General features: G+C 43.0%; 2 protein-coding genes across 2 annotated transcripts in view; one reads left to right on the top strand and one right to left on the bottom strand.

Moving 5' to 3' along the window:
• The window catches only part of LOC113023553 (uncharacterized), a 6,520-nt gene extending 5,534 nt beyond the window's left edge, over positions 1-986 (bottom strand). Inside the window, exon 1 of the mRNA XM_026169638.1 lies at positions 904-986. Within this exon, the coding sequence (XP_026025423.1) occupies positions 904-961 (58 nt within the window). The 5' untranslated portion in view covers positions 962-986. The remainder of the gene's footprint in view (positions 1-903) is intronic.
• Positions 987-35,881: 34,895 nt separating this feature from the next.
• On the top strand, positions 35,882-69,685 carry LOC113023552 (hemicentin-2). The gene is made up of 8 exons (XM_026169637.1): positions 35,882-35,957; positions 45,427-45,729; positions 47,484-47,783; positions 66,188-66,499; positions 67,132-67,425; positions 68,489-68,596; positions 68,689-68,744; positions 69,560-69,685. The coding sequence occupies exons 2-8, from the start codon at positions 45,489-45,491 to the stop codon at positions 69,623-69,625; spliced, it is 1,377 nt and encodes a 458-aa protein (XP_026025422.1). The 5' UTR covers positions 35,882-35,957; positions 45,427-45,488; the 3' UTR covers positions 69,626-69,685.
• The last annotated feature ends 2,404 nt before the right edge of the window (positions 69,686-72,089 follow it).

Raw genomic sequence — 72,089 nt, 5'->3', positions numbered from 1 at the left:
CGATGCCCGTGATGCCGCCCTGGGCAACATGTCGCCCGTATCAAAAACCGCTACTGCTAAGGGCAGGTAGAGAGAAGGACTCAGAACACCGAAGCCCAAGCAGGGTACCGGGCGGCACGACCCAGCCGCAACGGCCCAGCCCCAAACGAGCGAGACAGCAGACCCCAAACGGCACCCACCCGATCCCCACACTCCCTGACCCTCACCAGTTTTTCAAGTATCTTTATAACTGTGATATTGTACCTACATTTTTACCAATCCGGTTCTTTTTGGCCTCTTAAAATATGGGTACAGAACTACTGTAACATTCCTCTGGGCCAAATCTGTCTTAGAGAGACATTTATAATGTCAGCGACAATTTTAACTGGAGTTTTAACTAAATAAAGTCAAAAGCTGATAGCGGCTTCACTCGTGCGCGATTCACTTGCCGTTTGGACGCACAGGTGTGAACGTCTCCTGCCGTGACAGCAGCTGGGGGAGGACTATCCTCCACCCGTGAGCGCTTTGGCACGGGTGAGGTGCACCGTGCCAAAGCACCGCTGCCTGTTGAGAGTAAGAGCGATCCGCGCTTTCACGTCAAAAAGTCGACATAAGTCTCCAATAACACCGGAAAAGTCGCCAGATTTGTCGCTAGTCGCTTTTTAGAAAAAAGAAGTCGCTAAGAGGGTCTGAAAACTGGCTAAATAGCGACAAAGTCGCTAAGTTGGCAACACTGCTGACTGGATCTCATTCACCGGTCACCGGCACTCCCGCCCCTCCAGGAGCGACACACACCTTGCTGTCATCTGCACTAATATCCAAAATGTAATAACCTCTACGTCACCTGTTTGCTGTGCGAAAGTTTGACAAACACAGATTTGTATTTAAAAAGGCAAACGATGATGAAAAAGGAGAATTACTCACACAGAGGGACAAACACGAGGAAGAAGAAGCGGCGGTGCATTGAAGGAGAGCAGCTCATTCCGCAGCAGCAGCAGCAGAATGCGAGTGTGTGAGACCTGCGGCTATTTATAAACAAGACCCGCCCTCAGACCCGCCCACAGAAGTACCGCTCGCTTTTGACTCGACCACGCCTTCAAGACATGTGAGGACCAGAGGAAAAGTTTACACACTTTCAGTTAACAAGTGATTGAATCTGAATGCAGTTTAATGATAATAATGCCGGTGACACGTTTGTTCACCACATTGTGGGACTATCAGGACTATCTGTGAAGGTCAACCATACTGCACTACAGAGGAAAATAAAAGAGAAACTCTCAGCCGGCAGACAGTTGTTATGACCCAGTGATGTGTTTGTTGGTGTTGTGCCTCCCACCGGAGGATGGCTGGCGGTATTTTCCCTTTTTTCTCTCCTAGGAGGTGGACACCTGGGCGTGGCTGCTAGGTATCTGGGTGGAGTCTCTACATATCTTCGGACTGGATAATTGATGGACCACCTCCAGTACTTAACGTCCGGATGACAGTCACCTGGGAGTGCTTTTTGGAACCCCGTTGACTCGGTCACGGAGTTGTGTGTTGTGTCATTGTAGTGCAGGCTGGAGTATTCACGTGTACCTCTAGCCTTGCCATGTAAATAATTGTAAATAAGTTAACAAGTGGCGGTCACCTTTTGTTCCTTTGCTGTATAACTTTCACTGTCGCAGCCTAGTAGCCGTGAGAAGCCGTTTTCTTTTGTGTGGATGGTGGCATCGATTACATGTATTAACCTGTCTCACAGTATTGTGTGAGCTCACTGTGTGAATGATCAGAGTCAGCAACAGTCAGTTTACTGTCCACACATTCACAATTAGTGGCTATAAAACACAAATGAATCTAAACATGCTGAAGCGGTTTGAAGTTTTCAGTTTGTGGCTGTAATTTGTCCTGATGTTCTCCAGCCTGCAGCTCTCACACTGCTGAAGCACAGAGACGCATGTCCGACTGATCCGGTCAAGACTGGTGTATACTCAGAGGATTTCCTCTCACTTAGATCCAGGCCTCAGTGTCCGCGGGACGTTTACAGCCCTGATTCTAGAAACACTTTTAATCATTAATGATGAGGCCTCGTTTAAACCTCGCCTGTTTAAACGCTACAGGTCTGACACTTTAGTTTGTGGGCAGATCAAAGTGAAATTAATCGAACTGGTTTTATATTCTCAGTGACCAACAGCTGATTGATGATGTGAGACAGGACAGAAGCAGCAGGAGGAGCTCTGAGGTGTTCAGAGACAGACTGTCTGCTCACATCCAGATAATCAGGCGGCGTTTCATCACACAGATGGACATTGACTCAAAACATACGGCCAAAGCGACCCAGGAGTTTATTAAAGCAAAGGAGAGGAATATTCTTGATGCAGAGTCACCTGATCGTATCACAGTTGAGCATTTCACTTGTTGAAGACTAAACTTTGGACAGAGTCCCACAAACAAACAGCGACTGAGAGCTGCTGCAGTACAGATCCAACATGAGAAAAAGTGCACACTCTGAAACACAAAGCTGTTTTAAGAAACAGAGGAAGAGCGCAGCGGAGCAGCACTCATGTATGAATTTGCTTTCTTGGAGGAGGAAGCACTTTCTCTCTGCACTGACTGTTGTGTGTCTGTGAGCAGCTGCAGGAACAAAGACGATGGAGCCAGTTTGAAGTCTGACTGTAGGGTTAGGGTTTGCTCCACCCGACTGAAATATTATACTTCATACTTTATGTAATTTATGTATACTTTATTGAGCCTCGTCAGTAAATTCACTCAGTGAAGCAGTGGGCAGCCATTGGGGGGGGAGCAGTGTGTAGGGACGGTACCTTGCTCAGGGGTACCTCAGGGTAGCCGTTCAGTGCATTCGTACCCCCAACCTTCCGATCATGGGGCCGCCACTCTACGCACTGAGCTATCCCTGCAGCGACAGTGTAAAAAGTCCAAAATCTAAGCACGCACTCAAAGTATCAGTCACACAGTTATTTGTTTTTTTAACTTGAATATGAAACATTATTTTAATACAGATTAACGTTGCTGCTTTAACTGCACTCTGCCTGGTGTAAAAATCCCCTGAGTGGAGGCACCGTCTCAGTGACTCATCCTCCGAGCAGCAGCAGCTCTGGGACAGTTTGCAGATGTAATATTAGACTTGCATGTTTGCACTGTAATATAACAGCGAGCACAAAGTCCTGCTGCAGTTAATTCAAGCTTCCTAGAAAATACAAATGAGACAAATCCTGATCTGATTTCCAAACATGGTTAAAAGTTTGAATAAGATAAACTAAAAAAAGCAGTAATTACTGAAATAAAATGTTAATGTAAGTAGTAAATACATCCCAGTACTGCAGTTTATGATTTCAGTAGTTTCAATAGACAGTGAAAATTTCAAAATAAAAGTGAGAAAGGAAACAAAACGCAGAAGCACGTTTCAGAAATGCTGTGGACGAAGTTAAAGGTGTCCTCAGAGCGCACCACAATCATGTGACACAATGACATGCTTGGTCTGTCCAATATCACCCAGGCGTGTACGTGAACTGAAACCAGAGCTGACTGAAGATGAAAGTTTCCTGTTTCATAATGTTGTTCGTCGACTTGAATTCCAGTCTGTGGTTTTCTTTTGTGCCGGCACGCTCTCTGTTTGACAGATGAGCTGATAGAGTAAACAGTTTTATTTCAATATGTTCACTTTCTATCAGGAAACGATGTCTGTGCTTCCATTAGCCCAGCTTCAGGCCTCGAGGCCCGGTGTCCTGCAGGTTTTTCTCACCCTGGGTCAACACACCTGAATCACATGATTAGTTCATTATCAGGCCTCTGGAGAACTTCAAGACATGTCGAGGAGGTCATTTATCCATTTAAATCAGCTGTGTTGGATCAAGGACACATCTAAACCTGCAGGACACCGGCCCTCGAGGCCTGGAGCTCCCCAAACCTGCTTCAGGCTGTGTGGCTCTGACCTTGCAGTAACAGCAGCTCGTGGTCCTTTTTTAACAGAAAACATGAAGTTGCTGTCTGTCATATAGAATAGAATAGCTCTTTATAGTCACTGTTACAAGAACAATGAAAGGCAGTTTGGCATCTCTCCATGTTGGATGTTGGTTGCATTAAAATATAAATACAAATACGTTATAAATAAGGTGTAATGTCCATGAGTTTTGGCAGCGCACTTATCCTCCAATCAGGGTGGAGGAAGGGCATGTTTGACAGCCTGTGGGTAAAAACTTCTATTGAGTCTGTTTGTCTTCGACCTGATGGACCTGCAGGTTTTATAATGGTGTTACTGGTGTGGATTAAGGAACAGTCATGGGTGAAAAGTGAGTATAAGAGGACTGAGCTGTTCAAAACATTTGGTAATTATGGGTATTATGGACGATAGTCATTCAAGCAGCTCACTTTGGCACTGGAACGATGGTGGCTGACTTAAAGAAGGATGGTTCTACAGACTGTAGCAGTGAAAACCTCTGCTGGTTGGTCTGCACATGCTTTAAGCACTCTACCGGCTACATCGCCAGGTCCAGCTGCTTTCCTCGCGTTGACTCTGCACAGTGTGGCTCCAACCTGATGCTGCTCCAGCTGGATGGGGTCGTCGTCCCTCTTTGTAACGGCAGGATGGGTGTCCCTGTTTTCTTGGTCAAAGCAGGTAAAGAAATGGTTTAGGGTGTCAGATGATGTCTGGGAGGTTTGTGTGCGACTGTTTTGTAGCCAGTGAGTGTGTTGATCCCCTGCCACATGTTTCTGGAGTTGTTTGTGTTAGAGTGTTCCTCGATACGCTGTTTATATTTGCACTTGGCATGTTTTATGCCTTTAAGCAGAGATTGGTGTGCCTCTTTGCAGACTTGTTGGTCTCCTGATTTCAAGGCGCTGTCACGTGCTCTTAGTAGGGCTCTCACCTCACTGTTGAGCCATGGCTTCTGGTTTGGGACATAAAAACCAAATAGAAAACACAGCCAGCAGCCACAAACCTGACTCCAAACTCCTGGAGATTTTCTCTCCACTCACTCACCTACTGCTAAACTGAGCCACTGAGAGAATCTAGCTGCTGCTTATCAACCTGAGAAGGATTAAAAGGCCAAAACACTGAGAGGTCCAAATTCACGACTGACCTGATTATCCCGTCTGCACTGTGACAGGAACTGTGGAAGTCTGCGGCGTGCATTTAAAGTGCCGTGCAGACAACCAGCTCTCACTGGGAGGTCGGCCACAATCCTCAACTCATTCAACAAGCCACTGTGGAAATATGCACAGTGGGTCACTGAGGCAGGAAACACTCGGGTATCATGGTTTCCTCGGACGAGTGATGCAACACAAAAAAGAAAAACTGTTTCATTACGCAGATGTTAAAGTGCACAAAGTGGTGTTTGATGTTTCTGATGAACAGCCCTTAGTCCCTCTGAGCCTGGAAGAGTTTTCTCAGGGTAAACTAGATTAATACCACCTCATGTGTTTTAACACAAACTAGACCAAACTGTAAAACTCACCATGACGCCATGACATGTGACACCAAAGGGAAAGTGAACCCTAAAGACAAACTCCGTTTCCCAAGAAAATGATCATTTTTGTCATCACAAAGGGAAAATTCACATGTGTGCATTGCTTTAACATGTGATGGGGGGTCAACAGTCACTCACATATATCAGCTAGCTAGTTTTAGCTAGCTGATATATGTGGCCTTTCTGTTTAGTTAGCATGTGCACTGGTTGCAGGTCACCATCCAGACCACAGCTGCACCAAGCTGGGATAGCATTTATGAACAATTTTGACAGACATGCAGATTGAATATATATGAATGAAATTTGGTCCATGGGCCTTGAGTTTGAGGAAGTCGAGTCTGAATCAAAACGCCTAAAGAGGAAGTACTGTCAGTGAGGACATATTTTGCTGTTTCCCTCGCAGGGAGTCCATCCTTTACATGTTTGAGCACGTTCAGCAGTGCGAGAACAGGTTGAAAGGCTGGAGCCGAGGTTCAGGTGAGGCTTCGGGTCACCTGTCAGACAGACGTGCAACTGAAACCTCAGACTACATAATCCAAATTGCAAAGAATCAGAAATACAGATGATAAACTTAGCTCATCAAAACAGGACAAACCAAACGTTAAACCATTTCAAACCTGGGCTGTTACATCTTTGTAAAGTTCATGCTACACACAGATCAGACGAGGGCTGGTTTAAGGTCTAAAGAAAGAAAAACTGCAACATTAAAACCCCAAAGTAAACATCATATATAAAGAATGCAGTCAGAAGTGCGCTCTGAAACAAACCACCCGATGCTCCCACGCCCTTTTATCACATTGTTTTTTGTTTGGAACTCAAAAGGCCGTGACCAGTCACATCCCCGTGTTTCTTAAACCACTCTGTAACTAAGTGTGTGTTTAAACACACCTGGTGACCCTCAGTGACATCAGTCCCTCCTCTCACCCCACCCACCCGTGATAGAAGGCTGCCCCTCATTTTAGAGACAAGAGAAACAAGGTACAGTCTTTCTCCAACGGTGCTGTCGTGAACTTTAACCTTTAACGTGTTAACTGTGGCCTGTACACTCTAAGATGCAGTACTTGATCTTTTTTTCCTTTACGTGTTTTAAAAAGCAGAGTCGCCTGGAAACTCCTCATTTCCCCCTCTGCCTGCTCAGCCCTGATCCTCTGGGAGTCTGGTGAGCAATTACCCTCCACGGAGTTTCCATTTCTCACTTTGTGAAAACTTTCTTCTTCCTCTCTGGTATGAAGTGTGTGTGTGTGTGTGTGTGTGTGTGTGTGTGTGTGTGTGTGTGTGTGTGTGTGTGTGTGTGTGTGTGTGTGTGTGTGTGTGTGTGAATGTGTGAATGTGTGGGTGGATGACTGGATGTGTAAAGTGCTTTTGGGTCCTTAAGGACTAGTAAAAGTGCGATACAAATACAGGCCATTCACCATATATATTTGGACACTGACACACATTTTTACCCGTTTACTGAAACATAGTCTGATTATAGTTATATAATGGACATGGACATAACGTGTAGACTCAGCTTTCATTTCAGGGTGTCCACACTAACTGCAGGCTTTAGGAGTGCCAGTGGTGCTGGGACACTAGTGTTTATTGATGATGTGAGACAGGACAGAAGCAGCAGGATGAGCTCTGAGGTGTTCAGAGACAGACTGTCTGCTCACATCCAGATAATCAGGCGGCGTTTCATAACACGGATGGACATTGACTCAAAACATACGGCCAAAGCGACCCAGCCTCAGGGACAGGTTTGTCAAACTGAAACACAAAGCTGTCTTAAACAACAGAGGAAGAGCGCAGCGGAGCAGGACTTATGTATGACTTCGCTTTTTGAAGGAGGAAGCACTTTCTCTCTGCACTGACTGTTGTGTGTCTGTGAGCAGCGGCAGGAACAAAGACGATGGAGCCAGTTTGAAGTCTGACTGTAGGGTTAGGGTTTGCTCCACCCGACTGAAATATTATACTTCATACTTTATGTACTTTATGTACTTTATGTATACTTTATTGAGCCTCGTCAGTAAATTCCCTCAGTGAAGCAGTGGGCAGCCATTGGGGGGGAGCAGTGTGTAGGGACGGTACCTTGCTCAGGGGTACCTCAGGGTAGCCGTTCAGTGCATTCGTACCCCCAACCTTCCGATCATGGGGCCACCACTCTACGCACTGAGCTATCCCTGCAGCGACAGTGTAAAAAGTCCAAAATCTAAGCACGCACTCAAAGTATCAGTCACACAGTTATTTGTTTTTTTAACTTGAATATGAAACATTATTTTAATACAGATTAACGTTGCTGCTTTAACTGCACGCTGCCTGGTGTAAAAATCCCCTGAGTGGAGGCACCGTCTCAGTGACTCATCCTCCGAGCAGCATTCACAGAGGCAGTGTAAAAAGTCATGCAGATGTTAAAGTGCACAAACCGGTATTTCATGATTTTGATTTATACCCCTTACTTCATCTTAACCTGGAAGGTTTTTTCAGGCTGAAGCTCAACAGGTCTTAAAATCAGGTTAAAACCACCAAGAAAATGTTCTGGTTTGTCATCATAAAGGGAAAATTCACATGTGTGCACTGCTTTAACATGTGACGGGTGGTCAACAGTCACTCACAGATATCAGCTAGCTAGTTTTAGCTATCAGCTAGCTAGTTTTAGCTATCAGCTAGCTAGTTTTAGCGATCAGCTAGCTGATATGTGTGCTCTTGTGGTGGCCTCTCTGTTTATTTAGCATGTGCACTGGTTGCAGGTCACCATCCAGACCACAGCAACACTAGTCACAGTTTCTGTGGTTTTAAGAAAGAAACTACAAACCCACACATGTACTCAGTTAGTGGCAGGTATCACTCTGACTGAAACAGATGAACCAGTGACGATGAGCCATCAGTCAGATATTCTTTATTCCTCGCCGACTTCTAGAAACCACAAACAAATTTGAGGTTCAAATCATTATGTGATATGTCAGCATTTAGTTAAAGAGAGAGGAAAGAAACTGCTGTGGAAAGTCGACAGGAGACATACATGTAATGAGGCCATTGTTGAGGTTCCTGCTGCAGTAATCACATTACTCCTGTGCAAATATCCTTTTATTAGACGTGATGCCAGTGTTCATTTTTCCTCTGTGTAAACACAGGCGATTAAATCTGAGATAGAAAATATTTATATCTATCTGGCTGTAACATGATGCAACTGTCGTAGCACTGCTGTAACCTGATCTGACTGTTCACACTGCAGCCATGCAGAGAGAGAGCAGAGTTTAGAGGAAAGCTGGTCCCTCACAATCAAAGCAGATATGATGAGCAGAGGCAGGCAGGACTGAACTTTACTGCTTTATTGCTCGAAAATACAAAAAACTAAATGCAAGGAACACAAAAGATGGTAGCTGAATATTGCCTAACCGAATGAGGAACACTGGACACAAAGGAAACCGACATAAACAAGAAACTATGAGGCAGAAATAGAGACAATGAAACTCTCAAAGATACCAAAGAAGAATGAATAACCACCAACAAACTCAAAACCACGACGGGGGGGCCGGTGAGGGGGCAGGAAGTTTATGTAATCACAGTATGACACAGTCCAGCCCTCGGCCATCAGACTGCACGTGGAAACCACTGCAGCTTTGGCACAAACTGGAAAACATACCTAAGTTAACCTGTTAGCAGTCGCTTCCTTTGTTACTGTGAAGTGAAGACTGAATAATGAAAGGAACAATATTAAATGTGCAGACATGCTGGCAGAGGTGCAGCTTTGACTGCTTTACTTATTTTGGTTAAACTGACTAAGAAAGTTTCAGCAGCTGCACACGAGAGAAACAGGCTGCTGTGATGCTGAGTGCTGCAGATGTGGGAACTTTAACCTGTGTCCAAAACAACATAAAACCCACAGAATCTAAATCCTCAGAGATAAACACGACTAACAAACGGATCCGTGTTCTGCTCTCTTGTTATTAGAGCGTGTGGTCTGTTAGCACTCTGTGGCTGTGACTTTACTGCACATCTTCCTGTGTTACTGTGTTTCAGTGAAAATGTTCAGCTGTGGAACAGGATGTGGTCAGCATGCGTTACCATGGTTACCAACATTGAGAACTCTGATTTCAGACCCCTCACACCTTGCATTGACATCTCTTTATACTGCACCGCTCGTGTTGGTTGGGCTGTCTGGCTGATAGCTGTTTCCCGTCATCAGCTGCTCTTTGTTACAAACCATAAATCTTAAAAATCAGCCTCTCCTCCCCTCGTCTGCCAAAACCACCAGTCTTGTAAAGCACCCACACTCCAACCACAGACAAGCCGCTGTTTCCATTGCCGAGTGTGTGTGTGTGTGTGTGTGTGTGTGTGTGTGTGTGTGTGTGTGTGTGTGCGCGCGCAGTGGGGGAGTGCGGTCTCTCACAAACAGTGAGTGCTTTAACCTTCGACCCTTCAGGCCTGTGGATTTATGACTCCTAACTGTTCTGCCAGATTCACAGTGACAAAGTGTAACGAACGAAAATCAACTTTTCTTCTGCAGAATAAATCAATAAAAAGATGACAAACACAAAGCAAACTAAGGCAGTGTTAAGGATATTAAAATAGAAACAATCAAACAGGTCTCAGCCATGTGATCACTGCTTATACAGGAAACAGTCACCAGTCATTGACCCACTTCCTGTCGGTCCTTTTAGCTTGAACAGGGGGGACTGAAGCTCGCTGTGTTTGGTTTTGTGCTGTGTCATCATGACTGAGCAGCTCCTCCCAGCTCCCAAAGAATCTGCACCAACAGGATTCTTGGATCTTTCTCTGACTGTAGACCAGGATCAGTTTATTACAAAACAGGAAAGACCAACTGATCCAGCAGAGCCTCAGCTCACCTGATCCAGAATATAAAGGAGAAAAAGCCAAACTGATCAAACATGCCACACAAGGCTGTTCAATATGTGGTACGACATCTGCACACCGGGCAAGAGCCAAGGCAGCAGAAGCTGGAGGGAAGTCAGCCTTTAACCACACACACACACACACACACACACACGCACACACGCACACACACACGCGCGCACGCGCACGCACACACACACACGCACGCACACACACACACACGCACACACACGCACACACACACGCACACACACACACACGCACACACGCACACACGCGCGCGCGCGCGCGCGCGCGCACACACACACACGCGCGCGCACGCACGCACACACGCACACACACACACACACACGCACACACACACACGCACACACACACACACACACACGCACGCACACACACACACACACACACGCACGCACACACACACACACACACGCACGCACACACACACGCACACACGCACACACACGCACACGCACACACGCACACACACACACACACACACACACGCACACAGCTGCTAACACCAGGCCCCTTAAAGAGTTCAACTGGGAACTGTAGCACTGGCTCATCATAGAACAAATACTAACCATGATTCTTAACAACATACAAACAAAATTAATAGTTACACATTTACCACTTTTTGCCTTAATGTCATGTGTATGAAAACAAACATAACTTCAGAAACGTTGTATGAAGCTGTGGGCGGAGTTTGAGAAATGGGTGATTAATAGAAACTGTCTTCATATTTCTCGCTCACACTGGCACATCCAGTTTAGTTTGTTTAACAAAAGCAATCTTCATAAGCTTGAAACATCTGTTTAAGTACGTGTATCAAAGCTAACAAAGAGGATAATCCTCAGGCTCCACAGCAGCAGGAACAGTAAGTAATCCACCATGAGCCACTATAAACCAGTATAATCAGCTGATTTCAGTCAGTGTGTCTTACTGTAGAGAAACAAACACTTTAAATATACACTTTGCTCTTTGTGCATCATCATTGTCAGCTTTGTGTAATTAAATACTCGACTACAGCTCAAAGAGGAAGAGTACAGGAGAGTAGCAGCTGAAATCAGCTGCTCTGCTACGATGATCATCAGTCCAGCTTCAGCTTCAGAGCCTGTTTTAAAGTGTCAGTGCTCATCTTTAAGGAACCTCGCCGTCGCTGACAGGCTCACAAGCTCGTTCCAAATCAAATATTCTTCTATTATATGTAAACTCATAACATAAGTTAAGTTTCAGGTCTTTAACCTGTTGGACCAAGAATACATTTATGGTTCTCTCTACACCTCACTGCAGACCTTCAGCTTTAATTCAAGCAGCTTCACACCAATTTTAAATGAGCTGATTATGAATTACAGACACTGTCAGAACACAGATACAGTGTTGTGCAGTTACACTGTACGGTCCAGCTCATTCATCCACTTTCTTTACTGGATCTCCAACCACAGCCACAGGAAGCTGTCACAGGGCGAGAGGGGCGGTGCATCTCAGAGAGGTTACCAGTCCAACCCACAGAGACAGAAAACACACTCTCACATCCACACCGACAACTACGATCCCTACTTAACCTGACACACACACATGTGGAGCACCAGGGACAGGAAGAACATGGAAACTCCCTCAGAAAGACCTGAGCTGACCAGGAACCTCCTGCTCGCTAATAAACATCCAAACACTGAAGCTTCATTAGGATTGTTCAGCAAACACTCAGCAGCTTTGTGAAGATGTTTGAATCAGGGAGGCTGTAAAAAGGGAGCTTAGAGTTCATAAGAACAGGAGACAGAACCACAGATGACCAAAAGCAGTTGTTTTTTAAAGCGAACACGTACAGTTTGTCTCTGAATGCAGTGTGTAGATGAATGTCTGAGGCCTGGTGTGCGTTTGTGCGGGAAAGGAAGTCTGAGGTCATGCAGGAGTCAGTCCACCGTGAAACGGGAACGAAGCTGTGACTTTAAAGATGTCTCTGCAGCTGCGTCAAACTCACGGGTTGGGAACTTGGGGAATATGGAGGCTTGCTTCAGACTGGGTTCATCTGTCAGTCGTTTTTTTATAAACAGGTCACGTGATCCATATGGTCACATACACTGTGGTGAAGCAGTCACACTTTCTGCAAACTTTGAGCACGAGCAGTGTCAGTGTAACCTTCATCTCAGTTCACATAGCTCTGCTGTACAACAAGCTGAACCACTGCAGTTTCATATTCCTCTATGAACTATAATCCTAACAGCATGAAGGGCTGACAATGCTCAGCATAAGCAGCTCCTTCATTCAACATTTTAGCTGCATTCAGCTCCTCGCTGTTGCTCACCGGACACTTTGTAAAGAACTCAAAGGGAAATAAATGAAAATACAGCAATTTAAAAACAACTGAAATACATTTTACACACAAACATAACTTTGTCAAAGCAACATCTTCACACACTAATGCTGCCAGCACAGTCCTCTCTCTACTGTAGCCGTTAGCTTAGCGGCTAGCTGACGCTTTTCTGCTAACAAGATGTCCGACTGTCCTGACTCTCAGCTGAGCAGGATGAATTCTGTGTATGCAGATTAAGGTCACATGATCAAGGTCAACAGCAAATGTCTCTGTAAGTCCACTGCTGATTGGCCAGGTTTTGTGATAACAGCCCGCCTAATTCATTCACATTTTTTTTAACCAGAAAACACATGAATAAATTATTTCCGTCACAAAACATCCAAAAATACTTTCTCCCCTTTGCGGGTGGGACTACCTTTAGCTTTAAACAGCTCCGGCCGAGCGGTTTGTGCAAAGAAAAAGAAAAATCCAGCTGTGAAACATTTCATTGTTATAATGTTTGTTTATCTGTTGTAGCAGACAAAGATTCAAACACATGATGTTTACTGGATTATCTGCTGAGTTTTTTCCAGGCTGAACTAGAACTTTAGTTTAAGCTTTAACAATCCCGCCCTCTAGTGGCGCAACTGGGAAATCATGGGTAGTTCAGTTTGGCTTTAAATGGGTCTAATAAGTATAACTGTATCCATATACACGAAACTACATGCTTTCAGAGTTAGGATAAAAATTATTATTATTATTTAAAAATTGGTTTCTTATGATCCTGATGAGTTAAAGATCTCGACGTACGTGATGTCATCCTGTGCAGTTATGCTGCACCAGATTTAACAACAACGGTAACTTTTGGTTACTGTTTGTGTTACCAAAAATCCACCTGTGGTGGCTGACAACAGATCATACTGATACGGTGTACGTCATAAAGAGAAACGTGGACTGCGGTGGTATTTGTGTCCTTAGATTCAAAGTTTCTGTGAGCAGGTCTGCACAGCTGAGAGAGGACACAGTAACTGGGATCTGATTGGCTCCAGCCTGAGGACCACACTCTATAAGCACTACACTGGAGTTGGTTTGCAGGCACACAGAAGGTCTGATGTGGTGTGCACACTTAGACCAAAGGGTTCATTTCTGATGATGAATTTAAATTTAATGAACTTAAGAGATGGAGGCTGGATGAATAAATTATTTCTATACATCCAAATAAGAACAAAAATATTTCAATTAAAGATCGAATCACAGAACCATCGAGTGACTAGAAGGATTCAGTAAATTATAATAACATCAACTCAAATCACAAACCCATCCTAGTATTTCCATTTTCTCTTAAAGGTAACAAAACACAAATGTCGTGTATCCAAAGTACAGTAAGTAAGTAAGTAAGGAAATATTGATTTCCATTGTGTTGTAATCATTAATTTAAAGGTAAGCAGAGCCTTTGTAAGTTACAAAGTTCATTGTTTTCAGTCTGGTTTTGAGGTTAAATGTGCACTAGGCCAAAGGGGCGGGGTTATATAAATTCCTGGGCGTGTCCAAAAGTTGGTGTAATTTAAACATAAACAGTTATTTTGGCTTAGCTCCCCTTGTATTGTGTTATACTCCTGTTCGGCCCCTCACAGCTCTTCTTTATGATGATGCATGCACACAGTCACTGGAGACAACTATGTTTGGAGTTTTCTTCATTTTCTTTACAGGTTTTATAAATTGCTCAAAAATAATAAAGGGAACACAAAAATAAGACATCCCAGATCTGAATGAATGAAATATTCTTATTAAATATTTTGTTCTTTACATAGTTGAATGTGCTGACAACAACATCACACAAAAATTACATCGGGCCCTCAAGCCACCCTCATGGAGTCTGACTCTGACTGTTTGAGCAGACACAAGCACATTTGTGGCCTGCTGGAGGTCGTTTTGCAGGCTCTGGCAGCGCTCCTCCTGTTCCTCCTTGCACAAAGGTGGAGGTAGCGGTCCTGCTGTTGGGTTGTTGCCCTCCAACAGCCTCCTCCACATCTCCTGCTGTACTGGCTTTACTCCTGGTAGCGCCTCCATGCCCTGGGCACCACGCTGACAGACACAGTAAACCTTCTTGCCACAGCTCACATTGATGCACCATCCTGGATGAGCTGCACTACCTGAGCCACTTGTGTGGGTTATAGACTCCGTTCATGCTACCACGAGAGTGAAATCACTGCCAGCATTCAAAAGTGACCAAAACGTCAGTCGGAAAGCACAAGTACTGAGAAGTGGTCTGTGGTCACCACCTGCAGAACTGCTCCTTTATTGGGGATTTCTTGCTACTCGCCTGTAATTTCCACCTGTTGTCGATTCCATTTGCACAACAGCATGTGAAACTGGTTGTCAATCAGTGTTGCTTGCTAAGGGGAAAGTTCGATTTCACAGAAGTGTGACTGAATTGGAGTTACATTGTGTTGTTTAAGTGTTCCCTTTATTTTTTGGAGCAGCATGGCCTGAAACAACTGCGCCATCTAGTGTCACAAACATCACAACACAACACGTCTCCCATAACTGTTGGAAAACTAAATCTAATGCTTTAAAACATTAGCTGCGCAAAAGCCAGGAAACATGCATTTTCCAGTTTAACCTCTTGTTGTGTTTGGGAGAATAAACCTAGTATTAACAAAAAGAGCTAACGCAGGTTCAGAAATTATTAAAAACAAAAACAGCTAAATGTGAACTAGTGCAAAAAAATGAATTCAAGATTAAATAAATTTTGTCTCACAGTCACGTTACCAGCATTGTTTGTTTCTGTGACCCTCGGTCATGTGCTCTGACAGCAGCTTTGAGGACCTCAGTGTTAAATCTATTTAAACAAATCAAAGCAATAAGTAATAAAGTACACAAGGACACAAACTCAGACTGAAATGAACTAAAACTAAAGCTCTGCTATAGAGTCCAGATCTTAGAATGAAACGTTTCACTGTCTGTATCAGGCATCCAGGTGTGTTTATGGACTTAACTGGACAACCAATCAGAACATCTGAACACGCAACCCTGAGCAAAGTAAGACTGCAGTCACAATCAGGCCTTCTGCCTCTGCATGAACTCGCTGAGTGTGTTTCTGCTGATGTGGCACTGAGAGCTGTTCCAATCCAAACCTCTGGAAACCACCTGGCAGCGCGGCTGACGTTAGAAATCTCATTTGCAGCATTTGGGCTGAGTGGCTTATAAATCTGCAACCCACTCTGTATCTATGAAGGTGAACCACCTGCTGTGTGTCTGATATGAAGGAAAGATCTACACATTATCAGGTACAGTGAGTTATACAAACTTTTGAAAGATTTTCAAAAATGCTTATAAAAAAGAAAAAGTTTAGACAAAACAGCATTTTGACTGAAACTGGAAGAAAACAGAGGTTAAAGTAAAACCTTAAAACAGCCGACAGCAGCAGTAAAAGTGCCGCATGTGCAGGTTCGAGGTTCCCCAAAAATCAGTCACATGCAGTGATTCACATAATACACACACACACACACACACACACACCCTGCATTTCGTTATTCTGACAGCCCTTCAGTTCAGCCTCTGTTTGTAAATGTGTTTAGCTGAGATGACCATATTAGGAATAGCCCCTCCCTGTCACATCACACAGTCGTTAAATAGCCTTTTATTACAAACACAGCGCTGAAACAGGATGTGTCAGAAAGAGGAAAAGTGGAAGAGGTCTGCTGCATGAACACTCAGCAGTGCATTCCTGCTGTAATCTGCTGTAATCTGTGGTTATGAATAAAAAATGCAGATGTGCCCGGTTCAGCAAAAATAACACAGTCAGTAAATCTCACTGAATCCAAGTCAGACTTTCACTCCTCACTTCACAGGAACAGGAACGCAGACATAACCCAAAGCAGTCTCAAAACAACAGCCGCAGTTTAATAATGTCACAACAACAGAGAAAAGCTTTCACTTTTCTTATGAGAATAAACAGCGACAGAGAGAGAGAGGGAGAGAGAGAAATTCCCTCTAAAACTTTGCTCAGTCCCTGATTGTCTTTTCTATCAAACATTTTAACGAGTTATTCAGCTTTTCTTACCAGCTGTGATCTGGAGTCGAGCCGGAACATTTGTGAAAGAGAAAGTTGGAATCTGCTTAAAGGGAGGGGCAGCAGGAAAGGGCGTTTCACTTTCACTTTATTATAATGTCATGGTTACAGTGGATTTATTGTCTCATTTTCTCTTCTCTGTTTTCATAAACTGGGGCGATCGTGGCTCAAGAGTTGGGAGTTCGTCTTGTAATCGGAAAGTTGCCGGTTCGAGCCCCGGCTCGGACAGTCTCAGTCGTTGGCAGTAGGCAACGGGTGAAGCAAGACGCTTCACCCGTTGCCTACTGGTGGCGCCAGTGTCCGGCAGCCTCGCCTCTGTCAGTGCTGTGGCTACAACGTAGCTGCCATCACCGGTGTGTGTGAATGTGTGTGTGAATGTGTGTGTGAAGCGCTGTACATTTACCATAAATGAGATTAAAGGTCCACTTATTTACTGACACAGCGCACAAACATATTCCCTCCACCAGGTGGCGCTGTTGTACAGTGCTTGCTTCACCTCATCACATTTCCGCCTCTGGCTACATCTTGTGTTCACCTTATTAAACTGATTAAACTGTAAAGTTATTAAAAGTTGTTTTTTTTAATGCGGAGCTTCTCAGAATAAGAACAGTCACATGGTGCTGCTCTAACATGCAGACAGCATTGTGCTCTTACAAAAATATTTAGATAATTATATGAGAACAATGTGCAGCTGTTTTTCCGTTAGTCCGCCTTCACACCTGGAACATCTGGCAGCCTGCACTCTTTGCTTCTTGTGTTTATTAACGTCCTACAGTGATCTTCACAGTCCGCAGCAAAAATACAAATGAAAGCTCAGTTTTCTTTGCGCTTGTGCGGTCGTGTCAAACACATGAATCCAGGGCCCTATTTCAGGAAGCCGGTTTAGAAAACTCAGAGTGAGAAACGATACTCAGGGTTGAGTAACCCCGAACTGTCCAACTCGGAATATTCGGTTTCAGAAAGGCTGATAACAATTAGTTCAATCAACGCGGAGTTGCTTTAACCCCAAGTGAAGCGCGCGCACGAGGATACATAAAGCCCTGATTAGTGGAGCACAGATTAAGCGAGTCACCATGGAGACGGAGGGAAAGAAGGCGCGGTCAATGTATTTTACAGCGCTTGAGGCTGAAATTCTGATGGCAGCATATGCCGATAACATGCAAATTCCGCGGAAAAAAGTAACACAGCCTCAGCTGCAAAAGCAAGGGAGCATGCATGGCAAAACATAGCCGACAGAGTCAATGCGTGAGTGTTAATATAAACATTGATCGAGGGATTTCCACCCATTTAACACGTTATTTTATTATATTTTATTTTTTATTTTATACATTTGATTTTGTGATGTGATGTGAGCGCAGGTGCAACCCAACAGGTCCCAAACGTTCCTGGCAGCAAGTAAAAATGAAATATAAAAATATAGTCCAAACAGGTAAGGTGTAATTGTATTATGAGCCATAGTGCTTGGTCTGTTGTAAATCAATTGCAGTTAGAGGCTACATTAATTTTCTGTCTGTAAGCACTTATTGAAATTATCTGAGCACATTACAAGTACATATTTGCTTACTCTGTATGCTCAAATGTGACCCGTTATAGCCAACAGAAAAAAAGCGGAGGCCCGAAAAACAGGTGGGGGTCCTCCACCACCACCACTCACAGAGGCTGAGCAGTTGGCCCTCAGCCAAAACAGTGGGCGCCCTGTGGCCGAAGGCATCTCTGCGGGGACATCCTCTGAGTCAATAACCCCGCAAGACACAAGTGCCTACATAGGGGGTAAATTCAAAATAATACATGATGTGCATACATCCTTTCTTCACAGTCACCTTTGCAGTGCTGCTCATTCATTTGATAAACTCTTTACCATAATGGATTATTTTGTAGTGAAGTTATTTTCCTACTGATTTTGCCTTCCCTCAGTCTTGGTTGTCTTTGAGAGCATAATGACAATGAAGTGTAAGGTGCTTGGTATGTTTGTTAATTGCCATTTGGTCCCTTGTAAGTTATAAGTGACCTGTATAAACCTCATATTCTATCAGTTGATGGTGGTGGTGTACTGCATCTGGTGCAGCCTCCTGTTGAGCCAGACCAACATGCAGTTGTGAGTAATACTCCACAGATTAGATGAGTTTACAGTAGAACAGCAATGTTGTTTATTTCTTTACTACAGGAAAATAATGAAGAAACATTGACAGCTGTTACAGAGGAGGAAGCAACAGAGACACTTTATGAGGTTTACATCTTTTAATACTTTGTGTACAGGAAATACAGGCGACCAATAAAGCCAGTTGAACAAAAAATCTGTTTATTCTTCTTTCAACATGTTGAGGTGATGGGTCAAAGGAAATGATTGTGACATATGGTGTCTCTGACTGCTCTTCCATCTTGTATGTCCGTGGGAGGGTCAGGATGTTCATGGTTTGGATCACTGCTGATGTTTGGTTCAGAAGGACAGTGTTCTCCTCTAATTGTGGCAATGTTGTGAAGAATCACACATGCCACAATAATGTCACATGCCCTTTCTGGGGTGACCCTGAGTCTTTGCAGGCACTGGAACCGGGCCTTAAGCATTCCGATAGTCATTTCAATTCTGGCTCTTGTCCTGCAATTAGCCAGATTATATCGCTGCTGTGGGCCCGGTTCAGGGTCAGGGTAAGGGGTAAGCAAATAGGGTAAACATGGATACCCCCTATCACCAAGCAAGTAGCCAGTGAACTCTCCTAAGACAGAAGGATACACTTCTGAAGCAATTGGTCTTTATATATTTTAAAGTATTCTCAACTCACCATGTCCAAATTTTGTGCTCAGTGTACATTCACGGAATATTTGTGAGTCATGGACAGAGCCTGGCCACTTGGCTTCCACATTTGTGATAATGTTGGCAGCATCACATATGATCTTCACAGTGCAGAGAACACAAATTAGCATCCATTACTATAATGAAATAATCTGTTAGTTTGAAATGCTACAGGGAACTATGTACCTGCACATTAATGCTGTGGAAAGACTTCCTGTTCACATAGTCTCCTTCATTTACTGAAGGAGCAATGATTGGAATGTGAGTGCCATCTATACAGCCAATCACGCCTGGGAACCCTGAAAATAAATGTAAAATTTAAGTAGTAGTCCAAGTATCACCACATCATGAATTAAGTTTTGTTCATCCTGATACCTGCAATTTTGTGGCATCCCTCTTTGATGAATCTTGTGGGTCTGTGACCGGGGAACACCACAAACGAGTACAGGAGACGTTTCAGTGCAACTGTAACATTCCTGACTGCCCGACAGACGGTAGCCTTGGAAACGTGCTCAGCGTCACCAATATTATACAGAAAGCTCCCGTTTGCAAAAAACCGAAGTGCAATACAAATAATATGCAATGAACTGAGAGCATGTCCGCGATGTGTCACATGAGCAATATTAGGCCTGAGGATGTTATTCAAATAACTTATAGATTGTGCTGAAAAACGGTGACGTTCACACAGAAAATCATCAGGAAATGATAAAATGTCCAAACGCGCTCTGATCACTCTCTCCCGGCGGAGAGCTCTGCGGAGAATTTGGGCTTCAACATCTACTGGCTCTTCAAGGAAGTGGCACGCCATGTCTGACACTTCCTACAGTCAGGTTTCCGACAAAGAGGCGGAGACAGTCAAGGTTAGTTGAAGTAAACCTGCTAGGGGGCAGGTTAGCTTCACGGAGTGTGTCGTCATAGTAACTCACTCAGGATTAATCTAAACTCGCTTTGTGAAACTGAAAACCCAGAGTTTTCGTTAACTCGGGGTATACTTACTCAGAGTTTGCACTAAACCGGCTTCCTGAAATAGGGCCCTGCACTGCAATCTGGAGTCGAGGGGGAACATTTGCGAAAGAGAAAGTTGGAATATGCTTGAAGGAGGAGCTTTCAGTAAGAAAGGGTGTTTTACTGCCCCCTCTCCCCCCACTCCAGTAAAAGTGATCCAAGTGTACAGCAGCAGTGATTCTTAGAGCTCACAGCAGAAACTGTGTGTTTGTGTTTCAGTGGATCAGGCAAGTTATCGAAAACATGTTCCTTATTTTCAAATGTGTCAGTTCTCAAACACTCCAGGGGCGTGGGTAAATTCCTGCCCCCTAGCAGTAGTTTCAAAACATATAAAATAGAGTATTTGCATAGATAGTTATTCAGTGCTCTACCTGTTCTCTCTTCAAAAGTTAAGTGTCTGGAGATGATTTAGATCTGTAGCATCTGTGACAGTGACTCAAAAAGACAAAAGAAACCCAAATTAACAATGTGAGGCTTAATGGTGACACTAGAGCTCCACAAGTGAGTGGACTAGACACATAAGAAAATCCTATTGGTGTATCCATCAGATAAAAACTGGTACTGTACACAGTAAAATGAGACAATGTTCCTCCATGACAATGGTGCTACATATGATATAACTAGTGATGGGAATAACGGCGTTACAAGTAACGGCGTTACTTTTTTCAGTAATGAGTAATCTAACTAATTACTATTCCTATCGTTACAACGCCGTTACCGTTACTAACAAGAAAATGCGGTCCGTTACTATTTTTCAACAAACAGACGGTTCAAGCTGTGTTCAGCTTACGGCATCTTATATCAGCTGCAGGAAGTAGCTGTAAGTAATCTGGGCGCTACAGCTTTTAAGCAGCTGCGCGCTCCCGCGGACGGCGATCACTTTCTGGCAGACAATCACTTTTTGGCACAACACCTGGAGCTAAGGGGGGCAAAACAATGGCATGAGTGCTGCTGTTTGACTGAGGAAGAATAAAGTAGTCGTGGTAAGCCAATCACATGACCACTTAAAGACAAAGCAACAAGGTGACATAGACCAGATTTTAAACTGTGTTGATAGGCCACGTAAAACCAGAGTCATGATAAACAATACATATACGCAGCGTTTTTTCTTCAATAGTTTCATCACGTTTACTGTCTAAGGACAGCGCAGTGAGACCTCTCTGCATATGAGCAAAAAGAAAACCCAAACCAAAACAAAAAAAAAAAAAATCAGCCCTTTCCTGTTGGTGGAAAAATGAACCATGTCGACCAATCAAAAAATGATATGGCAACATGACATTTGGTTGTTTAGGAAGAGGGGGAAGTTTTAGGGGTGACGGAGAGAGAGAGCGAGTTTTGAGATGTGTGACGTTTAGCGTGTTTGTAGTGTGTAGTTAATGTGTTGTCTTGTGTAGTTAGTGTGTAGTGTTGTGGATAGTTTTGTGTGTCAGAACAATGAGGCGACTGCTGTCTCCAGGTAGAAACAGGAGTGACACACGTGCTGCTGTCAGACCTGCAGGTATCAGGCTGTGATGTTCTCCTTTATAGTGGACAGAAATATTTGGAGTGGCACAAATAATTTGTGGCATCTTATTGAAGAACAGCTGATTGTTCTGTAAATAGTTTGAAATGATTATGAAAAAGGGTAAAAGGTAAATGGATGCAAATAACTTTGTTCTTTGCAAAACTTGTGCATATGATTTTAAAATTGACAATTTATATTTGCATTTAAAGTTATGAAATATGATTCATTAAACAAAAGACTGAGCACTGTGCAAAAAGTAACTTGGGGGAAGAAACACAGTCTGGCAGTGAGGGCCTGGATGCTCCGGACCTCTTTCCGGAAGGCAGCAGGGTGAAGAGCGTGTGTGAGGGGGTGTGGGGTCCTCCACAATGCTGCTGGCTTTGCGGATGCAGCGGGTGCAGCAAGAGTCTGTGATGGAGGGAAGACATGCTCTGATTATCATCTCAGCTGTTCTCACTATCCGTTGTAGGTATTGCGACCCGATGCGGTGCAGTTACCATACCAGACAGTGATAGAGGTGCTCAGGACGCTCTCGATAGTCCCTCTGTAGAAGGTGGTGAGAATGGATGGAGGGAGATAGGCTTTTCTCAGCTTCCGCAGGAAGTAGAGACGCTGTTGGGCCTTCTTAGTCATGGAGCTACTGTTGAGGGATCAGGAGAGGTTCTTCACCAGGTGGACATCAAGGAATTTGGTGCTCTTGACGACCTCCACAGAGGATCCATTGATGTTAAGTGGACAGTGATCTCTCTGTGCTCTCCTGGAGTCAACAACCATCTCCTTTGTTTTGTCCATGTTCAGAGACAAGTTGTTGACTTGACACCAGTCCGTTAGCTGTTGCACCTCCTCTCTGTATGCTGACTCGTTGTTTTTGCTGATGAGACCCACCACAATTGTGTCAGCTGAGAACTTGATGATGTGGTTTGAACTGTGCATTGCTGCACAGTCATGAGTCAGCAGAGTGACCAGCAGTGGGCTGAGCACACAGCCCTGAGGGACTCCAGTGCTCAGTGTGGTGGTGTTGGAGATGATGTTGCCGACCCAGACTGTTTGAGGTCTCTCTGTCAGAAAGTCCAGGATCCAGCTGCAGAGGGAGGTGTTCAGGCCCAGCAGGCTCAGTTTTCCAATCAGGTGCTGAGGAATGATTGTGTTGAATGCTGAACTGAAGTCTATGAACAGCATTCATACATATGTGTCCTTATTGTCCAGGTGGGTGAGAGCAAGATGTAGGGTGGTGGGGGATAGGCGAACTGCAGTCATAAAGGGAATACGTACTTCTGAAGTATTTCTACTCTGGTTTTCTATAAAGTATGAAGTATGTGTAAAATTTAAAGCTGGCTGTGTAGGATCTGTGATCTGTTTTTAGCTTTTTCTTTCTCTTTTTCCATGTTAAAAATATGGCATTGCTGTAGCAGTTTGTTCTCTTGCCTCTCACGAAACAAGGAAGTTTCTAGTTCCTCCTATAGACTTTGAAACCTCAAAGCAGCTTCTACTTTCTATTTCTCTTTCTGAGCTGCAGATCCAACTCAGAACACCTGCATTTTGTTGTACTTGTTACAATGACTAAAGATACTCTGATTAAAAAAGCAACGAAGTAAGAGAGAGATGAAATCATTGCTCCTCTTGTTTCTTACAGGTAAGAATTGATTTATTACTCATTAATGTATTTTTAATCTACATTGTTTTAATTCTGGAAGCTTGTTGTGAACCAATTCAGCATTAACAGAAAGGTTTTTTTCAAACTAACAGATTTTTTAACATCCTGATACTGTTGGACAATTAAAGGATCTTCTCTGTTTCCAAGATGATTTAATAACAGTTCTGGTGTAGTCTAGACAGCTTCCTGATTTTGCCACAATGCTAATGAAAATATTTTCAGGTTTTTTCAGGCCACATTTGACAAAATAAAACGAAAATATATTAGGATAATTAGCCCCATAAGAAGAAAAATTGTGAGATTTTGTAATTTTCACTGTAAATCAAATTACCCATACACAAAAATAGGACTGTTGTCTTGTTTACAAGTGACAAGCATAGATTTTGGGGTTATAAGACAAATAATTGTACAGCAGACAAAACCTTAAATGTTCAATTCAAACCACGGGCACTTCTTTAATAGATTAATTTGAATAGATAATTAAAGTAAGTCAAGGTCTTTTTGTAGAACAATGAATTGAAATTGAATTGAAGATTTTATTCTGTAAAGACACAGAATATTTAATTTTACACTCAGAAATTATTAGCCTGATGATCTGCTGTCATATGATCTGCTGTCATATGACCTGCTGTCATATGATCTGCTGTCATAGCTTACGTGTGTGGGCTGAAACTTATGTTACCACAGAATTAGTTCTGCCTGTAAACCATTCCCTACACACATTTGAGTTTATGGGAAATAGTTTAAGCAAGTTCAAATGGCTTGTGTTTAAATGAAATTCCAAATCCAAGTCCTCACTCACAACTCTGTAGTTCTGATATATTATTATCCATCTATCCATCGGTACATACACCTGATGGATTGGTAAATGAAAAGACAGTGTTGACTAAAAAACCACCATCTGCACCAAAGACAAAAATATCCTAACCTACAAGATCATTAGTGGACCCCTGGGTATGTCACACCGGGAGAAAACCCCGGGGCAGACCCAGGACATGCTGGAGAGCATCACGGTCCTGCACCCCAGTGTTTTGTGTTTTTGGTTTAAGTTTTATTCTGTGAATTATGGTTTTTCTGTTTCTATTATAGTTATAGTTCCTGTTTTTTAGGTTTCTGTTCAGTTTCTGTGTTCTTGGTAAAGGTCTAACTGTGTTCTCCATGTGTTGTATATTTAGACTTAGTTTTCTTTATGCCTTCCCTGTGTTCAGTGTTATGCCTACCCTGCTCCTTTTTCAGATCCCATGGTTCATGTTCTGTCTCAGTGTCTAGTCTGCATTTCTGGGTTATGCTTCCTGTTTTTCTTTGACAGTCTGTGTCCCCTGTCGGTGTGTTCTGCTTTGCTTCCTTGGTCTTGTCATGTGTAATTTTCCTGCTAGACCTCAGTGCAGCGTTCGACACTGTCGACCATAATATCCTATTAGAGCGATTAGAACATGCTGTAGGTATTACAGGTACTGCACTGCAGTGGTTTGTATCATATCTATCTAATAGACTCCAGTTTGTGCATGTAAATGGAGAGTCCTCTTCACACACTGAGGTTAATTATGGAGTTCCACAGGGTTCAGTGCTAGGACCAATTCTGTTTACATTATACATGCTTCCCTTAGGCAGCATCATTAGAAGACATAGCATACATTTACACTGCTATGCAGATGACACCCAGCTCTATCTGTCCATGAAGCCAGATAACACACAGCAATGAGTTAAACTGCAGGAATGTCTTAAAGACATAAAGACCTGGATGGCCGCTAACTTTCTGCTTCTTAATTCAGATCAAACTGAGGTTATTGTACTCGGCCCTGAAAATCTTAGAAATATGGTATCTAACCAGATTCTTACCCTGGATGGCATTACCTTGGCCTCCAGTAACGCTGTGAGGAACCTTGGAGTCATTTTTGACCAGGACATGTCCTTCAATGCACATATTAAACAAATATGTAAGACTGCTTTCTTCCATTTGCGCAACATCTCTAAAGTTAGAAATATCCTGTCTCAGAGTGACGCTGAAAAACTAGTTCATGCATTTATTACTTCCAGGCTGGACGACTGTAATTCATTATTATCAGGAAGTCCTAAAAACTCCCTGAAAAGCCTTCAGCTAATCCAAAATGCTGCAGCAAGAGTCCTGACAGGGACTAGAAAGAGAGAGCAGATTTCTCCTGTTTTGGCTTCCCTTCATTGGCTTCCTGTTAAATCACATACAAGGTCTTAAATAATCAGGTCCATCTTATCTTAATGACCTTGTAGTACCATATCACCCTATTAGAGCACTTCGCTCTCGCTCTGCAGGCCTACTTGTTGTTCCTAGAGTATTTAAAAGTAGAATGGGAGGCAGAGCCTTCAGTTTTCAGGCCCCTCTTCTGTGGAACCAGCTTCCAGTTTGGATTCAGGAGACAGACACTATCTCTACTTTCAAGATTAGGCTTCAAACTTTCCTTTTTGCTAAAGCATATAGTTAGGGCTGGACCAGGTGACCCTGAATCCTCCCTTAGTTATGCTGCAATAGACGTAGGCTGCCGGGGGATTCCCATGATGCATTAAGTTTTTCTTTTCCAGTCACCTTTCTCACTCACTATGTGTTAACAGACCTCTCTGCATTGAATCATATCTGTTATTAACCTCTGTCTCTCTTCCACAGCATGTCTTTATCCCGTCTTCCTTCTCTCACCCCAACCGGTCACAGCAGATGGCCCCGCCCCTCCCTGAGCCTGGTTCTGCTGGAGGTTTCTTCCTGTTAAAAGGGAGTTTTTCCTTCCCACTGTTGCCAAAGTGCTTGCTCATAGGGGGTCATATGATTGTTGGGTTTTTCTCTGTATTTATTATTGTGCGATCTACTGTACAATATAAAGCACCTTGAGGCGACTTTTGTTGCGATTTGGCGCTGTATAAATAAAATTGAATTGAATTGAATTAATTAGTCCCAGCTGTGTTCCCTCCTGTTTCTCACTCCCTTGTTACCGTCTGTGCATTTAAGCCCTCTGTGTTCTTCTGCTTGTTACTGGTATGTCTGCGTAGTATTCTGCCTGTCATTCCTCGTGTTCTGTCTGCGTTTCTGGTAGGGCTGGGTATCGTCACTGATTTAAGATAAAAGATAAGATAAAACTTTATTAATCCCTGGGGTGGGATCCTCTGGGAAATTCGGTAGAAATTCGATTTCTAGAATCGATTCGATTCCGATTCACAAGGTCCCGACTCTATTCGATTTTATTTGGGGAAATTTTGCCTCGGTCAGAAATATTATAATTCTGATCACGTATCTATGGGGCACCGTTTGTAAAGTGAAACATGCTGAAATTACCGGTAACATTTTTCCACATTTAACTCAAAACAAGTCATTTTTTACAACATTTAGTACAATATTTGTAACTATTCATAGTTAAAACACAATTTTAAATGTTAAATCTAAATGTTAAACATTAAATCTAAATGTTAAATCTAAATATTATATTTAAATCTAAATGTTAATTCTACATGTTACGGGAAACTAAATATTTAGCTATTATGCACACTTATTGTACGGGTCAACGGAAATACCAAAATAAAGTTTCAAGAAAACCTCCCGCGCTAAAGTGTGCCAGTCGTGGTCACGTTGTGTGTCTGCGCTCCTCTCATGGTCACTTTTCACTGCCATGAGCTGCTTCACCTATTCCCTACCAGCATGTCCAGCGATTTAGCTGAAAACATTGGAGGAGCCGTTTTGTCGGCCATCCAACGATTCAGCGGTAGTGCACCCTCAACCTCACAAATGCCGCAGCACTTGGTAAGTTTATTGTATAGCATTTTGGACAGGTTGATAGCAGTGTTAGCAAAACTAGCAAAGCTAAATTACTTAGCTAGTCTCCAAAAGTTGATTCTGTTCATCTGGACGTAGCGTTTTGTGGGAGAAACGTTTCGTCATCATCCAGGTGACGTCTTCAGTCTCAGCTGACTGCAGGTTTCAATCTTATAAACGGTACATTTGAAGGAACAATGGGCTGGGAGGTCAGTGCCTTAAACTTAATTATGCAAATTCTCATGACCATTGATCAATTGTCATGGATTTCTTTAACCCCTAGACAACAGTTTACACAAATTCTGCCACATTATATGGAAACATCTGCTGTCCCTCTGCCTGTCCCTCATTTTCACTCTCCTGAGTGCAGCCCTGTTTCCTGATGTTTGGCTTCACTTTCACCTGGTGTTGTAGGCAACGCATGATGCACTGAATAAAGGAAAGAAGGTCAGCATGACTTGCTTCATAATGTTAACAGAGCCTTTATGTATCCTTATATTAGTTCAAGTGAAAGTTGAGCACATATTCCTCCTTGGCTGTAATCACCTGTGATGATCTGTAAACATTAAAATCAGACAACTTAATGATGCTCTCACCCCCCCCCCCCCCCCCCCCCCCCCCAATTATTACTCACTGCAGTAACAAAATCTAACTGGTCATTGAGCTTAGAACCTCACTAGGTTTCATTCACGTCACACACCTTGTCTTTTTCTGGCAGACTGGACTTTCAAAGTCACTATCAGACAGCTCTTCTGGTTCCTCCTGAGGGAAAAGAAAGCATGTTCTACATAAAATCAAATACAGTTGCACCAAATCACTGGTAACACAGAGACACATGGCTGCACTAAAAACTGTTTACACCTGCTAAAAGTGAAATATTAATTAATCAAATTAATCAAATTACAATAAGGGAACAGACTCACTTTTTAGACAATAAATATTTCTGCACTGCAATATAAAATGTTTACCTGTGCAGGTTTTTGTATCCCTGCACTCAGAAAAATAAAGGTGCCAACTGGAACCAAAAGTGGTTCTTTAGACTGATGCCATAGAAGAACCTTTTTTGGTGCCACAAAGAACCTTTCAAACAATGGTTCTTTGAAGAACCATTTCTTTCAGTGGTTCATTGAAGAACCTTTAAAGGTGCCCCAAAGAACCATCAAGAAATGGTTCTTTGGGGCACCTTTAATGGTTTTTCAAAGAACCTTTTTTAAAAAGGTCCTTCAAATGGTTTTTTAAAAAACCATTTTAAATCTTTCAAAATAAAATGTATCATATAATTGAATTTGAGTAGGGTAAAATAAATACGAGCACAGCATAGATATATATTAATGGTTTATTGCCATTTCGTAATATACCAAAAGACAAAAAGGCATTTTAACCCTCAGCACAACATCACTACTGTTAGGTTTTGTATTGTTGATTGTCATTTATGCTTAGAAATATTTAACCATATATGCTTAGAGGTGTATAATCAATTGTGTAGTGATAGGCTGTGTGATCTTTAACAAGCTACAAAGGCTTGGTGTGTATTCCACACCCACATCCTAGGAGCATGAGAGAGGTCGTACCTTGTCTTATTGTTTTACGGTAGGATTAACGTAGCTACGTCTGTTTTAGTCTAAGTGCTTTTTGTTTAGATGAACTGCTGGACTTCCTCACCGTGTTATCTAGGGTGAAGCATCTAGGGTGAGACTACCCCCTTCCTGACTAAGGATGTTTGCTTTTGTGCTTTCATGTTATATGACCCTTTGATCTGCAGTGCCACACACACACACACACACACACACACACACACACACACACACACACACACACACACACACACACACACACAGTATTCTTTGTTCACATGTATACCTATGTAAGATGTTATATGTTAATGACCCTATGCATATTCATGTAACCACAATAAAAGGAGTGCTATGGGGAACCTGGCTGAGAGTCTGATGGAGGTCAAGTGGTGGAACGACACTTGGCTCCCTTCAGGTCTCCCTCATGCATGAGTAACGAGAAGAACTTTGCCTACTTCGAGTCTTGCTTGCTGTGTAATTATATTGTCTTTAACGTTCCAGCGAATAGGTTCAAGCTACAAACCTATCAACTACTAATACATGTCACATATTAGTCATTAAAACAGTAATAATTAAACATTTTTACTATACTATAAATAAATAAATATATATATAAATACTATATCTACAGATAACACAACAAATAATACATGCATTGTTTAATTAATAAAACATCAGAAAGTGATAAAACACATTAGAAATAGCAATAGCTTCATAACAGACCAATAAATCAACACATTTTCATCAGCAGATGTTTGCATGTTCAGTAAAAATATTTCAACAACAAGTTTATGATTAAAATTATCAATGAACTTCAGCCTTACGCTATGTAAGGTAAGTTTAATGTTGGGCTCATGGTCCTTTGTTAGTCCAGTTTAGGATAATGTCTCTGACGTATGTATCATATCAAATATACGTCATATCTAAACAACCCCACAGCTGCAGTTGTTTCAGTTTTTCTCAGGTGTTTCCTGGCAGCTGGTCAACCTCACTCAGGTGGATATCCATATCAGCCAACCAAACGACAAGTTCCTCTCTTTGTGCTTCGAACCCCTCCCCTCTGAGACAAGAAGCTGAGAGAGAGAAAACAAGGGTCAATGGTTCTCCTCTATGCAGACAACGTTCCTGTTTTCAAGGCACAACTTGGTTCTGCTGTATGAATTTTATAGATACACACTAAATGAAACAATAGTGTGCATGACTCCAGATTCTGATCCCTCGTCCTAATATGGTCTTAAAAGGCTCACAAAAACCAACATAGCAATAAAGCAAATGTTGAGGCTTCTAAATACAAAGTCCATAAACCAAAGGCTGACATGGGTTTTATCACAAGGGTGATAAATATACAACACATGGTCTTAAGACTAAAAGTATAATACAGATTTTAGTGTGAGAGATTTGATGTTCATTTACCTGCAGACACACTATACGTACCTGCTCCATGGTTTTTCACAACATTTTGCACATCACTATGTAATACAGGAAGTAGGTGAACTAAAACAAGTCATCTTTCTTTGTGAGAGGACCATATTAATGAAACAAACCTCAATGACATCATAGGGATCCCTAAAGATGCTCCTGCTGCTTCTCTTCCTCCTCATCCTAAGCTTCCTTCTCCTTGTCCTCGCCTTCCATCCAATTTTAATTCAACCTAATTTTGTTTATCCTCCTTCTCTTCCTCATTTTGTTGGAGCTGTGAACACAATTAATGTGAATCTGGATTAATTTGTGCAAACAAGAAAAATCTACAACTTTTTGGTTAGAGGTGCTCTTGTGATTTAAGCCGGGTAGAGTAGATGTACGTGTTGATGCTACCTGCTTCAGCTCTACGACTGGCTGCTGAGTGATATTTACACCCTGGCTGGATTACAAACTTTAACCACGTGCTGAACTTTGGCCCAGCGTTGATACGACTTGTTAGTATAACTACCTCTTCTTGGCTTAATGTACGATGGTGGATAAATGAAATGTACAAAGAAAATTTAACTATATTACAAAAGGACATCTGTCTTGGTAACATCAAATGACTGGAGCAAAACTTCTCAACTAGTCCGAAAATAAGTTATTCAGTAACAGTCAAAGACACACCTTCTCGTGTGTCACATTTTTATTGATTCAAAACACTTATAAGATAAGATAAGATACATAACCCTTTATTGACATTGCACAGTCATACATAGTACAGTAGTACAATGAAATTGGAAAAACTGTCCTACGTCGGCACTACATATAACACAACACGACACGATGCGACACATCACAACGTAACAAACAACACAACACAGTATATTAACTTAGTATAAAAAAGAAGAATAAGTGTATGTGTATTGCACACTGTTATTATTGCACATTAATTATTATTGCACCTTGTTATAAATATAAATATTATTATTGCTATTGTTTTAAACATTGTTACCTCCCCCTAAAAAGTCCAGGGAGGTATCCAGTCAGGTCAGCTATTTACATTGATCAGGGCTGTTGCCCTGTTGTAACAGCTGTCCTTGAGTCTATTTGTTCGGGACCTCAGCAGCCTGAACCTCCTGCCAGACGGCAGCAGCTTAAACACCCGGTGTCCTGGGTGTGTGCAGTCCCGTAGGATGCTGTGTGCCCTCTGGAGACAGCGAGTGCTGTACAGGTCCTTCAGGGAGGGAAGAGGATGTCCAATGATTTTTTGGGCTATATTGATGACCCTCTGGAGTGCCTTTCTGTGTGCTGTGGTGCAGCTGGAGAACCACACACCGATGCAATATGTCAGCACACTTTCAATGGAGCAGCGGTAGAAGACGGTCAGCAGCTCCTTCTTCAGGTCCATTTTTCTGAGGATTCTCAGAAAGTGGAGATGCTGTTGGGCCTTCTTTAAGACCGCAGAGGTGTTAGAGCTCCATTGGAGGTCTGTGTCTATGTGCACACCCAGAAACTTGAAACTGGAGACCCTTTCCACGCACTCCCCGTTGATGCTGACAGGCTGCAGCTCGGACTTCCTCCTTCTGAAGTCAACTACCAGTTCTTTTGTCTTGGTGGTATTGAGGTCCAGGTTGTTGTCTGCACACCAATCTGACAGCCTCTGAACTTCAGCTCTGTACGCCGTCTCATCTCCCCCTGAGATGAGCCCCACCACGGTGGTATCATCTGCAAACTTGATGACTGTGTTGTCTGGGTGGGAACTAACACAGTCATGTGTGTACAGAGTGTACAGTAGGGGACTCAGTACACAGCCTTGTGGAGAGCCGGTGTTGAGGCTGAGGGCTGAGGAAAGATGAGGCCCCACGCTAACTCTCTGTACACGGTCTGAGAGGAAGTCTCTGATCCAGCGGCAGGTGGTGGAAGGAAGTCCAATTTCCAGCAGTTTATCTATTAGTCTGTCCGGGAGTATCGTATTGAAAGCAGAGCTAAAGTCAACAAAGAGCAGCCTGGCGTAACGGCCCTGCACTTCCAGGTGAGAGATGGTGGTGTGGAGCGTTGTAGCAATGGCATCTTCAGTTTATCTGTTAGCTCTGTATGCGAACTGGAGCGGGTCGAGTGTGGGTGGCAGGCAGGACATGATGTGACGTCGGACCAGTTTCTCGAAGCACTTCATTATAACAGGTGTTAGAGCAACTGGTCGGTAGTCGTTGAGGCTGCTAATGTTAGTACGCTTTGGCAGTGGGACAATTGTGGCTGACTTTAGGCACGGCGGGATGCAGGACTGGGACAGTGTATTTTATACAGCTCTTACAGAATTCAGTACGGGCTCATGTGAGTATTTAATGTAAGGCTCAGCTCTACTGAATTTCTGAGTTTCTAGAGCAGACACAGCTCACATCACAACAGGCTTCAGGCGCCATTTTAGTGACTTTAACAATATTATAAATTTTAATATCGGTCTAGTGACATTACCTTATGTACACAGCACGCAATTGAACCACATACTTTAGAAGCCAAAGGTTCAAATTAGTTGGTAGCACCTTCACTTAATTATAACAGTGGTTTTGTTAGGAAAACAGTTTATGTATACCGGATACTAAATTGCGTTAACGTCAACGGCTAACGTTTCTAACATAGCTAACTGTTATTTTTAGCACAGCATTAACAGCAAGCTACAATGACGAGTAACAAAAACAAAACAGTAAAAAGGTTTTAATGACAATGTTTTACCTTTTCCAACAGTCCCAGAATCCAGAGCTTCAAACACCAGCAGCGGCTCATGATCCAAAGCATACCACATCATCTGTAAAACATGGCAGAGGCAGTGTGATGGTTTGGGCGTGCATGGCTGCCAGTGGCACTGGTAGTGTTTACTGAATATGTGACACAGGACTGAAGCAGCTGAATGTGTTCAGAGACATACTTGTCTGCTTAAGTCCAGCTAAAAGTAGTCACATTGATTGGGCAGCATTTAATAATAAAGATGGAAGATGACCCAAAACATACAGTCAAAGCACCCCGTGACTTTATTAAAGTAAAGAAATAGAATATACTTGAATGGCCAAGTCAGTCACTGGATTTTAACCCAATTGAGCATACATTTCAGTTGTTGAAGACTAAATTTAGGACAGAAAGGCCAACAAACAAACAGCAACTGAAAGCCAATGCAGTAAAGGCCTGGCAGAGCCTTAGTAAGGAGGAATGCCAGCATCTGGTGGTGTCCATGACTTCAAGACTTCAGGCTGTCATTGCCAACAAAGGGTTTTGAATAAAGTAATAGAAATGATCATTTTATTTTCAGTTATTTAATTTGTCTAATTACTTTAGAGCCTCTGAAATGATTTTTCCCCCTCACATTTTTATGCAATCATTTTGTCCAACCCATTGAATTAAAACTGAAAGTCTGCACTTCAACTGCATTGGAGTCGTTTCATTTTTAATTCATTCTGGTAATGTACAGATGCAACATTAGAAAATGTGTCTGTATCCAAATATTTATGAACCTGACTGTATATCAAAACCAGTCAGCTAAATGATATGTGTAAGGAGGCCTACCGAGCGGTATGGTATCCCAGTGGAGACGGCAGGTCTACTTGGTCCGGGTGCGTTGCTGGATTCCTAAGGAAACATTTACATCAAGAACGACTGTTACCTACCAAATAAATAAATAGAGTTGTATGATGTTCGATCTCTGTCTGCTGCCTACCAAATGAAATAATTGAGGACTAGCTAAGTAATTTAGCTTTGCTAGTTTTGCTAACACTGCTATCAACCCGTCCAAAATGCTATACAATAAACTTACCAAGTGCTGCGGCATTTGTGAAGTTGAGGGTGCACTACCGCTGAATCGTTGGATGGCTGACAAAACGGCTCTTCCAATGTTTTCAGCTAAATCGCTGGACATGCTGGTAGGGAATAGGTGAAGCAGCTCATGGCAGTCAAAAGTGACCATGAGAGGAGCGCAAACACACAACGTGACCACGACTGGCACACTTTAGTGCGGGAGGTTTTCTTGAAACTTTATTTTGGTATTTCCGTTGACCCGTACAATAAGTGTGCATAATAGCTAAATATTTCGTTTCCCGTAGCATTTAGATTTAACATTTAAAATGTTGTTTTAAATATATAAATGTACAAATATTTTAATAAATGTTGTAAAAAATGACTTGAAAAAACATGTTTTTGTAAGATTTAGAGCTAAATGTGGAAAACTGTTGCCGTTAATTTCAGCATGTTTCAGTTTACAAACGGCGCCCCATATGTATCAGTACATTTCCATATTTTTATATTTATAAAAAGAAAACTGACACTTGCGAGACTTTATCAAAGGTGTGAACATCACAGCAGATGCCTTTGAAGTAACTGAGGATAAAACACAGAAAAACATGAAGGCGACTTTCCTGGCCTGGGATTTTATAAAAATATTCTGCAGTAGATCAAAAATGAAAGAAAACCACTAATCAACATGTGAACATTACCTGATGCTGCTGAAGTGAAGCCTAGAAAAGTTACAGAGGTCTGATTAGAGACACAGTGTTTTAAAACACAGTGTTTTTAATTTTAAAAAGTTTAAATTTGTTCAGTATTGAACAGCAGAAATGAGGCTTTCTTTTCGGAAGTAAGTAAAAAAAAAAAAAAAAAAACAGTGTCCGGCAGCAGAGAGCTGTGCATGAAGTGTGATTTTTATTTTTTATTTTTAATCGTGTTGGAAGCAAAACAGCAAAAGTCAGAGTGAATTCATGACGATGTTTATGTGAAGCGTAGTTTGCTGCTTCTTTTGCTGCTGGTTCAGTCAATATTGTTTGGAGGGAGATAAAAACCTGCAGCTTCAGAATCGGCGCAAAGAGGAGGTAAACACAAAGCGCGGACCCGCCGAAACATCAGAATCAGTGAGCTGTCTGCTTTCAGCCCCGACTGTGTCCGTGCCGTCGGGTGAGAAAGCCACATCTCACTGATTCTGATCCGTCGGCGGCTCCGAGCTTTGAGTTTAGCCTTTGTGCAGAATCCGTGTTCCTGCTCTCATTTACTGTCTTAGCTGTTTGGTGGTTGTTGAAATTTTGTGAGGTTTAACCTGAGATTCTGGCGTTTCGGGCAAAATAAATTTATATTTAAAAATTGATTCAGGATTTTAATGAATCGATATCACGTTATCCAAGCTAGAATCGATTTTAATTGATAAATCGATTATCAAAACCCACCCCTAGTTTCTGGTTTGTATAGTTTGTCTTCCCAGTTTAGGTTTTTCTTAGTTTTTTCCTTGACTGTCTTCGCTCCTTTTTGCAATCTCTCAGTTTGTAAATAAAGCTTACTCGCAGTTAAGTCTGTGTCTGCACATGGGTCCTTCTCTTACCACTCCACACGTCTGCTGCCGCAGCCATGACAGAGAGGTAATACCTTTTGTTTGGCCTGGTAACAGATGGATAGATGGATGGAAAGGCAAAAAAATCCTCTGCATTTTATTAATGCTGACTCTTAGTTTGGTATGCTGATCTACATTTTTGTTGATTCTTTTTTTCAGTCTTTGTCTCTACTGAAGACCTAAAAGTAGTCAAGAATGCTGGAGAGACTGGGACTTTACACAATAATGAAACATGGCCTCAAAGTAAGAATTATCTTTGGTACTATGTTCCCCTGAAATAACAGTTACCATGGTAACCAATGAACAATCCACTCGTGTCAATGGAATAGAGTTGGCAAAAGCACAGATACTCTGTACTTAGGCAGAAGTACAAATACTACTACTATAAAATACTCCATTAAAAGTTGAAGTACTGCTTCAACTTCTTTACTCAAGTAAAAGTAAAAAAAAAAAAGTCCAGGTTCTGAAATCTACTCAAAGTAAGAAAGTAAAAGTAGCTCTTGCAGGATGTTTCTATTTTTGTGCAACGCTAGCTGAACCATAATTATATCTAATTAAGGTTGAATCTAATTATACTCAGCTTTAACCTGAAGAAAAAGAAGGAAAATGTGTATATATGTATATATACGTATATATACATATATATACACACATATATATACGTATATATATGTATATATACATATATATACGTATATATACATATATATACACACATATATATACGTATATATGTATATACATATATATATACATATATATACGTATATATATGTATATATACATATATATACACACATATATATACGTATATATACATATATATACGTACATATATGTGTGTATATATATGTATATATACGTATATATATGTATATATACAGGGAGTGCAGAATTATTAGGCAAGTCTCAAATCAAGACTGAAAGCTTACTTATTTAACCTGGCTTTCCCGACCAGTTTATACCCTTGTTCCATCTAATCTTATTAATTTTACTGCTGTTTTTAACTTCTTAGTTGATATTTTGTATCCATGAACTGACCTTCCTTCTGAATTGAGGTTCAATACCTATTTTACTTAATTCTTCTGGTCTGTTAGTGTCACGGTTGGAGATAGAGTGGACTCAGGCACGGAGCTCTGAATGCAAAGCAGTGTGTTTATTTACAGTGAAAAAAGGTTGACAATAGTTCAATGTGCAAAACAGTGGTTAATCATGTCCTCCTTCCCGTGCTCTGACTGTGCGTGGTAGCGAATATCCGTTCCTCCTCCAGGTGTCTCCTTGTGCTCATGAATCTCCTCCGTCCCTGTTCCTAGCTGCAAACAGAACAGCAAACAGTTAATCACTTAATTGAGCTGACAACACTTTGCAACGCGAACGGTTCGTGGATACTACCAGGCTTAATGCAATACTCCAGTGCTGTCTGTCACTCAGCCACACCATTAAATAGTCCTGCCTAAGATGGCGGATGATTAACGGCAGCTGGTGGATGAATCAGTCGCAGGTGAGGCGTGTGGAGAGCAGGGAAATTATTTTACTGCTATTGTTAAATACAGGGAGTGCAGAATTATTAGGCAAGTTGTATTTTTGAGGAATAATTTTATTATTGAACAACAACCATGTTCTCAATGGACCAAAAAAACTCATTAATATCAAAGCTGAATGTTTTTGGAAGTAGTTTTTAGTTTGTTTTTAGTTTGAGCTATTTTAGGGGGATATCTGTGTGTGCAGGTGACTATTACTGTGCATAATTATTAGGCAACTTAACAAAAACAAATATATACCCATTTCAATTATTGATTTTTACCAGTGACACCAATATAACATCTCCACATTCACAAATATACATTTCTGACATTCAAAAACAAAACAAAAACAAATCAGCGACCAATATAGCCACCTTTCTTTGCAAGGACACTCAAAAGCCTGCCATCCATGGATTCTGTCAGTGTTTTGATCTGTTCACCATCAACATTGCGTGCAGCAGCAACCACAGCCTCCCAGACACTGTTCAGAGAGGTGTACTGTTTTCCCTCCTTGTAAATCTCACATTTGATGATGGACCACAGGTTCTCAATGGGGTTCAGATCAGGTGAACAAGGTGGCCATGTCATTAGTTTTTCTTCTTTTATACCCTTTCTTGCCAGCCACGCTGTGGAGTACTTGGACGCGTGTGATGGAGCATTGTCCTGCATGGAAATCATGTTTTTCTTGAAGGATGCAGACTTCTTCCTGTACCACTGCTTGAAGAAGGTGTCTTCCAGAAACTGGCAGTAGGACTGGGAGTTGAGCTTGACTCCATCCTCAACCCGAAAAGGCCCCACAAGCTCATCTTTGATGATACCAGCCCAAACCAGTACTCCACCTCCACCTTGCTGGCGTCTGAGTGGGACTGGAGCTCTCTGCCCTTTACCAATCCAGCCACGGGCCCATCCATCTGGCCCATCAAGACTCACTCTCATTTCATCAGTCCATAAAACCTTAGAAAAACCAGTCTTGAGATATTTCTTGGCCCAGTCTTGACGTTTCAGCTTGTGTGTCTTGTTCAGTGGTGGTCGTCTTTCAGCCTTTCTTACCTTGGCCATGTCTCTGAGTATTGCACACCTTGTGCTTTTGGGCACTCCAGTGATGTTGCAGCTCTGAAATATGGCCAAACTGGTGGCAAGTGGCATCTTGGCAGCTGCACGCTTGACTTTTCTCAGTTCATGGGCAGTTATTTTGCGCCTTGGTTTTTCCACACGCTTCTTGCGACCCTGTTGACTATTTTGAATGAAACGCTTGATTGTTCGATGATCACGCTTCAGAAGCTTTGCAATTTTGAGACTGCTGCATCCCTCTGCAAGATATCTCACTATTTTTGACTTTTCTGAGCCTGTCAAGTCCTTCTTTTGACCCATTTTGCCAAAGGAAAGGACGTTGCCTAATAATTATGCACACCTGATATAGGGTGTTGATGTCATTAGACCACACCCCTTCTCATTACAGAGATGCACATCACCTAATATGCTTAATTGGTAGTAGGCTTTCGAGCCTATACAGCTTGGAGTAAGACAACATACATGAAGAGGATGATGTGGACAAAATACTCATTTGCCTAATAATTCTGCACTCCCTGTATATATACGTATATATATATATATATATAACACCCAGCACGCCCCTGCGGGCGGTTTATCCGTCAAGCTCGGGTCCTCTACCAGAGGCCTGGGAGCTTGAGGGTCCTGCGCAGTATCTTAGCTGTTCCCAGGACTGCGCTCTTCTGGACAGAGATCTCCGATGTTGTTCCTGGGATCTGCTGGAGCCACTCGCCTAGCTTGGGAGTCACCGCACCTAGTGCTCCGATTACCACGGGGACCACCGTTACCTTCACCCTCCACATCCTCTCGAGCTCTTCTCTGAGCCCTTGGTATTTCTCCAGCTTCTCGTGTTCCTTCTTCCTGATATTGCTGTCATTCGGAACCGCTACATCGATCACTACGGCCGTCTTCTTCTGTTTGTCTACCACCACTATGTCCGGTTGGTTAGCCACCACCATTTTGTCCGTCTGTATCTGGAAGTCCCACAGGATCTTAGCTCGGTCATTCTCCACCACCCTTGGGGGCATCTCCCATTTTGACCTCGGGACTTCCAGGTTATACTCGGCACAGATGTTCCTGTACACTATGCCGGCCACTTGGTTATGGCGTTCCATGTATGCCTTGCCTGCTAGCATCTTGCACACTGTGGAAATCTCTCTGCCTAAAGGATGACCCTTACCACCCTTTGAACTTCCAGGCACCCCTTCAGAGCTCTCCAAAACGAACACTCCTGCAAGACGATGATTCAGATATTCTTAATGTTCAATATATATATATATATATATATATATATATATATATATATATATAGACGGCCGTAGTGATCGATGTAGCGGTTCCCAATGACAGCAGCATCAGGAAGAAGGAACACGAGAAGCTGGAGAAATACCAAGGGCTCAGAGAAGAGCTCGAGAGGATGTGGAGGGTGAAGGTAACGGTGGTCCCCGTGGTAATCGGAGCACTAGGTGCGGTGACTCCCAAGCTAGGCGAGTGGCTCCAGCAGATCCCGGGAATAACATCGGAGATCTCTGTCCAGAAGAGTGCAGTCCTGGGAACAGCTAAGATACTGCGCAGGACCCTCAAGCTCCCAGGCCTCTGGTAGAGGACCCGAGCTTGAAGGATAAACCGCCCGCAGGGGCGTGCTGGGTGTTTTTTATATATATTAAAAAAATAAATAAATAAATAAATATATATATATGTATATATATATGTACTCTCTTGCCACTGAGGTGTACTCTCAGTGGCAAGGGAACAATAAGAGAACAGCACCACCAAGGCTGGAGACGGAGCAATACTGGAAGAGCATATGGGAGAAGGATGCAACCCATAACGGCAATGCTCAGTGGCTAGAGGATCTGAGGGCAGACCACAGCGACCTCCCTGAACAGGGTCCAGTAACCATCACAGTGGCAGATATCCAAGAAAGGGTCTCCAGTATGAAGAGTTGGACAGCACCAGGGCCTGACATGGTTCACGCCTACTGGCTAAAGAAGCTGACTGCACTCCACGAGCGTCTGGCAGCACAAATGAACCAGCTGCTAGTTAACGAGAGACACCCGGAATGGCTAACCGAAGGTCGGACGGTCCTGATCCCCAAGGACCCCAAGAAGGGACCGGTCCCCTCCAACTACCGACCAATAACCTGCCTCAGTACTACATGGAAGCTCCTGTCAGGCATCATATCGGCTAAGATGAACAGGCACATGGGTCAATACATGAGCGGGACACAGAAAGGAATTGGCAAGAATACCAGAGGCGCAAAACACCAGCTACTGGTAGACAGAACAGTCAGCCAAGACTGCAAGACCAGACTGACCAACCTGTGCACTGCCTGGATTGATTACAAGAAGGCCTATGACTCAATGCCCCACAGCTGGATACTGGAATGCCTAGAATTGTACAAGATCAATGGGACCCTAAGAGCCTTCATCAGGAACTCAATGGGGATGTGGCGTACAACACTAGAGGCCAACTCCAAGCCCATAGCACAAGTCACCATCAAGTGCGGGATCTACCAAGGAGATGCTCTGTCCCCACTGCTGTTCTGCATAGGCCTGAACCCCCTCAGTGAGATCATTAACAAGACTGGCTACGGATACCGACTACGGAACGGAGCAGTTGTCAGCCACCTCCTGTACATGGAGGACATCAAGCTGTATGCCAAGAGTGAACGAGACATCGATTCACTGATCCACACTACCAGGCTATACAGCAATGACATTGGAATGTCGTTCGGACTGGAGAAGTGTAGCCGGATGGTAACAAAGAGAGGGAAGGTAGTCAGAACTGAGGGGATTGAACTACCAGAAGGCAACATTGCAGACATAGAGGACAGTTACAAGTACTTGGGGATCCCGCAGGCGAATGGGAACCATGAAGAGGCCGCTAGAAAAGCTGCAACCACCAAGTACCTGCAGAGGGTCAGGCAAGTCCTGAGGAGTCAGCTGAATGGTAAGAACAAGATCCGGGCCATCAACACGTACGCCCTACCCGTGATCAGGTACCCTGCTGGGGTAATAGGCTGGCCAAAGGAGGAGATAGAAGCCACTGACATAAAGACAAGAAAGCTCCTTACCATGCATGGAGGGTTTCACCCCAAGTCCAGCACCCTGAGGCTGTACGCTAAGCGGAAGGAAGGGGGCCGGGGACTGGTGAGTGTCAGCACCACAGTCCAGGATGAGACAACGAACATCCAAGAATACATTGGGAAGATGGCCCCAACTGACCGAGTGCTCAGTGAATACCTCAGGCAGCAGAAACCCAAGAAAGAGGAGGGAGACGAGGAACCATCATGGAAGGACAGGCCCCTGCACGGTATGTACCACCGGCAGATAGAGGAGGTGGCTGATATCCAGAAATCCTACCAGTGGCTGGACAAAGCTGGACTGAAAGACAGCACAGAGGCACTAATCATGGCAGCACAAGAACAAGCTCTGAGCACAAGATCCATAGAGGCTGGGGTCTATCACACCAGGCAAGACCCCAGGTGCAGGCTGTGTAAAGATGCCCCAGAGACAATCCAGCACATAACAGCAGGGTGCAAGATGCTAGCAGGCAAGGCATACATGGAACGCCATAACCAAGTGGCCGGCATAGTGTACAGGAACATCTGTGCCGAGTATAACCTGGAAGTCCCGAGGTCAAAATGGGAGATGCCCCCAAGGGTGGTGGAGAATGACCGAGCTAAGATCCTGTGGGACTTCCAGATACAGACGGACAAAATGGTGGTGGCTAACCAACCGGACATAGTGGTGGTAGACAAACAGAAGAAGACGGCTGTAGTGATCGATGTAGCGGTTCCGAATGACAGAAATATCAGGAAGAAGGAACACGAGAAGCTGGAGAAATACCAAGGGCTCAGAGAAGAGCTCGAGAGGATGTGGAGGGTGAAGGTAACGGTGGTCCCCGTGGTAATCGGAGCACTAGGTGCGGTGACTCCCAAGCTAGGCGAGTGGCTCCAGCAGATCCCGGGAATAACATCGGAGATCTCTGTCCAGAAGAGCGCAGTCCTGGGAACAGCTAAGATACTGCGCAGGACCCTCAAGCTCCCAGGCCTCTGGTAGAGGACCCGAGCTTGAAGGATAAACCGCCCGCAGGGGCGTGCTGGGTGTTTTTATATATATATATATATATATATATATATATATATATATATATATATATATATATATATATATATATATATATATATATATATATATATATATGCATGTATATGCATATATATACATGCATACACATGCATGCATGCACGCACGTACGTACACACAAATACATATAAGGAGTGCTAAGGTAACAGTGGTCCTAGTGGTAATCGGAGCACTAGGTGCAGTGACTCCCAAGCTATATGATAATTTCTACTGACAGCTCCAGTAGATTTTCTTAGTGTACCGGCTGTGATCAGCTGACTTGCTGCTCTTTGTGGATGTACACAACTGAATTCAAGCAGATGTGAGAAGATGTTTCTTGAGTTGTCCTGGCTGATTTCATCCTCTACGCTGACACTACACTGTTTATGCTGGCTGTTTTCTACATGGTGTAAAGTTGGTATGAAGGTGGAATTCAGGGAATGAATCTCTGCTACACTTGATGTAAGCTAGCCGTGACCATGAAACCAAAGCCACTGTGCATCAGTCAGTCACACACTGTTCTCTACTTTAAACCCATCACAGTGCAGCAAACTAACCTGTTTATCCTGCATTTTTTAAATAACACAGTTAGTCTGCCTCAGTTTGATTAGCAGCATGTTTCACAAAATGGAAAAAACATAATGTCACATATACAGACCCAATATGTGATTTAAAAACATGAGGACTTACATGTGAGCTTTAAATGAGCATCTATCTCTTTGAATCAAACCATCTCTTCTTTCTCTCCTGTCTTTCTTATATTTCTCCATCTCTGAGTGAAGTTAGCTCTCTTTCTTTTCTTTCCCTATAAAATACAGCAGCTGGACCTTTAGTCAAAGTCAAAGTCAAAGTCAACTTTATTTGTCAATTCTGCCACATGTACAGGACATACAGAGAATAGAAATTTCGTTACTCTCAAACCCTAAATGAAATAGCAAATGAACATTTAAATATAAAAGAGTGATTAAAAAGTGCAAGTAAAATAATTAAAAAGTAAAAATTTAAATAAATACAATACAATTTTACGTATACAAGAAAGCTATACAATATACAATATACAATATTCAAGTAAGGGTAAATGACATTGAGTGTAAACCAGGCAGAGTAGTGCAAATAGGCAAATAGTGCAAATGGAGATTTAGTAATGTACGGTAAGAGAAAGTGTAACAACAAAGTCTTATGAGGTAATGGCAGTCCAATGCTCCACAAAGTGACTGGTAACTGGTGCAGGCCAGTGAGTGAGTTAGAGAGTGTGTGTGTGTGTGTGTGTGTGTGTGTGTGTGTGTGTGTGTGTGTGTGTGTGTGTGTGTGACAGAGTTCAGTGAGACCGTGGAGGAGAGAGGGGAGAGGGGGCAGAATCGGGAGGGAGTTAAGCTTCCTGACAGCCTGATGGATGAAGCTGTCCTTCAGTCTGCTGGTCCTGGCCTGGAGACTCCGCAGTCTCCTCCCCGACGGCAGCAGCTTGAAGAAGCTTTGCATTGGGTGCGTGGGATCAGCCGCTATGCAAAGGGCTTTTTTAGTGAGACGGGTGCTGTAAATGTCCTGGAGGGAGGGGAGAGAGACACCAATGATCCTCTCTGCAGCTCTCACTATGCGTTGGAGGGTTCTATGACAGGACGCGTTGCAGGCTCCAAACCACACAGTGATGCAGCTCGACAGGATGCTCTCGATGGTGCCTCTGTAGAAAGTGTACATGATGGGGGCTGGTGCTCCTGCTCTTCTTAGTTTGCGGAGAAAGAAGAGACGCTGCTGTGATTTCTTAGCCAGTGCTGTGGTGTTGTACGTCCAGGAGAGATCCTCTGTGATGTGCACACCCAAGAACTTGGTGCTGCTCACTCTCTCCACAGACGCTCCGTCAATGGTCAGAGGAGCATGTTGGGTGTGCATTCTCCTGAAGTCCACAACAATCTCCTTCGTCTTCTCCACATTCAGAGAGAGATTGTTGTCAGCACACCACGTGGCCAGGCGTCTCACCTCACTTCTGTAGTCGGTCTCATCCCTGTTGCTAATGAGACCCACCACCGTTGTGTCGTCCGCAAACTTGATGAAGAGGTTGGAGCTATATGATGGAGTGCAGTCATGGGTCAGCAGAGTGAAGAGGAGGGGGCTCAGCACACATCCCTGCGGGGCCCCCGTGTTTAAAATGATGGTGCTGGATGTGTTACTGCCGACCCGTACTGCTTGAGGTCTTCCGGTGAGGAAATCCAACAGCCAGTTGCACAGTGAGGTGTTGAGCCCCAGCTGGACCAGTTTTTGAGTGAGCTGTTGGGGGATTATGGTGTTGAATGCTGAACTGAAATCTATGAACAGCATTCGAACATATGAATCTGCTGCAACACACTGTGAGACAAACTGCACACAAACAGTTTGTGTGTTTGTGATGTTTGCTGCTGCATTTCCAATTACCTGACACTTAAAAAACGTTACTCCAATTATGCTTGCTCCTCTTCGGAGCAACTTACGGACACTTGCAGTCGTTCCAGTGTTGTGTCAAAAAAAAAAAAAAAAAAAAAATAGAAAACAGAAAAATAATTAATAAACAAAGAGGACTGTCTTTCTTGTGTTTCTTTTAGGTTCAAATCGATTTGAGTTTTTAGAGGCTCGCAGTGACAAAATAATAATGCGTTAAACCTAAAGGAACAAGCCTGTTTTGAAAATTAAAGTATAAAGTACAGATATTTGTTTAAAATGTGGGGAGTAAAAGCAGAAAGTAGTCAGAAAAAAACTGCTTGAGTACTTTGTTACTTCCCACCTTTGTAATGGAGCCAGATTTACAAACAGGCTAAGCACAGATGCAGAAATTTGATCAATTACCATCTCAAACCTCACTATTAATGATAGGGGAATATTCTCAGCTCAGTTCCTGACAGCAACAGGATTACTAAAACAAATATTTGACCTCACTGTCCTAGGTATGTGTTATACATTTTGTCACTTACCTTGAATTTTCTTAAATTAATAAGAATATAATATTTATATATTTTCTGTGATTTCTTTTTAAAAATCCAGATATTCATGTTTATGTTCTGGAGGGGAACAATGTCACGCTGAATCCTGGACTAAAGGAACAAATGGAAGACCATCAAGTCAAATGGATTGAAGGTCAATATTGTGATGGAAAGGAGATAGCTTATTGCGAGAATAATGTAATCACTATTAATGACAACTTTAAGGATCTTCTGCAGCTGAACCCACTGAATGGAGCTCTGACCTTTATTGGTATAACCAAAAACCTTGCTGCAGGCTACTGTGTCAAGATAAAGCTGTACAAGAAGCCATACATACTGAGAAGATATTTTCTTGGCGTCTATGGTAGGTGCCCTAAAAGCTTACTTTTGTCTCTCATAATGGAGGAACTTGCTTGTGTTTTTATTGTAAAAACAGAATAATGCAATAGAGCAACATGAAAGGTGTGGGATAAATAAGCTAAAGATTCTTCCTACTCGTTTTTGAACATTTTATTAATTAGAATTATTTGTTTTGTTTTGATTGTTTGTTTTCTTTGTTGTTGTTGTATTATTTTAACACATTCAAAAATAAAGCCACGCAAACCAACATATTACCATACTGTGGTAAACAATTAGATATTTTTGGTAACTTGAAGCCTCAGTGTAAACCATCAAAATAAATTTTGTATCATCTCCCAGATGCCAAACTATTATTGCAGCCTTATGCTGGCACTAGCAAACACAAGACAAGTAATGTGTTCTCATCCTGAAGCTTCAGTTAATGCGCTTTTTCAGATTCCTGTATTTCATCATTATACACTAATTATGTCATGGTCCGGAGTCTGGGGACTCTGTGTTTATGTTTAAGTTTATTAATATTCTGTGGTTTTGTTTACTTTGGTTTGTTTGTGATTATCCCTAGTCTTTTGTGTTCTCTGTGCCCTCCTGTTCCACGTTTCAGGTTCCTATGTTCTGTCTCCCCCAGTCTGTGTCAAGTTTGCGTGTTTAGAGTTCAGTCGGTGTGTTTCCTGTTTTATTTTGAAGCTCCGTGTCTCTTGGGGCGACCGTGGCTCAGGGGGTGGGGAAGCGTATCTGTAACCGGAAGGTTGCCGGTTCGATCCTCGGGCTCTCTGTCCTGGTCGTTGTGTCCTTGGGCAAGACACTTTACCCTACCGCCTACTGGTGTTGGCCAGAGGGGCCGATGGCGCGATATGGCAGCCTCACTTCTGTCAGTCTGCCCCAGGGCAGCTGTGGCTACAACTGTAGCTGCCTCCACCAGTGTGTGAATGTGAGAGTGAATGAATAGTGGCATTGTAAAGCGCCTTGGGTGCCTTGAAAAACACTTTATAAATCCAATCCATTATTATTATTGTCAGTGTTTCTAGTTTCGCTTCCCCTTGTCTCTTATGTCCAATTCATCCCAGCTGTGTCTCCCTCCTGTTTTCTCATTCCCTGATTGCCCCTTTGTGTATTTGAGCCCTGTGTTTTCTCCTGCGTGTTGCTGGTTCGTCTGTGTTTTTTCCTGCATCATTCTGTGTCGTCTCCCTGCATCTCTGTTTCAGGTTTCAGTTCTGTGTTTTGTTAGTTTTCCCCAGTTTTGGGTTGTCCTTAGGTTTTGTTTCATGCCCGTTACGTTTCTGCTTGTTTCACTACTGGTTTAATAAAGCTCTCTCGCATCAGAAGCCGCCCACATCTTGGGTCCTTTATTTCACCCGGCTTGCCCTACTAGCCGTGACAAATTATCTCTTAGTGTCAGTCATTGGCCTGCAAGAGATAACAGAACTGAGTTAAAACTGATTTAAAAAACAGCTTTCAGTTTGGTGATTTTACTCTAAAATAAAAATTAAGAAGTTTCTTCTCCTATTATGCAAAGATACACGACATTACACTGAATATGTGTACTACACTAATTAACCTTTTGGATACAGCAAGTCAAGAAAAAGTCAAAAGAAGAGTTTACAGCTGTAAACTGTACCTTGTGCATATAACAGCACGACAGTATCCTTGATGATATGTCTCCAATGACAGGCTTCTTAATCAGGATTGTTCAGATGTCACGTCTCCTCCTCTATATCAGAGTTAACACAAACTCAACAAGAACACTTTTCTTCCATGCAGATCCTGTTTTTGTACCAAACATCACTGCAGCTCAAGCTGACACAGGAGGACAGCCGGTTACTGATGGGATCTGCTTTGTCAGATGTTCAGTGAAAAATTCACCCAATGTCACACTGTCCTGGTACAGAGGAGAGGAGGAGATAAACCAGACCAAGAACCCAGACATCTCCATCCATCTAACCCTGCCTCTGACAATCCAGAGGCAGAATGAAGCCATCTACACCTGCAAGGCAGAAAACCCTGTCAGTAGTGAGACAGCTACCCTCAACTCCACACTGTGGTGTCCAGCTCATGGCACAGGTATGTTTGTTCTGTTCTTTGAGGAGGACTGTAGGGTTTTGTTCAGAATATCAAAGTCTTAGTGTAGCTTGTAAACATACACTGATAGCAAAGTTAGTGGAGACCAAAGTAAAGCTAGAAAAAATGCAAGCAGACATTCACCAGAAACTTAAAACATTAAAATTACTCACTATCTTCTGGATGTGTAAATATGAATATATTGCAAAGCCAAATGTTGATGTGTTCAAGTGAATTAAGTAGACAAAGTAGTGCAAACTGAATTATCTATTTGCTGAGTTTTACCCTTACCCGGATACAATTTCTCCTTTTTGAGTCAATGAAACAGTTTTTTCATGAACAGGAACTAAGTGCAGATTTAATACTTTCCACTTCAAAACTAAATTAATTTGACTTGTTTCTATTGTGTAGCTCCACAGCTTTATACATTTATTTATACACTTATGGGAGTGCCAGGGAGGTTCTGGGTCTTGTGGATGTTGGCTAAAATATTCTACGGTCAACCAGAGGAGGCAAAAGTACAGACACTAGTGTTGAAAAATACTCCAGGAAAAACTGATTCAAATTCTCAAATAAATAATTACTCAAGTAAAAGTAAAAATGGCTCTGAAATGCACTCAAAGTAAAAATTAGTTATTTGAAGAACAGCTACGTAAAGCTAACTGAGCCTTGCGCTATATTACTGTAATAATGAACAATATTAGTAGATGGGAATACAAACTTTATTTCAGTCTAAATTTTAAATCTATTAAAAGTACTCAGCTTGAATCATTTATGTAGAACATGAGCAGAGAAAAAGAAGGACATTAAAAAAAGACTCTATTTTCTTAAAGTGGATTCTGCAGGTGGGGGAACCCTAAAATTGGTTGTAATGGTTCAGTGTGGGGAAAAGAATCATAACTCACAATAATTTCACATTATATATATATATATATATATATATATACACTCAACAAAAATATAAACGCAACACCTTTGTTACTGCTCCCATTCCCCATGGGATGGACGTAGAGACCTAAAATTCATTCCAGATACACAATATAACCATCCCTCCCAAACAGTGGTCACAAATCAGTCCAAATGTGTGGTAGTGGGCACATCTGCTATATTGAGATAATCCATCCCACCTCATAGGTGTGCCACATCAGGATGCTGATCTGACATCATGAGTAGTGCACAGGTGTACCTCAGACTGCCCACAACAAAAGGCCACCCTGGAATGTGCAGTTTTTTGCGCTATTGGGGGTCTGGGGACCCAGAACCGGTCAGTATCTGGTGTGACCACCATTTGCCTCATGCAGTGCAACACATCGTCGCATGGAGTCCATCAGATTGTCAATTGTGGCCTGTGGAATGTTGGTCCACTCCACTTCAATGGCTGTGCGAGGTTGTTGGATATTCGTGGGAACTGGTACACGCTGTCGTATACGCCGGTCAAGCACATCCCGAACATGCTCAATGGGTGACATGTCCGGTGAGTATGCTGGCCATGCAAGAACTGGGACATTCTCAGCTGCCATCTGCCCTGAACAATGTGAACCATGATTCATCCGTGAAGCGCACACCTCTCCAACGTGCCAGACGCCATCGAATGTGACCATTTGCCCACACAAGTCTGTTACGGCGACGAGCTGGAGTCAGGTCAAGACCCCGATGAGGACGACGGGCATGCAGTTGAGCGTCCCTGAGACGGTTTCTGACAGTTTGTGCAGAAATTGTTTGGTTGTGCAAACCAATTGTTCCAGCAGCTGTCTGGGTGGCTGGTCTCAGACGATCTTGGAGGTGAACCTGCTGGATGTGGAGGTCCTGGGCTGGTGTGGTTACACGAGGTCTGCGGTTGTGAGGCCGGTTGGATGTGCTGCCATATTCTCTGAAACGCCTGTGGAGACGGCTTATGGTTGAGAAATGAACATTCAATGCACGGGCGACAGATCTGGTTGACATTCCTGCTGTCAGCATGCCAATTGCACGCTCCCTCATTGCTTGTGGCATCTGTGGCATTTTGCTGTGAGACAAAACTGCACATTCCAGGGTGGCCTTTTGTTGTGGGCAGTCTGAGGTACACCTGTGCACTACTCATGATGTCACATCAGCATCCTGATGTGGCACACCTGTGAGGTGAGATGGATTATCTCAATATAGCAGATGTGCCCACTACCACACATTTGGACTGATTTGTGACCACTGTTTGGGAGGGATGGTTATATTGTGTATCTGGAATGAATTTTAGGTCTCTACGTCCATCCCATGGGGAATGGGAGCAAAAACAAAAGTGTTGCGTTTATATTTTTGTTGAGTGTATATATATATATATATATATATATATATATATATATATATGTATTTTTATTTTTTTAATTGAACTTTTTATTGCAAAGCAGGAAAACAACAGTCATGAACATATACCTACACAGGACAGAGATGTACCTAGCTATATGGAGGTCATGGTAGTCAAAAAAAAGAAGATAAAAAATAAAAAATAGCAACAATAATAAACAGTGGAAAAGGCTAACAATCGTCCTTTTGTTGCCAGGCCAAATCCCATAAACCCAATCTCAACCTCTGAGCGGAAGGAGTGTCCAGATAGGCCAAAAAGGGGTCCCATGTGCAGTAGAAAAGGAAAGGTTTGTCCTTAAGCGCTGTAGAGAAGGCTTCTATTGGCACAATACTTATCACAGTCTGTAGCCACTGGTTAATAGATGGGGCCTTGTCAGAAGTCCATAGTACCATGATGCACTTTCGATGTACTGTAAGATGTACAGTAAACAAACAGGTTGGTGAGTAAGATGACCAAAAGAATGTTAAGCTGCATTGTAGAGTCTGACAGCTGCTGGTAAGAATGACCTGCGGCAGCGCTCCTTCCTGCACTGTGGGTGTAAAGGTCTACTGCTGAACGAGCTGCTCAGTGCTCGTATAGTTTCATGCAGGGGGTGGGAGGTGTTGTCCATGATGGATGTTAGCTTAGACAACATCCTCTCCTCCCCAACCTGCCCAATGGACTTCAGCGGACAGTCCAGGACAGAGTCCTTCATCATTTAGTCCTAACAAGCAGGTCCTTGGACGCAGATGCAGTCGGCAATTAAATATAATGCATAGCTTGTCGATGAGTGATCTCCAAAACTGTAGAATAACAGGACAGCTCCACAGACAATGAAAAAAGCATCAACAGCACACTGACATTTGTTACAGAGATTTGACAAAGCTGGAAACATTGTGTACCTCTTCTCAGGTGTAATGTTAAGCCTATGTATTAGTTTAAACTGCTTCTCCCAAATAGAATTGGATGCCAAGGCCTTAAAAGGTCGACAACACAACTCATCCCAAGCCTCAGCATCTATAGCGCCTATGTGGCACTATGTTAAAGACAGAGACATGAAAATAGTAGCCCCCCATTTTATTTGATGCTCAGAGACATTTTCTTTTAGTAAGGCCACTGCAATGTAAGTTTTACTGTTGTATAAGTTCCGCCAGCAGAGGGCGCTCGGTCCTGTACGCATCGGTAGCTGACGCTACACTAGAAGAAGTAGTGTCAGTGGGGAAGAGGCGGCGTACGGCCTGCGCGCCAAAGAGAACTGATTGTCTTCTTTTTCTGTTTTTACAGTTTTCTGTAAAAATAAATATGTTGCGCGGGAGATGAGTTGGCCCATCATTTCAACAGTGTAACACCTACATTTGATTCCCATGGACCCTTGATTTTGTTAGAGTTATCCATTCTAAGATCCAAGAGAATGTTATAAATCTTTTTAGTTATACATTTTAGTTGAGTAGTTGTCAGAGTTTTACCCCTGATACTGCTGGATAAACAGAAACTCACTCAGGAATGAGATCACACAGAGCTCAAGTTTTCACTCGCGAGAGGGAAGCAGTTGTCTCCAACCCACTTCAACTTGTTTTCCCCCTGCAGGTTGTTTTTATTGGTTACACACATGAATATTCATAAAGCTTGTTCCTGTATTACCTAAGAGAAATTACTATATCTGGTTACAAAGTGTAATTGTGCAGGCATGGTTATACAATGTGTGTGGTTATATGATGGGAGTGCAGCCCTCCCATGATGTTGTCAGTAGAATCTGTTCTTCTCAAGGCTGCTTGTTGTCCTTATCGAGGTCGTGCACGTACTCATATGCAGAATGCCCTTTAAAGGAGTGGACTCAGCGCTAAGGTAAATGGAATCAAGATCGCCTATAAACCATTCTGTGAGAAATTTAAACTGTGCAGCCCAGAGGTATTGTGGGAAGGAGAGAGCGGCAAGAGCGCCTTTCTGAACAGGTAAACACAGAAAACTGTATATTAATCTAGGTCTTTTCTTACACCACATAAATGAGATAATTGAGCGGTTTAATTTTGACAGAACCCTTTTGGACAGAGCAAGCGGTAACATCTGGAATAGATACAAGAGGCGAGGAAGGATATTCATCTTGACCAGATGTATACAACCTAAAAGAGACAAAGGGAGGCTGCACCACCTATCCAAATCGCGATTAACGGTCTGAATTAAAGGGGTGTAGTTCAGATTATACAAATCTTTTAGATTCTGTGAAATCTTCTCTCCTAAATAAGTAAAACCAACAAAAAGGCTGAGAAATATCTGGATCAACCCCATGTATATCAGAAAGGGGCATAGCCTCGCTTTTAGAAAAATTTATCTTGTAGCCTGAAAAAGAGCCGTATTGGCAAATTAACGAAACTAATTTGGGAATAGAGTGAGCTGGGGAATTTAGAAAAATTAAAATGTCATCTGCATAAAGTGAAATCTTATGTTTAGAATTGTTCAAACAGAGTCCTTCAATAGCAGCATCCTTCCTAATGGCTGTGGCGAGGGGTTCCATAGCCAGGGCGAGTAACAAAGGGCTGCCGACTGCCACGTTCAATACTGAAATTGCCCGACCTATGACCATTGGTAATGTTTGCTGAGAGAGGCAAAGTATAAAGGATCTGGATCCATTTAACAAAGATGTCACCTAAACCAAATTCTTGAAGCGTAAAAAAAGAAACCGCCATTCCAGACGGTCAAAGGCCTTTTCAGCATCAAGTGAGATGACTAGAGCCTCAGGGTTAAACAGGGATGAATGCTGAATGATGTTAAGTAGGCATCTCACGCTATGTGTGGAATACCACCCTTGTATAAAACCAGTTTGAGCATTCTTAACAATCGAAGGTAATATTGGCTCAAGACGTATAGCCAGGACCTTAGCAAGTATCTTCAAATCAAGATTTAAAACAGATAGGCCTATAGGAGGCGTATTCTTCAGGAGGTTTCCCCTTCTTCAAAATTAGAGAAATATTAGCCTCCATTAAGGAGGGAAACATAAGACCGAAACATATTATACAGTGGGAAAATTAGAATCTTACTGAATTTTCTAAAGAATTCCCCAGTGAACCCGTCTGGACCAGGAGCTTTGTTGTTTGGAAGCATCCGACTAACCTTCAAAATTTCACTTTGTGTTATAGGTTTACATACAGTGAGGTCAATAAGTATTTGATCACCTTGTGATTTTGCAAGTCCTCTTAGAGATCATGGAGGGGTCTACAATTTTCAGCATAGGTGCATTTCCACTGTGAGAGACAGAATCTAAAAAGACAAAATCCGGAAATTACATTGTATGATTTTTGAACAATTTATTTGTGAATTACTGTGTCAAATAAGTATTTGATCACTTAAGGCAAAAAAATGTAATATTTGGTAAAGAAACCTTTGTTAACAATTACAGAGGTCAAAAAAAAAAAAAAAATGACAAAGGATGAACTGAAGCTCTGCCATCACGTAATGTCGCATACTGCTGTTTCTGATGTCATTTAGAAAAAAAAAAAAAAAAAAAAAAAACAATTACAGAGGTCAAACGGTTCCTGTAGTTCTTCACCAGGTTTGCACACACTTCAGGAGCGATTTTGGCCCACTCCTCCATACAGATCTCTAGATCTGTCAGGTTTCGGGGCTGTCGCTGAGCAACACGGAGTTTCAGCTCCCTCCAAAGATTTTCTATTGGATTTAGGTCTGGAGACTGGCTAGGCCACTCCTTGATATGCTGCTTACGGAGCCACTCCTTGGTTTTCCTGGCTGTGTGCTTTGGGTCACTGTCATGTTGGAAGACCCAGCCACAACCAATCTTTAATGCTCTGACTGGAAGGAGGTGTTTGCCAAATATTTCACAATAATCAAATTCAATTCAATTTTATTTATATAGCACCAAATCACATCAACAGTCGCCTCAAGCCGCTTTATATTGTACAGTAGATCATACAATAATAGATACAGAGAAAAGCCCAACAATCATATGACCCCCTATGAGCAGCACTTTGGCGACAGTGGGAAGGAAAAACTCCCTTTTAACAGGAAGAAACCTCTGGCAGAACCAGGCTCAGGGAGGGGCGGGGCCATCTGCTGTGATTGGTTGGGGTGAGAGAAGGAAGACAGGATGAAAGACATGCTGTGGAAGAGAGACAGAGGTTAATAACAAGTATGATTCAATGCAGAGAGGTCTGTTAACACATAGTGAGTGAGAAAGGTGACTGGAAAAGAAAAACTTAATGCATCATGGGAATCCCCGGCAGCCTATGTCTATTGCAGCATAACTAAGGGAGGATTCAGGGTCACCTGGTCCAGCCCTAACTATATGCTTTAGCAAAAAGGAAAGTTTGAAGCCTAATCTTGAAAGTAGAGATAGTGTCTGTCTCCTGAATCCAAACTGGAAGCTGGTTCCACAGAAGAGGGGCCTGAAAACTGAAGGCTCTGCCTCCCATTCTACTTTTAAATACTCTAGGAACAACAAGTAGGCCTGCAGAGCGAGAGCGAAGCGCTCTAATAGGGTGATATGGTACTACAAGGTCATTAAGATAAGATGGGGCCTGATTATTTAAGACCTTGTATGTGAGGAGCAGGATTTTGAATTCTGGATTTAACAGGAAGTCAATGAAGGGAAGCCAAAACAGGAGAAATCTGCTCTCTCTTTCTAGTCCCTGTCAGGACTCTTGCTGCAGCATTTTGAATTAGCTGAAGGCTTTTCAGGGAGTTTTTAGGACTTCCTGATAATAATGAATTACAGTCGTCCAGCCTGGAAGTAATAAATGCATGAACTAGTTTTTCAGCGTCACTCTGAGACAGGATATTTCTAACTTTAGAGATGTTGCACAAATGGAAGAACGCAGTCTTACATATTTGTTTAATATGTGCATTGAAGGACATGTCCTGGTCAAAAATGACTCCAAGGTTCCTCACAGCGTTACTGGAGGCCAAGGTAATGCCATCCAGGGTAAGGATCTGCTTAGATACCATATTTCTAAGATTTTCAGGGCCGAGTACAATAACCTCAGTTTTATCTGAATTAAGAAGCAGAAAGTTAGCGGCCATCCAGGTCTTTATGTCTTTAAGACATTCCTGCAGTTTAACTCATTGGTGTGTGTTATCTGGCTTCCTATTTTTCTCAACTTATTGCTGCCAGCTCGCATAACCCTCGTGTTCTATATAACACTATAAATTCTGTACTTAATCCGGAGGGCTATATTCTTTTGCACTCTTCTGCGGTTATGTGCAATAAGTTTCTTAATTATTTTGTGGAAAAGGTTGCTAGTTTGAGACCTCTGACTCTACCTATTGCTGACCCAGCCATGCATGGTTCTTGCTCAAGTCTGTTCTCTGCTTTTCTACCAATTGTTTTATCTGATTTAGAGAAACTTGTGTTGAATGCTAAACCGTGTGGCTCTCCAAATGACGTTGTTCCTCCCCGTTTTCTTAAAAAGGTATTTCCTATCATCGGACCACATATTCTGAACATTATTAATACTAGTCTTTTGTCTGGTCAAGTACCTAAGGAATTTAAGCATGCAGTCATGCATCCTTTACTTAAGAAACCAGGCTTAGACAGTTCAGTCATATCAAATTTTAGACCCATCTCCAAGCTTCCCTTTCTTAGTAAGATTCTGGAAAGGGTTGTTTATACTCAGTTGATGGACTACTTGAATGACTCTAAATTGTCAGAAATCTTTCAGTCTGGCTTTAAGCCATTCCACAGTACGGAGACAGCCCTCGTAAAAGTTATGAATGACATCCTGATAGCGACAGACCGTGGTAAATATGCAGTGCTGGTCTTGTTGGACATGACAGCTGCATTTGACACTGTGGATCACGATTTGCTGATCTCCCGCTTACAGCACTGTGTGGGAATTTCTGGTTCGGCACTTTTGTGGTTAAAGTCCTATCTTTTAAATAGGACCTTTTGTGTTAAGTTGGGGTCGGCTTCATCCTCTGTGGCCCCTCTGCTTTGGGGTGTGCCACAGGGATCTATTCTTGGGCCGTTATTGTTTTCATTGTACCTCTTGCCTCTTGGCGCAATTTTCCGAAAGCATAAAGTGCCATTCCATCTATACGCAGATGACTGCCAGCTCTACTTACCTTTTAGTCATTCTGATAGTCTCCCAACTGGACCTCTGCTTGACTGCCTTACTGATGTCAAAGTATGGATGGCAAAAAACTTTTTAAATTTTAATGATCGGAAGACAGAAGCAATTTTATTTGGCCCTAATCGTTCTTCTCATACTCTGGATGTTGATCTTGCAGCTTTGACTTCCCAACTAAAGAGTTCGATCACAAATCTCGGAGTTAAAATTTATTCTGCACTCACCTTTGATGACCATGTAAACGGGGTGGTAAAATCAGCATTTTATTACCTCAGACGTTTATCAAAGGTTAAGCCCTTTCTTTCCAAGCGTGACTTGGAAAGTGTTATTCATGCCTTTATTACCTCACGTTTAGATTATTGTAACTCTCTTTTAACGGGGGTTGGGCAGGGCACTTTGTCACGCTTGCAATTAGTGCAAAATGCTGCGGCACGATTTTTAACTGGCAGAAGAAAATTTGATCACATCACTCCGATTTTGGCCTCTTTACACTGGCTTCCAATTAAATTCAGGATCCATTTTAAAGCACCTGTTTATCTGTCTGACTTGTTGAAGCCCCACGTCCCCACTCGTTCCCTTCGGTCAGCTGAGCAGTTGCTGCTTTCGGTCCCAAAGTCACGGCTGAAACTTAGAGGAGACCGAGCGTTCTCTGTTGCCGCGCCGATGCTTTGGAATAACCTTCCTCTCCACATTAGACAGGCTACATCAGTGCCCGTTTTTAAGTCTTTATTAAAAACCTATTTTTATTCCCTGGCTTTTAACTCTGTGGGTAACTGACATTTTTTTTTTTTTTTTTTTTAACTTTATTGCTATGTCTGGTTTTATGTGCATATTAGTATTGTACAGCACTTTGGTCTACCAGGTGTGTTTTTAAAGTGCTATATAAATAAATAAATGATGATGATGATGATGATGGACAGATAGAGCTGGGTGTCATCTGCATAGCAGTGAAAATGTATGCTATGTCTTCTAATGATGCTGCCTAAGGGAAGCATGTATAATGTAAACAGAATTGGTCTTAGCACTGAACCCTGTGGAACTCCATAATTAACCTCAGTGTGTGAAGAGGACTCTCCATTTACATGCACAAACTGGAGTCTATTAGATAGATATGATACAAACCACTGCAGCGCAGTACCTGTAATACCTACAGCATGTTCTAATCGCTCTAATAGGATATTATGGTCAACAGTATCGAACGCTGCACTGAGGTCTAGCAGGACAAGCACAGAGATGAGTCCACTGTCAGAGGCCATAAGAAGATCATTTGTAACCTTCACTAAAGCTGTTTCTGTGCTGTGCTGAGCTCTGAAACCTGACTGAAACTCTTCAAATAAACCATTCCTCTGCAGATGATCTGTTAGCTGTTTGACAACTACTCTTTCAAGGATGTTTGATATAAAGGAAGGTTGGAGATTGGCCTATAATTAGCTAAGACTGCTGGGTCTAGAGATGCTTTTTGAGTAAAGGTTTAACTACAGCCAGCTTGAAGGCCTGTGGTACATAGCCGATCATTAGAGATAGGTTGATCATATTTAAGATCGAAGAATTAATTAATGGCAGGACTTCTTTGAGCAGTTTTGTAGGAATGGGGTCTAAAAGACACGTTGATGGTTTGGAGGAAGTAATTATTGAAGTTAACTCAGAAAGATCAATTGGAGAAAAAGAGTCTAACTTAACATCAATGGTACTAAGAGTAGCTGTAGATAATATTACATCTGTGGGATGATTACTGGTAATTTTTTCTCTAATGATAAAAATGTTATTTGTGAAGAAGTTCATGAAGTCATTACTAGTTAACGTTAAAGGGATGGTTGGCTCAACAGAGCTCTGACTGTTTGTCAGCCTGGCTACAGAGCTGAAGAGAAACCTGGGGTTGTTCTTATTCTTCAATCAGTGATGAATAGTAAGATGTTCTGGCTTTGCGGAGGGCTTTCTTATAAAGCAGCAAACTATTTCTCCAGGCTAAATGATGATCCTCTAAATTTGTGACACGCCATTTCCTCTCCAGATTACGAGTCATCTGCTTTAGGGTACGTGTTTGAGAATTATACCACGGAGTCAGGTACTTCTGATTAGAGACCTTAGTTTTCACAGGAGCTACAGTATCCAGAGTCGTACGTAGTGAGGAGGTGAAATTATTAACAAGATAATCGACCTCTGTTGGAGTAGCGTTCAGATAGCTGCTCTGCTCTGTGTTGGTACAGGGCATTGGAGATGATAACAGTGGGTGGATTATATTCTTAAACTTAGTTACAGCGCTTTCAGAAAGACATCTACTTTGATAAAGTCTACTCTCCACCGCTGTGTAATCAATTATTGTAAATGTAAATGTTATCAGGAAATGATCAGACAGGAGAGGGTTTTCAGGAAACACTGTTAAATGTTCAGTTTCTATGCCATATGTTAAAACAAGATCTAGAGTGTGATTAAAGTGGTGGGTGGGTTCTTTTACATTTTGAGAGAAGCCAATTGAGTCTAATAACAGATTAAATGCCATGTTGAGGCTGTCATTTTTAGCATCCACATGGATGTTAAAATCACCCACAATAATTATTTTATCTGAGCTCAGAACTAAATCAGATAAAAAGTCTGAGAAATCAGACAGAAACTCTGTGTAAGGCCCAGGTGGACGATAGATGATAACAAGTAAGACTGGTTTCTGAGTTTCACAGCTGGGGTGGACAATGTTAAGCATCAGGCTTTCAAATGAATTAAAAGTCTGTCTTGGTCTTTCATTAATTAATAGGCTTGTGTGAAAAATTGCTGCCACACCTCCCCCTCGGCCTGTGCTTCGAGGTTTCTGGTAGTTAGAATGACTCGGGGGTGTTGATTCATTTAAACTAACATAATCATCCTGCTGCAACCAGGTTTCTGTAAGGCAGAGTAAATCAATTTGTTGATCAATTATTAAGTCATGTACTAACAGAGACTTGGAGGAGAGAGACCTAATATTTAATAATCCACATTTCACTGTGTTACTCTTTGGTTCAGATGTGGATACTGTATTGTTCTTTCTTTGTGATTGTTTATGTTTAAGTTGTTTGTTGCTGGTTTTTAGTTTGTTTTTTGTCTGTTTGGGAGCTGACACAGTCTCTATGGAGATGGGTTTTGGGGGGGGTAGCAGGAGGAGAGAAGCTGCAGAGAGGCGTGTAAGACTGCAACTCTGCTTCCTGGTCCCAACTCTGGATAGTCATATTTTGGGGGGTTTAATAAATTTCTCCATATTTCTAGAAATGAGAGCTGCTCCATCCAAAGTGGGATGGATGCCGTCTCTCCTAACAAGACCAGGTTTCCTCCAGAAGGTTTGCCAATTATCTATGAAGCCCACATCGTTTCTGGGGCACCACTCAGACAGCCAGCAGTTTAAGGAGAACATGCGGCTAAACATGTCACTGCTGCTCTGATTGGGGAGGGGACCAGAGAAAACTACAGAGTCCAACATTGTTTTGGCAAAGATACACACCGATTCAATATTGATTTTAGTGACCTCCGATTGGCGTAACCGGGTGTCATTACTGCCGACGTGAATTATGATTTTACTGAATTTACGTTTACCCTTAGCCAGCAGTTTTAAATTTCCTTCAATGTCGCCTGCTCTGGCCCCTGGAAGACAGTTGACTATGGTTGCTGGTGTCTCTAGCTTCACATGTCTGAGAACAGAATCACCAATTACCAGAGTTTGACCCCCGGCGGGTGTGTCGCCGAGTGGGGAAAAACGGTTAGACACATGAACAGGTTGGTGGGGTACCTGGGGCTTCTGTTTAGGACTATGCTTCCTCCTCACCGTCACCCAGCCGCCCTCTTTCCCCAGCTGCTTGGGGTCTGCCGGGGAACAGCTAGCGGGGCCTACGCTATCTTCGGCTGCACCAGCTACAGGGGCCTGGCTAGCTACAGGTGATGTTACGCCCCTAGTCTAGGCGTGTAGAGACGCACATAAGGTTGGAGGAGAGAGAGACAAATACCCGCCCTGGTTCCCAAGCCAAACATCCAAAACCAGTTGTGAGTAAAAAAAGGTGATTTTATTGAAGATAACGAAGCACAGCTCCAGGGTGAACCCAGGCCAAAATCCATCCATCCATCCATCCATCTTCATCCGCTTTATCCGAGGCCGGGGCGCGGGGGCAGCAGCCTAAGGAAAGAGGCCCAGACCTCCCTCTACCCAGCCACTTCCTCCACCTTATCCGGGGGAACACCAAGGCGTTCCCAGGCCAGCCGAGAGATATAATCTCTCCAGCGTGTCCTGGGTCTGCCCCGGGGCCTCCTCCCGGTGGGACATGCCTGGAACACCTCACCCAGGAGGCGCCCAGGGGGCATCCTTATCAGATGCCCGAACCACCTCAGCTGGCTCCTTTCGATGTGGAGCAGCAGCTGCTCTACTCTGAGCCCCTCCCGGATGGCCGAACTTCTCACTCTATCTCTAAGGGAGAGGCCAGCCACCCTTCGGAGGAAGCTCATTTCTGCCGCTTGTATCCGCGATCTCGTTCTTTCGGTCACTACCCACAGCTCGTGGCCATAGGTGAGGGTAGGGATGTAGATCGACCGGTAAATTGAGAGCTTCGCTTTTACACTCAGCTCCCTCTTCACCACGACAGACCGGTGCAGCGTCCGCATTACTGCAGCTGCAGCCCCAATCCGTCTGTCGATCTCCGGCTCCCTTCTCCCATCACTCGCGAACAAGACCTTTCTCACTCACTATGTATTAACAGACCTCTCTGCATTGAATCATATCTGTTATTAACCTCTGTCTCTCTTCCACAGCATGTCTTTTATCCTGTCTTCCTTCTCTCACCCCAACCGGTCACAGCAGATGGCCGCCCCTCCCTGAGCCTGGTTCTGCCGGAGGTTTCTTCCTGTTAAAAGGGAGTTTTTCCTTCCCACTGTCGCCAAAGTGCTTGCTCATAGGGGGTCATATGATTGTTGGGTTTTTCTCTGTATCTATGAAGCGCCTTGAGGCGACTTTTGTTGTGATTTGGCGCTATATAAATAAAATTGAATTGAATTGAATTGAATTGAAGACCCAGAGATACTTGAACTCCTCCACTTGGGGCAGGAACTCATCCCCGACCCGGAGTGGGCACTCCACCCTTTTCCGGCTGAGAACCATGGCCTCAGATTTGGAGGTGCTGATCCTCATTCCCGCTGCTTCACACTCGGCTGCGAACCGTTCCAGTGTAACCGGTTTCTGCTTCATCCCGCTGCAACAGTTCAGCCCAAACAGACTCCTCGACTCTGCGTTGTGTTGTGTTTTTAAAAAGACAAGGAGTCTCTTATTGATCGTTGCCACTTTATTTCCTGAATGGAAACAACGGTGTTGTATCAGTGCAAATGGCTCGCCACACACCACTCCGCACAGCACACTACGGCAGAACATCCATTAGCATTCCGCTTTAGCATACAGTTTCACACATTAATAAACAAATGAAAAGTACATAAAACTGGTGTTGGACATGTGTCCACTAAGCACTTATTACACTCGGTGCTCATCAGCTAATCAAACATGTTTTATGTGTCTGTACTACTTAGCTATATCGTGTGCGGAACAATACAACTCACCTCTCGTATGGCTACGGCAGACTGGCAGCGATTACTGCAGCCAGCCTCACCTAACCAGCCACACCGAGAGGGGGGGCGCTGTTTCCCCATTACACTGATATTTGTGGCAAGTGGAATAATACCACATAAACACTGTTACACCAGTGCGAGCTGGAGGCCCTCACCCGATGAAGCCAACAGAACCACATCATCCGCAAAAATCAGAGATGAGATTCTGAGGCCACCAAAGCGAAAGCCCTCCGCCACTTGGCTGCGCCTAGAAATCCTGTCCATAAAAATTATGAACACAACCGGAGACAAAGGGCAGCCCTGGCGGAGCCCATCACCCACCGGGAACGGGTCCGACTTATTGCCGGCAATGCGAACCAAGCTCTTACAACGGTTGTATAGGGATCGAATGGCCCGTAGCAATGGGCCAGACACCCCATACTCCCGCAACACCTCCCACAGGACACCCCGAGGGACACGGTCGATTGCCTTCTCCAAGTCCACAAAACACATGTAGACTGGTTGGGCAAACTCCCATGCACCCTCAAGTATCCTCCAGAGGATAAAGAGCTGGTCCAGTGTTCCGCGACCACGACGAAAACCGCATTGTTCCTCCTGTATCCGAGGTTCGACTAGCGGACGAACTCTCCTTTCCAGCACCCTGGCATAGACTTTCCCAGGGAGGCTGAGGAGTGTGATCCCCCTGTAGTTGGAACACACCCTCCGGTCTCCCTTCTTAAAGATGGGGACCACCACCCCGGTCTGCCAGTCCACAGGTACTGCCCCTGATCTCCACGCAACATTGCAGAGGCGTGTCAATCAGGACAGCCCTACAACGTCCAGAGCCTTCAGGAACTCAGGGCGGACCTCATCAACACCAGGGGCTCTGCCACCAAGGAGTTGTTTAACTGCCTCAGTGACCTCGCCCCCGGAAATTGGCGGGTCATTCCCCTCATCCCCAGACTCTGCTTCCTCCTCGGAAGATGTGTCAATGGGATTAAGGAGGTCCTCGAAGTATTCCTTCCACCGCCTGACAATTTTCTCAGTCGACATCAGCAGCGCTCCGCCAGCACTATACACAGTGCAGGTAGAGCACCGCTTTCCCCTCCAGAGACGCCTGACGGTTTGCCAGAATCTCTTCGAGGCAGTACGAAAGTCTTTTTCCATGGCCTCTCCAAACTCCTCCCACACCCGAGTTTTTGCTTCAGCCACTGCCCGAGCCGCATTCCGCTTGGCCTGTCGATACCTGTCGGCTGCCGCCGGAGTCCCACAGGCTAACCAAGCCCGATAGGACTCCTTCTTCAGCCTGGTGGCTCCCTTCACCTCTGGTGTCCACCATTTGGTTCGGGGATTACCACCACGGCAGGCACCAACCACCTTGCGGCCACAGCTCAATGCAGCAGCTTCGGCAATGGAGACGCTGAACATGGTCCATTCGGACTCAATGTCCCCAGTCTCCCTCGGAATGCTGTTGAAGCTCTGCCGGAGGTGTGCGTTGAAGATCTCGCGGACTGGGGCCTCTGCTAGACGTTCCCAGCACACCCTCACTACACGTTGGTCGCAGGTCTGGTGATACGATTACAAAATCGATCATCGACCTACGGCCTAGAGCGTCCTGGTGCCACGTGCACTTATGGACACTCTTATGTTCGAACAGTGTGTTCGTTATGAGTGCCTAAGCACTAAGTTAATGCACCAAGAGCGGCTCTCACAGATCACGCTCACACAAATACACAGTAAAAGTATAGGCTGGAAAACCAGGGTCAGGACCGCGTCGGCTGCCAAGCTACTCGCTCGCTCCACTCTCTCTCTCTCCCCGGCGGGAGCTGTCAGAGCGGCTTTTTGAACGCGGTCACCTGTTCCACGGTCCAATCAGCTGCTCACTACTCTTCATTAGGGGAGGGACCTGCAAAGAGTCATAAGGACAGTAAAGAACACAGAACAAAACAGCCCACACAGTGTTCTTATGGCCACAGCCGTAACAGTGAATGAAAGGTGCGAAGCCGAGTCTCCAATTCAGTAATCCTGGCCTCCAGAGCTGCAAATATACTACATTTGTTACAGATATCATTACTGCTAAAGGAGACCGAGGAGTAACTAAACATCTGACACAATGAGCAGGAAAGTGCAGGAGGGACAAGTGAAGAGGCCATGCTGCTAGCGAGTTGCCTACGAGCTAAGCTAAGCTAGCGAAACAGTAAAAACACAGTAGGTGAATACTTTGGCTATAAGTTAGTAGTGAGTACACAGAAAGTGTGCTTCGGATGAAGCACGTGAAGATTATACTATGAAAAAAGAATGTATCTAACAGTTTTTAATTACATTGCTAAGCAGATAAACTACTCAAAAACGCCACTGTGTTTGAGCAGGAACAGACGTCTCTGAAAACGTCGGAGCACTTTTACAAATATATGTCTTGAGCAGATATTTGAAGTTTACACAGTTACATTCTCTCCTGAAAATATCTTCAAAGTTTATTTTGTGACCCAGAAAGATTAATAAGAGTAATATTAAAACTTAGTAGCGGCCGCCATTGTTGGAAACTTGAATTGGCTGGGCCGCGCTATGAATTCTGGGATATGGTGGACCACGAAGGATACATCCGACCCATCCTTCAAATTCGGGGAAAAGAAGGACGCGGTTGTCGGCTCCATTCGGCGGAGTCTACGAATTTGGACAGCCTTTGATGCGTCACTGTGACGTAATCGTAATCGGCCTACAAATGCGGCCTCATGATGCAGCCCATGAATTCGGACTGTGTTTTGGATCAGGAACTGGAAGTGATACTCTACCGCAGAGAGAGCGAACACCAATTGACAGCGCCCCCTTCACAGAAACGTATATACAAATGACATCTCAATCACCAACTTCACCGTCGAGGCTGATCAATTTTGCGCAGTAGAATGGATCTTCACAATTCAATCACAAAGTCTTGTGGCCACACTGAAATGTCCAAACACACGTTAAAAACAAGCACCTACAAACAGAGCAGAGTGTTCCATTCGCAGGTTCTCAGATTAGCAGGTGTGTCAGATCACTTGGGCTCTGAACTACCATGTTTGTTCAGTACACCAGGATATCTTTCAGTTATCACTGTGCTGGGGGAGCAGCACAGCAAAGAAGGACTCATCCAGGCTGGAGAAACTGATCAGGAAGGCTAGCTCTGTGGTCGGCATGAAGCTGGACACTCTGGTGACAGTGGCAGAGAAAAGGACACTAAAGAAACTGCTGGACATTATGAACAATGCTGGGCATCCTCTGCACACGGCCGTAAACAACCACAGGAGTCTGTTCAGTGACAGGTTGCTTCTCCCCAAGACAAGAACTAACAGACTTAAAAACTCCTTTGTCCCACACGCCATCAGACTGTTTAACTCCTCTCTGGAGGGGAGAGGGAGGGGAGACAGGAGGACAAAGGAGGGGGAGCAACTAAGCTGTAGTGCCTCTTCACCTCACTGTGCAATACTTTTGTTAATAGTCAATGGTGCAATAGACCTCAATACTTGAAATGTGCAATTCACTTGTATTTTTATTTTTATTCCTATTTATTCTATTTATCCCCTTCGTATATTTTATTTATATATGTCTCTGTATTTATATATGTGTGTGTGTGTGTGTGTGTGTGTGTGTGTGTGTGTGTGTGTGTGTGTGTGTGTGTGTGTGTGTGTGTGTGTATATAATATTCTGTAACTCTGTAACTTCTGTCGGTGCTGTGCTTTTGGAAACCGAATTCCCCAGAGGAACCCACCCGAGGGATTAATAAAGTTTTATCTTATCTTATCTCATCCTAACATTTGTGATCAGGATAAGTCTCACAAAGCCCCTGCGTGCTCCAGAGATGTTACCAAATGGCAAAAAAAAAAAAAAAATCTCTAAAGATCATAAAAATAAGCATGAAATGCATTTCTGTTTGGTTCGGTTAGTCCGGTGAACCACCTGTGACCTGGCTCCAACAGGCTCTCCCCCACACTGTCATCATTTATAAAGTGTTTTACAAACCCAAACCTTACAGCTGGATTTTCTTGTTTGAGTGCAGCTAGCCAAACAGTGAACAGCCACTAACTGCTAAAGAGACAGACAGTAAAGTGGACAGTATATCCTCAGTTTAACATAAAGTCATTGTTGCAGCACTAAAGTGATCCCCTTTCACTGATGTTTAGTTTTAATATCTTTATTTTCCTCTGAGTTATCGATTCTTTCACTAGTTAGCTAACATAAACTAAGTCTATTAGCCGCAACCAACCAACCACATGACATCACGTCATTTTAAAACTTTGACCTTAAGGTCTTATTTCTTAAATCCAGCTTCACAGACAGAGTTTGATCTATCTATCTATGTCTGTATAGTTATAACTGTATATTTTAACTGTCTGCTTCTATTTTTGAGAATTTGTGCTGCCACAAGATTCTAAAATAATAGTGAAACAACAATTTTCTTTGTGCATTTTTGTGATTTCTTTGACATCCAGATAATCCGGTTATTTGTGTTAATGTTCTGGAGGGGAACAATGTCACTCTGGACCCTAAAGTAAGCATGCAACTGCAAAATCCGAAAGTCAGATGGATGCAGGGTGAACGCTGTGATGGAGAGCCCATACTTCGGTTTGAGAATAATATGACCTCTATTAATGAAAGCTTTGAAGGGCATCTGCAGCTGAACCCGTACAGTGGAGAGCTCACCTTCATCGGCATAACCAAAAACCTTGCTGGGAGTTACTGTGTCAGGATACTGATAGATGGGTTCCTGGACATAATTGCAACATTTTTCATCACTGTCTATGGTGAGTAAATGTTCTTTGTGTCAGTACTGAGAAGCATGGTTTTAATGCAGATACAGGCTACTGCAGAGATCTCAAAACTTAACACATAGTCAAAGATGTGATGCATAGAGATAAAAGACCCTTGTTCATGGATATTTCAGTGATCTGAAGAAAAAAACAGCTATGAAAGTATCACCCTTAATTCATACTGTAATCCTGGAGCATCACAGACACCAGTAGATGCTCAAAGGCTGTTTATAAAAGTGTGTGTTGAAATAAGAATACAGATTAGATGTCCCTCACAGAAAAGCATGTTTAGCCTTTAAACAAAGTGTAAGATCAGCAAGTATATAAGATCAGGTTGGTTTCCTTTAAAAGGGGTTAAAATATGGAAGCTGTGGTCAGTGAGGGCAGGGGGTCGGACCAGGGTACAATGGTTTTAGCATGTTGAAGACCTTTCTCTTGGGAAGAGTTCCTTAGAACTGGAAAGTAGTTGGAAAACTAGAGATCTTGTGTTTTGCAGTTATACCACTTTAACAATGACTCTTGTTCTTGTTGAACCTGTAAAACCTGTTTTAAATGCTGACGTCACACATGTAATCTAATCATGTGAATGTTCAGGTACAATTCAACAGCAGCACTTTCCTTCTTAGATCCTGTTTCTGTTCCACACATCACTGAAGCACAGACCGACATTACAGCAAAGACCAGTGGGATCTGCTCTGCAAGATGTTGGGTAGAGAATTCATTAAATGTCACCCTGTCATGGTACAGAGGAAGTGAGATTATAATGCAGACTAGTGACACAGATGTCTCCATCAACCTAACCCTCACTCTGGAGATCCAGATGCACAATGAACCCATCTACACCTGCAGGGCAGAAAACCCTGTCAGTAACAAGACTGCTGCCCTCAACTCCACACTGTGGTGTTCAGCTCATGACACAGGTACTCTCTCTCTCTCTCTCTCTCTCTCTCTCTCTCTGTGTGTGTGTGTGTGTGTGTGTGTGTGTGTGTGTGTGTGTGTGTGTGTGTGTGTGTGTGTGTGCGTGTGTGTGCGTGTGTGCGTGTGTGAATTGTAGTAGAAAGCACGTTGAGTGGGAAAGTGCTGTGTAAGGACCGGTCCATTTAACAAAAGCAGCAAACTTGTGAGGGAGGGAGTAATGTAATTGCAGCATTACTCATCTGTGCAGACTGTCTTCAGCTCACTGTGTGGGACGATCTGTAAAGCAGACCAGCAGTGACTGTCAAATCTCCTGTGACCTGTCTGAGACAGTGACAGTCACTCTGAGTTCGATGGTGAGATGTTGACAGTGCTGCAGCTCCTTTCAATCAGTTTACCCCAAAGGCAAAAAAATGTCAGTGCAGTCAGAGGGTGACCTGATGTTTTTTTTATTCCTATCAGACGGTTGCATCCTGTTTTTACTATACTGTGACTAAGGACTAAAGTAATCAAAATCTTTTCAGAAGTTATTTAAATATTTTCACTTTCTCAAACTAACAATGTTTGATTGTCAAGAACATATTTTTTTCCATATTTACTTTTGTTGGGTGCCTTCAGTGCACTTTGCACTTATTCATCGATACAGAAGCATCCAGAGTGGGCGTGTCACGGAAGATCCATTCAAATTGTCATATCAGTTCATTTATTTGGCATATTTAAACCAGTGGTCCATCGCAGGTGATTAAACATCCATTTGAAGCTGATTTGAATGATCAAATGTCCAAAAGTATGAAATTATTTATTGATTTTTATTATTAAAATTAATCTTCTTCACAACTTTTGTGGGTTCAGTGAACATGCAGGGTTCAGTGATTGATGTTTGTTGTGCCTTCATCTTGTGACTTTATGAGAAACAGGTTTCCTGTTGTTGTGTAACTGAGCGTGTGAACGACAAGAAAATCATCTCAGTTTAAAACTGAACTTTATTAAACTCAAACTAGTTTTAATCATATCTGTATCATTAACACCTGAAAGAAGAGTAAAACTAATATTTGAATTTGTTTACAGGTGACACAGGATGGATTTATGGAGTGATTGTGGGAGCGCTTCTTGCAGTGGTCCTGGTGATTGTTGCTGTTGCTCTTTGCTACAGGCAAAGAAAGAGAAATTCAGGAAGTATGTGAATGTAAATCTTTGCTATTCATCATGATTATCTTTTACTTAAAGAATTTCCTGTTACACACATTTGTTCTTTATTTCTTATCTAGATAATAACTCTTGTTTTGAGATGCGAGAACAACCCACCAACAACCAAAACCTCCAGGTATCCTCCTCTGTTTCATATCATAAACTTGGTCAGTCTTTCCATTAAATGCAGTTGTTTTCACACATGAAAACAACTGCATTTAATGAAACTCAGGTTGGCGTATTTTCCACAGTTGCTCTTTCTCACACAAAAATAAACTTCTTCAGACTAAACCTCAGTCCAGCAAATATTCTGGTTTAGAAAAAGAACGACACATGAAGTCCACCTGCTGTGGGTTCACGGTACAAATGCAGGACTATTCTTCGATGTGTCACAGGGACTTTGAGGGCATGTTCACCATCTACTGCCAGGTCAGCTGAGATGTAGCCTAGCAGACAGCTAGCAGCCACCTGTCAGTCAGAGAGGCCACGCCCCTGACGGGGATATTCAGCGAGCTATGTGCAGGGTGGGCTGATACTGCTGTGCCTCTTAGGGAACACAAAGGTGTTCAACTGTAAACTCTGCAAGACAACGACTAAAGCCCAACACAACATGTGACCTGCTCTAAGTCCTGTAGACGAGTCCCTGTGTTGTTTCTGCTCTCTAAGAGTCTGCTGCAGCTTCTTTTGTGTGATATGAACTTCCTCTGCTCTTTGGCTAGAACGTTTAATTTAACAAACGTTCATTACTCACATGTTTTGGTGAAGGAAAAAACGTCTGTTACTTAAAACAAATCTGTGATAAATGACCCACAGTTACATTTAGTTTGGTGACTGCAGGGCACTGAGAAATGAGCTCAGTGTCTCACGAGCACTTTGTTTTGGTGATTGTATTCATGTGATCTGGAGGGTGAGACGTGAAATGTGTAACGGGGACTTTATGTTCTTTTTCAGGGCAGTAATGAGCCTCTGTTCATAGACAGCAGAGATCAAAACTATGGAACGAGAAATGATAAGTGAGACGTCATCAAAGTAACAGCTCACAGACACCCCAATGGCCCAAAATTAGACTAAAGATGGCAAAAAAAAAAAAAAAAAAAAAATCAATTATATTACTTTATTACAGTTTTTGCCCGTTGCTTGAACACTATAAACCCATGCTCAGACTAAAGTAACACAACGTGAAGCTTTTGTTACCATACCTCAAACACATGTACCCATACCTTAAACAAAAGCGCTGCTTTGCACCCCAGTACCAATTATGCAACACTCCTACTCCTTTATGCAACACACCTACCCCTTTATGCAACACACATGGTCCTGCATGCTACACTCTATTTCATACATAAGACACTTCGCTCACAAAATGAAATCTCAGGGTGCCATTCGGAAAACACATGTATCCAAAATACAAAACACATCGGGTAATTGCAACCACTCAAATACACACCTGAAGGCACGTACTTGCAAAACTGAACACCAATTAGCCAACTACAAAAAGCCCTCAGCGTAGCCATTTCAAGAACTTTGCAAGCATGGATGGAGGGAGAGCAAGAGGAAGAGGAAGAGGTAGAGGAGGAGGAGGAAGAGGAGGAGAAGGCCGAAGAGGCCATGAACGGACCCATATTTCTGATGAAATAAGAGCAACTTTGGTGGACCATGTCATCAACCATGGCCTGACTATGAGGGAAGCTGGGCAGAGAGTCCACCCACATCTAAGCCGCTTCACAGTGGCATCTGTAATACGAACATTCAGACTAGAAAACAGGTCTGTCTTCACCTCCATACCTTCTGCTCTACTCAGATGGTTCCATAGCACTGTTCTACAGTATATCACATTACCATATCAAGTGTACGGGGTGCTAATGCTCCTTTTGCAGCCAAAGTGGCTGATTCCTTATATTGAAGTACAGTGTTGTACAGTGGATGACACAGTACATACAGTAAAGTACTGTAAGAAAAATAAGCAAACCGATGACAATATGTGGTTGTATTTCTCCAGAATGACTCGAAGACCTTCTGGGGGAGGACGGCAACGCCTGTTCACACAACAGCAGGAACTTGCCGTTGTGGACCTAGTGAGGGCAGACAATGCCATCCGTCACCAGGTTTGTGGTGATATGGGATCATGTCAGTTTCCATCGGGCTGCTCTGGTCTAGGCCTGGTTCTCCAACCACAATCAATTTGAAGTGGTATACTTGCCCCCTTACTCACCATTTTTAAACCCTATTGAGGATTTTTTTAGGCTTGGAGATGACGTGTATATGACCGCCAACCACATGCCCGCATGCCTCTTCTGCAGGCAATGGAACAGGCCTGCGGCGACATTCAGGTGACAGCAATCCATGGATGGTTTCGACATGCAAGAGGATATTTTCCCCGGTGCCCAGCGGGAGAGGACACTGCTTGCGATGTTGATGAGGTCCTGTGGCCAGACCCCAACAGACGGCGGGATCCATGAGCCCACTTATGCACAATTGTCATGGTTTTTTGTGTTTACAGTATAGTGTTTTTTCTATTGCAGTATTATTGTGTTGTGGGTTTTTTTTTTTTTTTTGCTTTATCTGAATTCATGGTACTGCGATGTACAATATTGAGTAGGTCTATTTGCATTTTTGGTTGTTTGGAAATGTGTCTCCTGTAAATGTGCCTTCTGAATACACAATGGAAATCAAGGACTGCAGTGTTTTATGTAAAGAAGACTAGTGTGTTCCCCCTGATCTGTAAGTGTTTGCATATGATGCAAGTATGTGTCATTTTGTCAACAGAGTTACATTTTGACAGAGGAATGTCAGGTTTTGACAGCAGAGTTTAGGTTTTGGGAGTGGAGTTTCATTTTGGCACAGATGTGTATGGTATATTTCCCAGTGTTGTGTCGTGTTTACTTGTGTTTAGAGTTTTGGCACAATGAGCGACGTTTTGCCAAATGTGTTCAAGCAATGGGCAAAAACTGTAATGTGGTGACTTATGTTCCAGTGCACCTTTGACCAGACTGCTGAATTATATTTTAAAACACCTGGTGTAATTTTAAATTTATGTCTAAGTGGACTAGCGTGTCATGTTCTAACTCCTGACTGTAACATAAACAAGTTGTGTTGAATGATATCTTTGTGTCTGAAAGCAGTACAGGGAGGAGGCGGGGCTTCGACCAGGTGTTCTCACCCACTATTTACACACTGTGTGTGTGTGTGTGTGTGTGTGTGTGTGTGTGTGTGTGTGTGTGTGTGTGTGTGTGTGTGTGTGTGCAATGTTTATCTGTTGGTGTGTTACTGGGGTTATAAAACCAAGTAAGGGTAACAAGTTGTAAGGAAGAATTTAAAAAAGCATACGACAAAAACAGGAAGAGAAAGGTGATGATTAAACAAGCTTACACTTTTTCATCCTCCTTTTTGAACATGTTAAGTTTTTAATTACAATTAATTGTTTTCTTTGTTGTTGCATTATGTTAACATGTTCAAATTAAAGCCACATAACAATTACCTA

The sequence above is a fragment of the Astatotilapia calliptera genome, chromosome 6 (genome assembly GCF_900246225.1).
Source record: "Astatotilapia calliptera chromosome 6, fAstCal1.2, whole genome shotgun sequence".
Lineage (NCBI taxonomy): Eukaryota > Metazoa > Chordata > Actinopteri > Cichliformes > Cichlidae > Astatotilapia > Astatotilapia calliptera.
The sequence above is the reverse complement of the archived record's forward strand: the minus strand, read 5'-3'. Positions and strand labels throughout refer to the sequence as shown.

Excerpts from the sequence above, each read along its gene's own strand:
- LOC113023552 (XM_026169637.1), top strand. The coding sequence starts at position 45,489 with ATGGAAGACCATCAAGTCAAATGGATTGAAGGTCAATATTGTGATGGA. Across the intron at positions 67,426-68,488 it reads GTGTTCAGCTCATGACACAG|GTGACACAGGATGGATTTAT; the intron begins GTACTCTCTCTC and ends ATTTGTTTACAG. Across the intron at positions 68,597-68,688 it reads AAGAAAGAGAAATTCAGGAA|ATAATAACTCTTGTTTTGAG; the intron begins GTATGTGAATGT and ends TTTCTTATCTAG.